Here is a 69833-nt window from a genome sequence, read left to right as displayed (position 1 = left end):
TCTAGAGACTCTACCTCCCTCTCGACTCCACAATCTGTTTGCAAATCTGATGCATTTGCTTTGCTAACAACTGAAGCCTCTCCTATTTTTAGTATATTTGATTTTTGTGGTATTTTAAGTATATTTGGATAACTACTCACCACAATTGTGCGAAGTGGGTGTGCTAGTGATAAAATAATCGAGAATGGTATAAACTATACTAGCTAAAAAAATTGTCAGCCACTCAAGAAGAAATGCTAAAAGTCATTAAAAAACACTCATACAAAAACTGTTGGAAAATAGCAACTCTCCTGTAAGTTCAGGTCCCTTGAATATAGAAGTTCATGTTAGGCCAGTCTCAGTGGAATATTATCAATACAGTTATCAAAATCATAAACTAGGTAATCGTGCCAGAGTTCTATGACACTCTCTATCCTCTCTCTTCTTAAAAAAATTACAACATCAACAAATTTAATGCTCATGATATTACTATGATACTCCCACTGATACTGATCTTATACTTTCTTTGGAGGAACAAAATTGCAAAACCAGCAGGAAGTCATGTCGGACTAGAGAATCGAATCGAATCTTTATTTTACTGCATCCTCAGCTAACTTCCCTCAAGACTACTGTTGGTGTGTTTAGTTGGTGAAAAAATTTGAGTTTTGGTACTGTAGCACACTTCGTTGTTACTTGACAAATAATATCCAATTATGGACTAATTAGACTTAAATGATTTAGCTCGTGCTAATCAGTTAGACTGTGTAATTGGTTATTTTTTTAACTACATTTAATACTTCATGTATGTGTCCGAAGATTTGATGTGATAGGTACTGTGTAAAATTTTTTGGGAACTAAAGAGGGCATATTTCTCACCAAGGATCTTTTCCCATCATTTGAATAAATTCAAGCCTTTATGGGCTTTCCTGCCTTCAATAAAAAAGAAAAGGAAATTCAAGCGCTTCACAATGGTCGATTTTGGATCCACTCTGGTGCCCATGCATAGCCTAGAAGTGGGACTGAGGAAAGAGAAACCGAAGCTCGAAGTTTCTAGACACCATCTCTTCACTATACTAGTTCAGTGATTCAGGGAAGCCGCCCGTGTATGGAAAAGTCTAGCAGTTTCTAGACAATTGTTAGCCGTAGCTGAACATGCCGCTTGCCGCCAAAATTAGCCGTAGCTGCCAGTCTGCCACTGACAAAGTGAACTATAAATAGCAGCTTGAACTTCCCCCTTCTCAACTGCTTCATGCAGACACGAACGCGACCGCGGAGAACGCTAGTGTCCTCCTATGCGGCCGCCGCAGTCTTCACCCGCGCCGGCGTCGCTGGCGGAGGCTGCCGAGGAAGCGGTCATCGTGGCCGCCCTGACGCACGTCATTGCCCACGGCCGTGGCGCGACGCTGGCGCCGCACGCGCCGTCGCTCGCCGTGCCACCGTATCCCTTGACGGCGACGGCGACGGGATGCCACCGTGGGCACGCCGGGCAGGCGGCGTGGCGCGTGGAGCCGTCGGTGCACATTGTATCGGGTACCTCTGTTCGCTCCCCGTCGGTCAGATCGCCTAACGGACACTCACGCCGTCGTTCTGGTTGTGCTGTGTTTCGGGTTTACAGCGCGTGATCGCTCTGCGTGCGAGCAGGGCCTGATGGCGTCGGCGGCGCAGGAGCTAGCTCCAATGGCGTCGGCGTGCCCGCAGGAAGCACAGCGGGGCGCAGCGGCTGCTGCGGCCTCGGCGCTGCGGCGTAGCTACCGCGGGGTGAGGCGGCGGCCGTGGGGCAAGTGGGCAGCGGAGATCCGGGTCCCAAAGAAGGCGGCGCGAATCTGGCTCGGCACGTTCGCGACCCCCGAGGACGCGGCGCGCGCCTACGACGCCGCAGCGCTCCGCCTCCGCGGCAGCGGCGCCAAGCTCAATTTCCCGGAGGACGCGTCGTCGCTCCGGCACCCGCCGGCCCCTGTGGGCTCTCGGCAGCCCGGCTACGGCTGGGATCGCACCTTGGAGCGCTCGCCGTGGCCGGAGATGGTGACACGGAGGGACAATGGCCGGTTCTTGGGCCCTTGGAGCATTGGAACGTCGTCGCTGTCGCCCATGCCTACGTGTTCGACTGCTCCCGTCGTCGCTGCTCTGCTTTCTCAGAGCCATGGAACAGGGAGCAGCAGAATATTCGAATAGAAGACGGGCATAGAATCACTGGTTTTAATTTGTCACTATGTTTGTTTAGTTTGTCAGCCAATCAGCTGGCAGTTGAAATCGGCTGTTGGAATTAGTGCCCAACCAAACTAGTACTGATCTCGCTGTTGGGATCGGCTTAGCATGTCGTAGCTACCTTTCCTCTCGACCTCCTCTTTTGTTTCAGTGTGAGTGTGGCTAGAAGCACGTGAGTACGTGACATTATTTCCTTATGGAAAACAAAATATTATTTCCAGTTCGCCTCTCAAGTTAATTTCTTCTATAAAGAAAGACCCGTCCGAAGCTCACTGAAAGATTGGCTGCCGATCTACATGTTGAATAGGCCACTGCTAATTAGCTCTTTTACACTTTCGTTTCTATTTCGCGCAAAAAGTTACAACTGAAGTTACTAACTTTCCAGACTCAGCCTTTGAAGGCCTTGTTTGGTTCCTTCTAAGAATCCTAGAACACGCAAGCCGAGAAAAAAAATCTTCCATGCATGAAGTCCGGAATGAAGTTTATTTGCAAAACCTCTTCAGGAATGGGTATAATTTTTCGCGACGAATGTAATGACGGTAATTAATCGATGATTGGCTATAGTGATGCTACAATAACTATCATCTAATCATTCGGTTAAAGGTCTCATTAGATTTATCAGGGTTCCTAGCGTAGAGGTTCTGGAGTTAGTTTTATAAACTGTCTTTATTTAATACAGTAATTAGCGATTAAATTGTTGATTTCCTAGAATTCTAGGAAACCAAACGGGGCCTAAGCTAGTTTGGTTCATGTACCCCAGTATGGGACTATCCCTGGGTATAAGAATGGCAACGGGTCGGGTTCGATTTGGGTGGAGTGTCTGGGCACCCAAAACCGAAACCCGAACTTAAAACCCGAACCCGACTCGAATTCGATTCGGGTGCAAATTCATACCCAAAACCAAAACCCGCGGATACCCGAAACCCAACGAATAATCCGAAACCCTCTGCCGTGCGCCGAGCCGCCGAGCCGTGCGGAGCAAGCGGACAGGCGGGCTGCGGGCAGCGCCTACGCGAGGGCCGAGCGCCGAGCGGGACTCCGGCAGTCCGGCCAGCCCTCTCCCGTGCGCCGAGCTCGTGTGGGGCGGGGCAACTAGGCGTGCGGGCGGGCGGGCGGCGCCTTTGCGCCTGCGCGAGCGCCGAGCGGGACTCCGGCAATCCGGCCGGCCCTCTCCCGTGCGCCAAGCTCGTGCGGGGCGGGGCGACAGGGCGAGTGGGCGGACTGGCGGTGCCTCCGCGCCGGCGCTCGCGCCGAACAGGCCGCCGATCTCCGGTATGCAGGTGTGCAGCGGCGTGAGCTGAGCCGGGGAGCGGGGAGGCCGGAGGCGGCCTGGCGCCTGGCGGCCAAGCGGGACTGCGGCTACGGGGTCACGGGCGAGTGAGGGTGAGTGTTCCAGGATTATAAACTTAGGGTTACTACGTAGGCCTTTGTTGGGCTGATTGCTTCGGAGGCCCGATGGTGATCTGCGGGTAAATTTTAAAATCCGCTCCAAATCCAAACTATTTCGGGTACCCGAACCCGCAAATCCGTAGGTGAAAACTGAAACTGAAACCCAAACCCGAAACCCGTAAACCCAAAATCTGCGGATACCCGCGCCCGCTGCTGTCCTTACCTAGGAATAATGTGCCGAAGCTAAGTATGTCTAAACCGCAGCATATGTGCTACAATAGTCTTGCTACAGTAACCTAAGATTGGGCCCGACCCATCTTGGCCCATTGGGCTGGGACGTTACAGTAATAAATAGATATCTCCCTCAGACTCTCAAAACCAGTTCACGTTGTATCTATGTCCTAAGATGGTTTCCAACTCCAAGAAGTGCAATTAGAAAAACAATTTCAGATAGATTAAAAAATAAATTGCAAGTAATTAGGTGGGCTCCACCTATGGTCTAATTTCCAAGATTGCACTTTACGTTGATGTTTTTTCAAATACTAGAATCGCAGTTTTCATGGGACACCCACATCTTAACCTTTTCTCCACATATTCTCTCTATCATCTCCAAATTAAGAACAGTGCTAGGTGCAGTTCAAGTTTGGCATCCATAGTATGGACATCATACAAAAAGAATATAGTAGAATATATGCTAGTAGAGTAAGGGGCGGAACCAGCACTCAACGGCGGAGCCAGCGGGGGGGGGGGGGGGGGGGGGGGGGCTGGGCTGGGGGGCTCCAGCCCCCCTACTGGCCGGCTACCCATGGAGCCTCCATGCTTCATCATTTTGTCTAGCATTCAAATAACAGTGTTTAGTTCCCCTAAACACAATCTCACGTTGGCTCAGCCCCCCCCCCCCCCCCCCCCAATTCTTCAGCCTGGCTCCGCCCCTGCTAGCACTGGACCTAAGCATTGGGTCTGGGGGCTCCAGCCCCTCCTAGATCCCAAGAAACAATGGAGCCCCCCTGAGTCCCCTCCATTTTTGAGAAGAAAGGAGGTGGAAGAAGGGGAGGAAGAAGAAATGATACTTGTTGATTCGACTGGTAATTTTGAAGAGGTTCTTCATTCTTCCATAAGAGCTATCGTTTTGCAAGTACTATGCCTTGCTCCTGATTATACAAGATAACGTTAGCCTACGCATGTGATTTAGCTGTGGAATTCATTGGTCTGCTTTAGTATTTATGCACATAGAAAAGGGACTTGCAGCTGTATGGGTAGGTTCTCACATAACATACGGATACTACTCAAGTACAGAGTTCTTGGCAAGTTATATGTGCACACGGTAGAGTTCCTGGCAAGTTACATGTGCACAAGTACAATTTATAAGGCCTCTGACTGCCTGAGTGAGCAGGCATATGTTGTGTACAGTTGTTGGCACAATTTTATTTTAAATTCTTTTGCGAGGAAAAGAGAGCTCAGAAATAGAGTTACTATCCTGGGCAACAATTTGCTTTACAAAAACCGGCATATTTAACTGCCAAATAGTTGAATATCTATTTATGTCTGCCAGTTGTGCAAACTCATATACCGCACAATTTTGCTCTCCCTTCGTGTGGATGAGACCTTCCACTCTTGTAGTCTGTCTCCAGCTTCCATGGTCACATCTGTGATGAAGCTTAGATATGATCTCTGCCTGTCTCTCCTGACCAAAACACCATGGCGTAAATACTTCAAAGCAGTTATCTGCACTTGGACCGCCTCAGTCCCTGATGACGATCCTGATGCAGTCGTTGTTCACACGATATGAACAAGGAGGGGAGAAACTCGGCTCCACATGCCATCTTTTCGTATTGAGCTGTTCTCCAAACTCCTGATGATTCCCAATCCGACAGAGACAACTGAATGAAGAGTTCCTGCCTCACTTTTTTGGGTTTTCACTTCAAGGGACAGAAAATACTCATCCCCCCGTCCTCTCTCATATATATAGCTGTAGCCTGTAGTTATCCTTGATCTGAAGGTACATACGCTTCACTGTCCTTTCAACTCCTTCGCTTTCAAGGCCGCAGTGATCGTTGCACACTGCACAGTGCACACACTCGTGCAGCAAATGCTCTTAACTACTCTTAGCCGGAGCACATTAATAGCTATGCTGAATACTATAAAATATGGTTAAGAAAAGCGATAAAAGAGCACGAGCAGATTGTTCGTATGTTTTTTTGTGTGCTATTGAATAAGCTGAAAGAAGAGAAGCCGAACAGAGTGATGTACAGACCTTTTCAGCTCGGTGGCATGCGGAGGCTGCTGGTGCTTCAGGCCTTTCGGCCAAACAGAGGCTCCGTTTGATGCCAGAAACAGTCTGCCATGCCACGTACGTAGTATCAAGACAAAGATGAGTACATGGCGAAGGAGGAAGTATTGCTACACACCACACTGATTGAAGACATGGTGATCAACAATGGAAACAGGGCTGTAAGCGAAGATCTAATATATCCTCAGAGGATCTAAAGTGATCGAATGCATTAGGAGAATTCCTGGTGCGTCTCAAGCGTATTCTCTCCCATGCTCCAGTCCAATGCGACCACCATCTACTGACTTTTCATGTGGCAAATAGTACCTTATGACACTGAAGAAACAATGCGACCATCAAATATTAATTTTCCCTCTAAACAGCAGCAAGCGCACGCGATGAATGACTGAATGAACGATGGAGCCAGCATAATGCAGACGCTGAAGAAAATTGTTCAGAGTAACCATGTGGACCAAATCTTTAAGCTGTGGTTCCTGGTTGTGATGTTATAGATTTATTTATCCACAATGTTGATCTGAAGCTCAGCACACACCTGAGCCAAATACCAGGTCAATTGGTCCATTGTCAGTTTGTCACTTGCTAGCTGCCCAAGATCGTTGCGCTGCACTACTTCAGTCGCGTCGCGCCTGCAGCTGAGGCCATCGACCACGCTGAGCCGACTGTCACACCTGACGCAGCTGCAGCTGAGGCCATCAACCACGCTGAGCCGACTGTCACAACTGATGTACGTGAATTCCTGATGCCTCTCGATCCTATTGTTTCCTATACTTCTCAAACATACACTCTATTCCTATTGTTTCCTATACTTCTCAAACATACACTCTATTGCTCCATAACATCAGACAGCAAGGCGAAATAATTGTGAAAACTACAGCCGAGTCAGTCACGGTGCTCTCGAGCTATATAAAAGGCGTTACCTCCCGTCTCGCCTCACGCTGAATACTGCTCCCTTGCCAACTGCAACTACAATGTTTCAGCACAGCTAACAGAGTAACTTTTCATTTAAGTACACATGTACGCCAATGCAACAACTTATGTGATTCGCAGATATTTTTCTTCCTCCACTTAATAGCTAGGCGTACCTTGTTTTATGCCCCAGTCCAAGTACAACCACCATACACCTGCCTAACAAGTGGGAAGCAGACGTACTTAAAAATGAAGGCAATATGACACTTGCAGCAAGACTTCTCAGAAATAGAGTGTTATCTAGTCCATGAAACTCACAACTTGTTTCTTCCACCATCCAAGCGTGTACATGTCAGTATACCGCCTTCGAACATTTTGTGCTTCACAAATAGGTTCAACAGTCGGGCATTCTCTTAGCGGCACACTGGCACAGTAACATGGTGTACAGGACTCCCAATAGGTTAGAACATGCATCCACCTTTTTTATCGTCGCCGCTAGATAATTGGATGATTTGGAGGAACAATATATGTGACACGTCAACAACTGGTCTTAGGTCCAAACACGTATAGAACCATCCACAGAAGATGTCAACATGCACGCCTTTGTTGGGTGGTAACTGATGCTGGTTACCTGCCAAAAGAAATAATGTCACGACAGCAAAGAGAATAAGCTGCACCAAAATTGAAAACAAATGATACCCAATATAAGATCAGCAGTTGCAGCAAAAAAACATAAGGTTTTCAATTCTGGAAAGAAAAATACCACAGAACTATGTGCCCTGAATCTTGCAACAACAGGTGCATCCACTAACTCCCAGAAGAAAACATAGCCATCCTCAGATCCACCAACAACAAATGCATCATCATTCGTCAGGCAGCAATCCATCTTGAAGGACTGGAAATATGATATATCAGAAATTGAACAATGCAGATGAACAGAATTACATTTGTGGATCATAATTGCCCCCTGCTCTCCTTTAATGCATTATGCAGAGTTTCTATAGCCTCTGCAAGTTAAATTGAAACAAATTTTGTTCTGTTGTGGGCAGATGAACAGGGAGCCAGGGATCACGGCTTCCACTGCTCAACAGAAGTCAGGTTAGGTTGAAATTAAGCATGATGATCAATGTCAGAATCCATAAATAATAATCACCAATATTACCTCAAGTTACATTTCTTATATTTGAAAGCAAAACTTGTCATGACCAATGTAAGAATCCGTAAGTAATAATCTCTAATGTCACCAATGAAAATCATTAAGAGATACCTTGCACGCATGCCCCTTGTACTCCTGCAACAGTTCTCCTGATGACCTAATGAACACAGCAGATGTTGAAAGGTTAAATATCTTGGGCGTGACGCCCCTCTATCTATGGTACATTGGACAAACAAGATCACCCAACTCAACAGAACGGAACAATCACACACTTATGCCAGTATCATTATGAAAACACAATGTGGCGACGTAGTATAGCACATGTGCTTGGCTTTCATAGTTAATGATGCACTCCTAGATTTTCTAGGGAAACAGGAAAGGAGAAAGCCACCAATATTATCCTAATATCATCTATTCCTTTTTCTCCTCAAACTTCAGCAAGCGTCAATGCTAAATGAGAAATGGATCCAGCATAATGCAGATTCTCAAATCACAAGAAAGTTGTGTCAATGCTAAATGAGATATGGATCCAGCATAATGCAGATTCTCAAATCACAAGAAAGTTGTTCTTAGTAGCTTTGTAGACCAAAATTTTAACTAATAGCTCCCAGTTGTGATGATATAGGGATTTGACCACGATGATCTTATGATGCACAGTGATGCACTAAGTCAAAACTAGCATGTGATTTGTTGCAAATACCAGGAAAAAGGGTCCATTTAGCTAGCATTCCAAGAAGGTACAAGTTTCAATACCAACTAAACTTAAAGCTTCCTAATACATGAAAAACCAACATGAAGCCAGCCAAAATCGTGCACTACAATTCCCAAACCTATTGCTTCAGAGATATAGAGAGGAGCCTGCAAGTGCAAGTGCAAGTGCAAGTGCAAGTGCAAGTGAATGGCACCAACAACAGCTTAGTGCAGCTGTAGAACCCAACAGTTGGATATATCTGGAGCACAAGAGTTCCGATGAGTGGTGGTATGATTAAGTCAATAGGCCAATGATGGATATGAGATGAAGAGTTAAAGAAAAATTCAGAAAAGTAGCTTCCATCAACCCTATTCAGGGTGGCAAATAAGATTGGAAACTATATCAATTGATGGAGGAACTTCCGCTCCAGCCCACGTTTGTATCATTGATGGTCATATCATCTTTCCAATCAAAGCTAAGTGGGAAGGGTATGACTGCATCCATCTATAAAGTAGAGCCTCATAAGAATCACTCCATAATGGAGTAATGGGGTATAATTGCTCCAAGCCTCCAATGTGCTAAATAAAAGAGGCTTCCCTGCAATTATTTGCCCAGGCCAAAAACAAAATACTGAGCAGCTTGTGAAGTGCACTTACTTGTCTAGAAGCCTCACAGTAGAATCTAAACAGTTAGCTAAAAGGCAATTGTTGTCATTTGATAATGATATACAGTTCACAGGATGCCCCAGATTATCAACAGTCTCCCTGTTATAGGCAAAAAGGAAATGAATCAACAAGCCATGTAGAATAAATGAGGAACAACCAAGGTGTATTGAGTAATCTAATGCGCACATGCAGAATTAATTCAAAGTTGAAAAGGCAACACTTACCTACCCATGCGAATGTCAAATGTACGAACAGTACCGTCAACACTGCCCGCAATTATTTCAGTCTTTGTTAGGTTAACTGACATTACACTATCTTGAAAAGTATCAATAGTCTGCAATGCGATGGAAAAGAAACCGAAGTGTAGGAGACTTGAGAAAAACGAAATATTACAAGAAGTGATGTATCTATAAGTTAGTTAACAATTTAAAACTACCTGAATTGGATCACTGCTTTGTGACCTGCAGTCAAATGCGCGCACTGTACGGTCATAACCAGCTGAGACTACAACAGCATTGTACTCATTAAACTTTACTGAATTGACCTAGAGAAAACAGGAAAAAAAATCACTGAGCAGAATAACAAATCATCAAGAAATTGCATCTTGTAGGCAGAGTTGTCTACATGTTTTGACTTTTGAGCATCACCAAGAGGCCTGGCTAAAATCACACTGTTGAAGTACAGTTTACAGTGCCAAGTGTTGAAGGTACTGGATCTATCGCATAAGACCACAAGAGTTCTATTACAGAAGTATGGTTTGGATCACTGCTTTAGGTGTCACAGTGATGGGTATTTGTTGCCCGGTCACTACTTGTCAATGTGTTCTCCAATCTTCACATAGCATGCAGTGATATTCATAGAAACAAACGAAAATTGTTTACAGATAGCAGTAGCATCCATAGAATGACAACACTGCAATTGCAGCTAAGAAATAACCACATGTCATCGTGGGCGTCACAACAAGGGATGAATAATCCGTTAATAATCACAAAAAAAAGAACATCGATTGATGACTGATCCGTTACCTCACTGTTGTGACCACGGAACTTGCGGATGACGCGGCCCGAGGCAACGTCCCAGTAGAAAATCTGCCTGTCGGCGCCACAGGACACCAGCTTCGCGTTATCCCTGCCCAGAAACCAACCGTGAAACGAAGGAACAGCAAGAAGCATTCGGCAAATTTCCCCCTCCTGCGCCTCCAGATCAGCTGGGACGCAATGAAGGGGGACAGGGAGAGGTGAGCAAGGGACATGTGCATGCGTACGTACGAGGAGGAGTGGACGTCGCGGACCTCGCGTGCGTGGGACTTGTAGGTCTTGACGTGGGCGCCGGTGTGCGGGTTCCAGAGACAGAGGGTGCGGTCCTTGCCGCAGCTCAGGCAGTAGTTGCCATCGCGGTTGAAGCGCACCGCGAGCACCGCCCCCTCGTGCCCCGACAGTGACCGCGCCTCCGTCCGCGGCAGATGCTGAGTGGCCGTCCCCGAGGACGACATCTAATAGCACTTGGGCAATAATATGGTATAATGATCAAATTTACAATAACAACATAAGTAAAAGATCCTATAATACATTTGATTCAATAATTTAGTTCACAATTAGAATAATTTACAATATCAAAGGTTGCAACATCAATAAGATCTTACTTCTACATAAATAGAAGATGACAATACTAGTCTAATCTAATGCTTTTGCTTTAGGCTTCCTCATGGGCATGAAAGTGTGAATTATGTCATCCTCACTTATATTACAGAAAATTTCACGCTCAATAAAAGTGACCAACAATCATTCAATATAACTTATCATCCATGCGATTTCGAATTTAATTCTTTACTAGACTCAACCTAGAGTAAAAGATTCAACCTAGAAAATACTCTTTCCACAGTTGTAGTTGCCACCGGTAGAATCAATGCCAATTTAAGGATCAGGAATACGCAACAGCAATACAAATGGATGCACCAATTACTCAATTAACCACTCAACGTCTGAATAAAGAAACAATACAAATGGAATCGGTACTGAATGGAATTATGGAATATAGTGAGAGAGAAATACGGACCAGCAGTACCAAACACGAGCGTGGACACGTTGGGGTGGCCCTCGGCCAGGCGGGAGGCGACTACAGGCTAGCGTGCAGCAGTGGAGGGGCGCGACCGCGTGACGCCGCGGGGCCCCGACGGGCGGCGGGACCGGAGTACCGGACGAGCGGTGCGCCCAAGCAGGGGCCGACGCCCGGTGGGACGTAGCAGTCGAGGATCGAGGGAGGGAGACAACGCGGCGTGGGGTGGAGGCACAGCCTCGCAGGCGGCGGTGGGCGGCGCCGACGGTCGGCGGCCAGCGGTGCGGCGGGTCGCCAGGTCGGGAGACGGAAGACCGAACTACGGCGGCGCGTGCGTGGGCTGAGGGATGAGCGAGAGACTTAGAGTTGGGCTAGGGTTGATTATTGGGCTGTTTATCAATTTGGGCTAAACTATCTAAGGTTTCATTTGATTTTTTAATTAATTTTTTAAGTAGCTATCAAATATTTGAATGTCAATTCGAATATTTGGATGTCAATTCAATATAAGAATAAATGGATAAGTTGCAATTAGAGTTTTAGATAAATATTAAGTATAATTAACACATGATTAGTGGATGGTTACTGTATCAATAGTAAAATTATGAACTAATTAGAGTTAATAGATTCGTCTCGTGATTAAATCACGACTTATAAAATCAGATTTGTAATAAATCTATGTTTATTGCTTCAAATTAGTGTTTAAACATGCGATGTGACGGAACATATGATTGAAACTTAAAAAATCAAACCTGACCTAAGTACTGAAAAAATTTGGAGTCAAATTTTAAAGTAGTTCTGAGCCTACCAGACTACCCTTTGGGCTCGCCACGTGATCCGATGTGAGGTTGAACGCGGGTTGACAAACTACCTCGGTCTTCTTGGACGACAGAATCAACCTGACGATGAGTTGCTGCTGATTGCTCGTCATCCGTGCTGCAGATAGTTTTGTGACCCGCAAACCAAGCGCGATAGATTGCTGATTCCTCCCAAGCCTATAGAACAACGGAGGTGGCCAGAAGATATTTTTTTCACCTACACCACCGCGTATCTTGTCACGTTAGTGCCTCTCATACTCTGCCTCAAGTTATATACGACCTAATTTCTTATCCAAAACTATGGCTGCCCTCTGTTCTCCACTTGGATTTTAAGAGCATAGTTATTAGGACCGGACCGGACATCGAACCGGTGAGGCTATCGGTTCGCTGGCTCATTGGTCCAACCGTTAAAAACCGGTTGAACTGCTGGTTCGATAGTATTGGACCGATGAATTGAACCGCCCAGAAATACTTCAAACTGGTATAATAAAATAATATATAACATACAATTAGCAATTAGCAATATGTAGATGATCACATATATAAATAAGATGATAAAAAAACACAATTATATAACCAGCTTCTCACTAATATTGGTGCTCTAGATTTTATTTACAAGATATGCAAAAAAAATGTGTATGAAAAAATATTATATATTATATGAGCACTTACAAATTGGTGCAAAAAAGACTAGAATTGTAATATAAATATTTGCCGTTGCAGAACAATCTCAAATATTAAAATAGAGTGCACCATTGCAAAGAGCTCATTAAAATAATTAAAATAGATATATTACTTATACAATTTAGAGCTTATATTTAAAAAAGTTAAGAAATTGTGAAATTTGAAAAGTCAATCGATCCAGCATCACACATGCATCGTTCCAATCCAAAGCAGCAGACCAGCAGCCCAACGGGCCCACCGGTGGCAGCCATGCACTTCATCTCCGCACGGCACACTGCAGCAGCCTATCTGCACGCTACGAGCACGGACCGGGGGGTTCATAACACCGGCCGGTTCACCGGTTTCACAAAAAACCGGTGTTGCATAGACGGTCTTTTAAGTGAACCGAACCGGTGTGTCTCTGGTTCACGGTTTTTTCGGTCCAACCGGCGATCCGGTCCAGTCCTAATAACTATGTTTAAGTGGACGCTGGTGTTATTCCATCATCAATGAAAGTGGTCTCGTCCATACTAAATACGTTACGGTCCATATTTTTTTTAAAAAAATTCTTCCTAAAATGCATATTACCTATATACTAGATTGTAAATAAAATAAATATGTCAATTTTTAACAATTGGTTCTTGTCGTATTGCTGATCGATCGGCACTTTGGAACTTCCCACTGATTCACACCAAACTAAAAAGCCTTCGTTGGTTTCAAGCTCGACAAAGCAAAATAAATAAAAATTGACCTCTGACCTGTAGAATGGCCATACAGCTGCTCAAGCACAGTGGCGGAGGGCAAATCAAAGCTAAGGCATGGCTCAGCTAGGTTGATCAAACTCCAAACATGGTATGGCTACTGCGGCGGAGGTTTTATGTGTGGTTGGTGGGCGGCCGAGGACTGGGCTCCCAGCGTGCGACGCCGTCCTGGAGGCCACCGTCGAGCGAGAGCAGAGGCAAAACGCAGGAAGACAAGAAAACTGCCACACACGACGCCCTGAGATCCAAATGATCTCAAAGCTTAACCTCCATCTCCTTCAGCCACGATGCCGACGCTCATATGCTTTCCCGACCATGACAAAACCTAAACTGATGGTGGTAGTGAAGTAAAAATACACAAATAGGAAGCAGCATGTGGTACATGACAAGGTACTACCAGTAAAACAAGGTATGACGGCGGCCATACCGAGAGCTCCGCCACTGCTCAAGCACTTGAAAAACAGTGGCTCATGACGAAATTACCAAAAACCTATGCCTTATCCTAAGTCTTGATCGAGTGGATGCAAACAAACGATGTGCTTTATTTAGCGGTCAAACTTGAAACAGAGAGGGAACAAAGCGGTGCATGATTCCACGGCTCGCACAAGACCTTAACAATGGTAGGGCGTAGTTCATAATAAGCCCAGTGGAATCAATGACTACAGTATCGTTGATCTGTTTATGGAGTTGTTGGCAACCACTGTTCATATTCTCTCGAGTCATGATGTGGCAATCATACGATCCGTAGCTTAGCTTCATCTGCATCCTTTATTGGTGGATACATGGACGGGACAACCTAGTCGTGATGCACTGCTGAAGCGACACACGGAGACTATGCACGAAGTTGTTTTCGAGGAACTAGTGCTGCCATGCACAGATTCATGATTCCTCCCAGGCCTATTGAAACAGAGATGAACAGTTTTTTCTCTACACCACAGATGATGCATCGACACGAAGTTGTGCTCCATGAACTAGTGCGGCGATGCACAAGTGCTGCGGTGCACAGATTCATGATTCCTCCCAGGCCTATTGAAACAGAGATGAACAGTTTTTCCCTACACCACAGATGATGCATCGACACGAAGTTGTGCTCCATGAACTAGTGCTGCGATGCACAAGTGCTGCGGTGCACAGATTCATGATTCCTCCCAGGCCTATTGAAACAGAGATGAACAGTTTTTCCCTACACCACAGATGATGCATCGACACGAAGTTGTGCTCCATGAACTAGTGCTGCGGTGCACAGATTCATGATTCCTCCCAGGCCTATTGAAACAGAGATGAACAGTTTTCCCTACACCACAAATGATGTATCAACAGCTTGTCATGCTATAGATATATGTACATTAGCAAATACACCTTATTACATGGTGTGTGTGTGTGTAACCCTCATTCAGTCTTTGGACTGACGACCAGTGGGCTTTACTGCTCTAGACTACTACCAATAGACTGTACCACGAGATGATATAATTTATAAACAGCCTGAGCAATCATGAGCACCCACCACGGCGGGCATGGTGGGCTAAACATATATTTCCACATGATTCAACTGAGTTTAATTCACTTTACATTAAGCTGTCCTTGTAGATTTTTAGGACTGTCTTTAAAGCGTAGTGCAGTGCTGTTGATGCGGACAACATGCATGTGTACAGGCCATCATTTTCTCCCATGTCCACATTCCACAAGAAAGCATGCATCTCCTCTTGCCACCACTCAGCTAACGTGCATGTGAGCACAACATTCATCAGATTCACAACAAAGCATCTTTTCCAGCTAACTTGCACACAATATCTTCCACATTACACTAAGGTTGCTTCAGTAGAGTGCATATTTATCAACAAGACACGATCGACCCTGGTCACTACTCAGGCACGGTCTCCAAAGAAAAAATAGTTCCTGTACTTGTCAGATATTGTTCCAAGCAAATAATTCGTGTTGATTGCAAAGTCTAAACAAGAGTTCCATATGTCAATTTTCAGTAAGAGTCAGGATAAAATAGGCAAAATTTGTCTGTGGCTCCGGCGCCCACTCTTGGTTGTCTTCGCGCAGTCTTGTAGTTGTTAATCTTTCTTCGGCGCTTGGTGGTGTACTGATGCTCAATTAATCGATTATAATCACCCTTAAAATGAAAATAATGTTGCCTCGATAAACTATATCTCTGCTGAGATTGTCGCTTCTTTGAAAGAAAGTTGTTTTGGTGTCATGCTCTGATCAGTTGTTCGATTGGTGGTACAGAGTGACGATCCTCTATTCATCCCAGTGAACAAGGTGTTGTTCACTGAGATGAATAGTGATACCACAAGAAAGCTTTTGTGGTCCTTTCTAAAAGAAACAAATCACTCCCACTTCCATGGCTTCAATTCATGTGTTTCACTTACATTGATGTCAGTTCATCAGTAGAACTATGGAAAAATGTTATGGCGTGAAACTAGACAAGCCAAATAATATATGGAACCATATGCCGTGCCGATTTCTGCTGACATGGAACCATTTGTGATTGAGAGAGTTCAATTTACCAGTAAACAAAATTAGCATAGAACAAATATTTACCAAAAGGGGGAAAATTCTTAAGCTATTATTGAGCATGCTGCAAAATCCCTGATTGTTTTTGCTTGTAGCTAGTCGTTGTCACCAGACCAAGACCAGAGAGACAGCAGTGATGTCTGGCAGCATACTTCCATGGCTACGACCTGTACGACGACGGTAGTGCGTAGTAGACTAGTAGTTGATAAGCCCAATATAATCTGCAGGTATACATTTGTAGTAGGTCATAGATCTGCAGGATCATCTAAGCATAACACAACAATCTTTGTGTGGCTATCAGCAGCCATGGTTCATGATGTCAATGTTGTGCGAACGAGCGCTAGCTCGGCTGGTGGGAGTGCGGCAGCGAAAACCACTAGGTCGGGGTTCGATCCCCGGCTCGCACAGAAAAAAAACTCCCTCGCTTGTCCTATGTCCAAAGCACTATGGAGCTCGGCCTAACTCACAAGGCGACGGGCCCCTGTGTACGGGTGGGGCAGGGGTTCGGGGGTTTTCTTGGCCTGCTGTGAGAAGGTCATTCTACCTCTCAAACAATACCGTGGGGGCGGTCTTACCCCCCGCAGGTCAAGTTTTTTTTATGATGTCAATGTTGTGACGAGCAGCTTCAGAGAGAGGTGGATGCACCCAGAATGAGGGCGATTCCCTCACCCAACTAGAGCGCGACAAACTAGTTGCAATGCACAGAGACAAATCCCAACAAGGTGAATCCGGAACCGTGCGAGGTGATGCACAGATTCATGATTTCTCCCAGGCGGCCAGGCCTATAGAAACAGAGATGAATGGTTTCCCTCCTACACCAACAGCTTGTCATGCTCCAGATGTTATAGCACCTTCAGCTTACATAGTATTGCTGGTATATATCCACCCATTCGGGCCACGTGTATCTGACCACTTCTCTGGCCTGTTCAAGGCTATGGCTACCCTTTGTCCTCCACTTTGTTTTAAGTGGACGGTGTTTTTTTTTTATTTCTCGGTACAATGCCATCTCATAGTGGTGTCCATTTTAATAGTCTAGTTGTTTTTTTTCAAAAGAAAGAGTAAGTTCAACAGATTTTTCTTGAATTGAAGGGTATCCATTTCCGTAGCGAGGGCGGTACATTACGGAAACATTCGTTTATGGTTATGCAAAAAGGTAATTATAGAGTGTTGTTAGGAAACCAGTAAGCGTGATTTTAACATGTGACAGTCACAGGATTGGCCAGTCAGTTCTCACGTGGGATAAAAATACGGTGGCATCAATAGTTTGGATTGATTTTCCGATTTTATTATCTTTTTCTTGTCATGATAAGTTGTTATATAGTATACTGCTGGTGCTGTTATGCTCTCCGAAAGATCCCATCCCGGCGTAGTGATCCATGGTCATTTCTTGTACGGGTTACCAGCTACCAAGGATAAAAAAAGGGATGTGGGTGTTGAGCAAAATCAAGTAAAAGTAAAAGAATTGACGTGAACTATACGGGCGAAAAAATTATGGCCATCAACATTTAGTACCTGCCGTCCATAGGTTCATGTATCGTGAAAAGTATGATACCTATAAAGATAGTGCATTTCAGTCACATTTAGATCCGTTTTTCAAGTTCATGATATAACTAAATTGGATGGATCTTCCATCCTTTCAGCTAAGAAAGAGCTACCAAATCACAATGACTCGTCCATGCCAAACACATGCTCGATCTGTAATTATAACTAGCTAGGAGCATGCGCCCTTGATAGCTGTCAAGCAATCTTCGCCGTCAAGTTGTTGCCTTTGGTGGATGCAGCTAGATACAGATTGCTGTTGGGTGGTGAATCCACACCGCCACATAGTTGCATTGCGTCACTCATCGCAAAGGCTATATATCACTAGCAAACTGAGCATAGGTTCCATGTGGTGGAACCTATCCACCTAGGCTTGAGTCTCCAACTTGCTCGTATTTTTTGAATTTATTTCATGATTTAACCGGTACTATCTTTCAATGGTAGATGACGTGCCACAGATCTATGCTATTTTATCTCGCAATCGATAAAACGAGCACCACAGCTAGCACACACCAATCAGAATTTTGACGTGGTTCGACTGAGTTTCAATTTGATTAAGCTATCCTCGAGATGATTTTCTTTTAGGACTGTCCTTGACGTGTGATCAGCACAGGCCATCGACCTCTCTCGTATTCCACAATAAAGGATCTCGTGCCATCGCTCGGCAATGTTACACTGCAGCATGTCCCCTATTGTAGAACAAAGCACCTTTTTCTAGCTGGCCTGCACTGAAGAAATCTTCCACACATTACACTACAGGATCGCCGATTCACTGCAGCAGAGTGCAGACTTAATAAGAAGGCACGGCTCTGGTTTGTGTAATTTTGGATCAGATAGTGTTTCAACTTCCAAGCAAAAAATTCATGTTCATTCGAGTCACAGCAAGAGCTCCATGTCGATTTTCTGCAGTCAGGCAAAGGTAAGCAGATGATCTAACTACCACCGATCAGCACCAAAGCAGATAATCGAGACGAGAGATCGTGTTTGTTGAATTCACACGAGCGTCATTTGTCTGCCATTCGTGTCTTCATCTTGTTCCAACTGTTCCAGACAGGAAAACAAAATGAGTTAGCAAACCGGGAATTATGAAAAATATAAACCAACTTAAGTTTCCTATAGCAGCTTGCCTCTACACAAGTTTCAATGATGGAATCATTCAAGTAACTTTTGTGTGTGCGCGCTGGGGGTAACATGGAGGCCTAACGAAATAGTTGTGTGCTGTTGTTTTCTGTAGAATCGAGTGGTTTGGGGAAATTTCTGGAGCCACACACCACGATCCCTCTTTGTTCCTTCCCATATATTTGTGTACCTTTTACAATTTAGTCCTTCCAAGATTACACAATTACACACACTCTCTTATACACATACATCAACACTCCCCCTCAAGATGGGTGATAAATATCTATCATCCCCATCTTGCTACAGGCTAATACACAATCTTTAACTCCTAATCCCTTTGTTAAACAGTCTGCTACCTGTTCGCTTGAAGTCACAAAATCCAACTTAAGAGTCCCATCATCCAATCGTTCCTTGATAAAGAAGCGATCGATGTCCACATGCTTGGTTCTATCATGCTGAACAGGATTGGTTGCAATGCTAAGCGCTGACTTATTGTCGCACCAAAGTTTCAGAGTGCATTTCATTAGTTTTAGTTCAGATAACAAGTTTTTCACCCATAACATCTCACTAAGGCATACTGACATAGCTCTGAACTCTGCTTCTGCAGTTGATCGAGATACTACTGGTTGTTTTTTGCTTCTCCATGCCACTAGATTCCCCCCAACAAAGGTGCAGTAACCAGATGTCGACCTTCTATCATCAAGACAACTAGCCCAGTCTACATCACAATAACCTTCCACTTCTAAATGACCATTTCTCTTGAACCATAACCCCTTTCCTGGACTACTTTTCAAGTATCACAAGATCCTGTAGACCGCATCCAAATGGCCGCTTCTTGGGTCATGCATATAGCGACTCACAATACTTACAGCATACGTTATATCGGGTCTTGTATGACATAAATAGATCAACCGTCCCACAAGTCTCTGATATCTTTCTTTATCTACAGGGTCTCCATATTCTGCACATATCTTGTGATTTTGTTCAATAGGGGTAGAAGCTGGGCGACATCCAAGCATACCTGTTTCATCTAGCAGATCAAGTACATATTTGCGCTGTGAAAGAACAATTCCCCTAGGAGATCTTGCTATTTCAATGCCCAGAAAATATCGAAGTTGTCCCAAATCCTTCACTTCAAATTCCTTGCTTAGATTCCTCTTTAGTCGAGTTATCTCCAAAGTGTCATCACCAGTGATAATCATATCATCCACATACACTGCAAGAATAGTGACATGACCTCTAGAATGATGATAAAACACAGTGTGATCACTATTGCACTGTTTGTATCCCATGTTATACATTGCTTGCCTTAATCGATCAAACCAAGCCCTTGGTGACTGCTTTAAACCATACAATGACTTCTTCAACTTCAACACTTTGTCCTTAGTCTGATCAGTAGCAAATCCTGGTGGAATTTCCATATAGACTTCCTCTCGGAGATCTCCATGCAAGAAAGCATTTTTAATATCTAACTGATATAATGGCCAATCATAAACAACTGCACAAGAGATTAATGTCCTCACTGTGCTCATTTTTGCAACTGGTGCGAACGTCTCATCGTAATCAATTCCATAAGTCTGACAATACCCTTTTGCAACTAGTCTAGCTTTGTACCTCTCTACTTTCCCATCAGGATTTTGTTTTACTGTAAATACCCATTTGCAACCGACAATCTTCTTACCTATAGGGAGAGGTATAAGATCCCAAGTTTTGTTCTTTTCTAGAGCAGCTAATTCTTCAAGCATGGCCTCTTTCCATTTTGGATTATGTTTTGCTTCCTTCCAATCTTTAGGAATTTGCACTAATTGCAATGAGGCTAGAAATGATTTATATGAAGGGGATAAAGAAGCATATGAAACATAGTTACTAATATCATCCTCAAATCCATACCTTGGCCGAGGCACTCCTGCATTAATCCGTGTAGATTTTCGCAATGCAATGGGCAAGTCATCTGATAAAGGATGATCAAGCTCAACTTCCGGTGATGAAGGCACATTAATTATCTCCTGGGTACTGTCATGTATTGGAGGTGGTGGTGCCACCTCTATTGTCTCTGCCGGAGATCTATACTCCCTTCTTGTATATACCTTTGAAAAATATCTATCATGTTGCCTCCCATCTTCAAAGTTCCTATCTTGAGAAGAGATTGATTCATTATTAACCCCTTCCACTCTCCTTTCCTGAGAAGCTGAAGTACTTATCACTCCTTCTATTTTCGATTGTTTCTCAACTGAGTCACTCTGAACATTCTTACTCTCCCCCCTCACGAGTAACTTCATCCACACTAGGAGATTCAAGTATAGCAAATAGATCACTCAGATCTGATCTTTCTCCATAAAAAGGAATTGATTCTCTAAAAGTGACATCCATACTCACAAACATACGATGTTCAGATGGGCTCCAACATTTATATCCTTTTTGTCCACATGAGTACCCAACAAATATACATTTGATAGCTTGGGGATCCAATTTCCCTACAGAAGGTCTGTGATCCCTCACAAAGCAAGTGCATCCAAAAACTTTTGGTGCAACAATAAATTCATTTTTCCCGAAGAGCATTTCACATGGAGTTTTCATACCAAGCACTCTTGATGGCATGCGGTTAATAAGATGAGTCGCGGTCATAACCGCTTCACTCCATAAGAACTTAGGTACATTCATTGTGTACATGAGTGACCTGGTTACCTCTAGTAGATGGCGATTCTTTCTTTCTGCTACTCCATTTTGTGGGGGTGTATCAGGACAAGATGTCTGGTGTAATATCCCTTCTTTAGAAAGAAAGGTTCTAAATTCATTATTCAAATATTCTGTCCCATTATCAGTTCTAATAATTTGAACATGAGTATTGAACCGATTCCTTACACATGCATAGAAGTCCTTAAAACAATTTAATACCTCACTTTTGTGCTTCATAAGATATAACCATGTGAAACGGGAATAACAATCAATGAAGGTAACAAAATATTTCATTCCACTCACTGAAACAACAGGAGAAGTCCACACATCTGAGTGGATCAACATGAAAGGATTCACACTCCGTAGTCCTCTACTCACGTAGGAGGCTCTCGTGTGTTTCCCAAATTCACAAGCATCACATACTAATTTTCATTTGTCTACCTTGCACATTTCATCATGAAACATTCTACTCATAACATCAAAAGATATATGCCCCAACCGACAGTGCAAAAGCATTACCTTCGCCTCCTCTTCACTAGCTACTGTTGTGAGAGCCAGACATATTGCTTCATCGGTCTTCCTTCTATCAAGAAACCAGAGTCCATTATGTCGCACTCCAGTCCCAAGTCTCTTTCCAGTCTTTCTTTCCTGAATTAGACAATTTTCACGATCAAGGGAAACCCGACAGTCCATCTGATCAACTAATGAACTTATTGAGACCAAATTAACTGGAAAGGAAGGAACATATAACACTGATGATAATGTTATGGATGGAGTGCATTTCACCGTGCCAACCCCTCTGATGGGTTGGGATGTTCCATCGGCGGTTTGAATTGTCTCTTTATAAGAATGTGGATACGGTATATATGATGCAAATTCATTTGGCGTGCCCGTGACATGTTTGGATGCACCCGAATCTAATATCCAACTCGAATTAAGTTTTTTGTGGTTACCAAAGCATTGTTCCTCATACCTGAATCAGAATGAACAAGATTGGCAACATTACCAAATGAGGTTGACACTACTCCTTGATCATCATATTTTGAGTTACTCTTGTTCTCTCTTAGCTTCTTCAACTCTTCTAACTCTGCAACTGGAATTGTGACCAAATCTGATGCAGTTTCCTCAGGCATAGCAAAGTTAGCTCTATAGCCTCTCCTTCCCCCACGGTATCCACCTCCCCTCGATGTACCTCTATCACTACCTCTCCCCCTTCCACGATGAGACCTTTGTGGCTGAGGGCAAATACGACTCAGATGACCTCTCTCACCACAATTATAGCATATTCTGGTTTCATGTGATTCTGCCACCACAAACGTTGGCTGAGGCGGAGATGGAGCATTCTCTTTCATTACTTTCAGCCTACTCTCTTCTTGTGCCATAGCAGCTATGGCTTCCTCCAGGCTAGGAAGACTAGATTGATGAAACATAGCAGCACGCCTTCCCTCAAATTCTGAGCTTAATCCTCTCAAAAATTGAAGAACTCTCCTTTTTTCCACATACTTCTTCACCCATGCCACACATTCTGGGTGTGGTAACTCAATAGGCTCGTAGTGATCTAGATCAGCCCATAATCGCTTCAACTCAGCAACATAAGCCATTAGAGGCAACTCTCCCTATTTCAGATGATAGATTCTATCTTCTGTTTCTGCCATTAACATAACATTCCCACTGCCCGAGTACATTTTTGATACAGCTTCCCATATTCCAGAAGCACTAGGAAGTGTATCTACTGATCCCGCAATTGTTGGGGACATAGAAGTTAACAGCCATGCTGACACTAAAGAATTTATAGCATCCCAAGATTTCCATTCATTACTTGATTTATCCTCTGGCTCAGCTACTTTCCCATTAACGTAGTCTTCAAGCTTTTTTGCTTTCAACAACAACAATGCTCTCCTGGACCAAGCTAAATAATTCTTTATACCTTCCAACCTGATATCAATTGGCATAAGCTCTAACTTTTGGAATGCATCCATTTGTGGTAAGGCTTCTTTGCTTGTAGACGGGGTTTCAGCTTTCTTTTCTGTAAGCAGTTCCACCAGCTTCCCAAGAACCTGCTCAATGCCCTGATTGTCCCCCATTGCTCAGCTGCAACCTGCTAGCACCAAAGCAACTAGAAATGCAGAAACGACACAGGCCCCTTCTACTTCCTTCCCACGCAGGGACCTAGAGCTAGCTCTTCCACCAGCAGATTTAAGAACCAGCTAGACACGAGTTGCTCCTGCCTCTACACAACACCCTTGAGTAGCCGCACCACCAACCTGAACCGCTGCCTGCTGCTTTGCTCCGGCACCGCGCCTCTGCTTGATGCCGCGCCCAGGCCGGTGCCGTGCCTCCCCAGTCCCCAGGCCGCGTCGCCGGGTTCCGCTTGGCTCCACCCACTGGCTAGAATCGCCGCCGCAGCGCCTCGACCGGCTCTGACACCATGTAGAATTGAGTGGTTTGGGGAAATTTCTGGAGCCACACACCACGATCCCTCTCTGTTCCTTCCCATATATTTGTGTACCTTTTACAATTTAGTCCTTCCAAGATTACACAATTACACACACTCTCTTATACACATACATCAACATTTTCATTTTGGTCTTCGAGAAATGCAAACTATTGTGAAAACTGAGAGTGCTCGGGCATAGAATCAGGATTTTCAGATTGAAGTTATTTTTTTTACCTCACTTCTAACCTTCGTAGACCTTTTCCCTATCTTTGATCTCTTTTGTTTCTTTGCTACTTGCTCATCTAAAAGATCATCATCTGCATCTGTGTAACCTGTAATTATTTTCAAAAGCATTTAAATCATATTAAAGTGGCATATTTGCCTTCCTGTTCCAAGTAAAGCCCACATCTAGCAACATATTTAAGAAGGCCTACGCAATTTTTAGAATCAAGCATTCTAGTGCCATGCAGTTTCTTCATGGAAACTACAAGAAAAGGAACATAGGAGAAGAATCTTTGCAAGGGACAGCTCCCAGCCTCCAGGTTAAATTTTAAATCAGTAGAAAGATGGAGCTTCTTATTACCACATTCACCGTTAGGAATGCCTTCGAAGTCTTCAATGTCATCCATTTCATTTTCATTCTCATTCTCATCAGGTTCAACATATTGGATCCGATCTTCCTGCATTGACAAGTGAACTCACGTGTATCAGAAGGCATCTGAACAGTGAGAAAACAAAAAAGTGAGCTTGTGACTATAAATATGCTTACTTCTTCTATCTCAAGTTCAACAATGTCGTCACTGAAATCAGGGTAATTGCATATTTTGTTATAACATCCTTCCTTCAGACGGTCGAGTAATTCACTTTGAATACACTGCATGCTAGCAGGTGCATGCGTTAGAATGTATTGATGCATAATCAACACCTTATAATAAAGAATATAAGGAAAATGACATTATCTATTCTTGCAGCCACTTCAGCTTTGCTCGCTTTCTTGACATCGATCTGAGTCTTCTTCCTGGGTACCGTCATTAACTTCTCCCTAAAAGAGTAGATGAATACGGTTAGCAGTATTTCTATGTGCCAGAGAATGAAACAATCAATAAGTTTTTCTACAACAATGTTCCGCTGTAACATTCATAGCCCCTTGCCTATTACAGTATCACATTCAGAAACAAAAGAAAATAGACACTGATATAGTATGGAAATCTTTAGCAAAAGTGCCCACCTCACTTTCAGTTGAAGTTTCCTCATTCTTATTCGATACTGAGTCATTTTAGTCAGGCGTTGCTTGATTTTATGCACAAGTAACCGTGGCCAAATTTCCTTAAGGAATAAATGCATGCTGTCAGGGCTTTGAGAATTTACACTTGAAATTTTACAAAGTACCAACAGAAAGGGATACACACAAGATGCTTGTTGATAACTTCTATTGCTTTCTCGTAGTTCCTTGGCAATTTAACCCTCTCCCACAATGTATTTGGCAGATGAGATCTTTCAGCACTTTTCATGTACAAGTAAAAAATTCCTGCATGGCCAGTAAAAGGAGAACAGAATAACAATATCACCAAATATTTGGATAATTACTAGCTTACAATTGGGAAAAAAAATCAAGAACTTAACCAGAACTGATAGACAAGATTTCCGCTGGACACCCTTGGATAAAAATACAAACAAAAGGATGCTTCAACTCCAAAGTTTCTATTGTCAATTCATCCTCGCTGCTAATTTGACCCCATAAAGAAACACAACTTACAGCTTACAGGGATGGTAAAGACAAATCAGTAGAACTGCATGCTTGGTAACTTCTAATCTTTTGTAAACAGTGGTTGTTCATTTATATTGTAGGTTATAAGTTTTTTCATAAACTCGATTTATAGTCAGGAAAAGCTATCCGACTAAGCTGAGTTTTATGATTTGAAAACATTGGTGTTACTAATACACTAAAGCATGAATCTGTTGGAGTAACTTGGTCCATTAGTTGTCGACCATTTAGTGGGTGTCACTATACCACAGCCCCGATACACCGACTGAGGGTCAGTCGGTAAAAGCCGTTGTACCGACAGACCATCAGTCGGTATAGATGTATGCCGACAGCACCTAACTGTCGCTGTAAGTGGCGTCGGTATAACTTTTGCCGACTGATATAGATATACCGATTTACGGTCTGTTGCCCTACAAAGATATACCGACTAACACTTATTCCTGACAGATGATCTGTTACAATACTTTTGCCGACTGACAGTGAGTAGCTAAATTTCTTTGCCAACCAACAATCCAACGCTAAGCATCCAGAAAAATAATATAATTAATCTCTCATTGACCATACAACACCAATCTTTTGAACAATACATATCAAGCACACTTGAATAAAGATATATAGATCATGTTTTTCGTTTGAAGCCAACAGATATCAAACATGGAATTGACTAAAATAATATAGCTCAGAGTTTTCATATGAACCCAATACATATATAATTGGTTGAACAGCAAAGCTTCATCATAGACATCATTTGTTGTCACAGTGCTAAGTCAAGCTAGCTAGATCATATGTTGGGTTTGTCACCGGCCACAGTATAAGTAGCAACCACATTTACAAAATAAGGGGAGCCAGCCTAGATATTCCAAATAAGCACTGCCCAAAAATAAAAGTGTCCATGAGCACAACCCAAAATAGAAGTCTCCGCCCAAAATAGAAGTCTCCATGAGCACTGATCCACTTGTTGATCAACCATCATGCCACCTCTAAGACCTCCCACCTGAACAAAGTTAAAAGTATGCTAAAAGTTAACTACAGGAACAAAAGCAAGAGTGAAAATTAATCTACAAAACTGCTGGCTTTTGCTGCAGCTAGCTGACACAGCCTATAAGCCACAATCCAAAGAACTATATACCAGGAGCACAGATGAACACTTGACTCCTTTTAATGTATCTCCATGGATATCACAGTTTATCTCTAGGAAATCCAGAATAAAACATAGTTTTGAACAGCTTCTTGTTTACACCATCAAGCATGCTGCATAGCATCTCCTAGAACTACCTGAAATTCAATACAAACAAGCTGATTTTTAGTTAAGATCAAATTACGTATACAACACACATTATATGAACCAAGTCATGAAAAAAATAAAAGAAGTAAATTATGTGTGTAGCATGCTGTCATCTACATGAAATTCCTGCAAAAACAGTTGGCAAGAATAAAATGAAAGAAGCCCAAGGTAGGACAGATATGATCACGAATTGCAAGATGAACCAAACATTGCAAGACTAAAAAAGGGCGTACCCAGTGCCGTAGGCTTCCCGCACTGTGCGGGGTCTGGGGAAGGGTTGTTTTTAAGCCCCAAGCCTTACCCACACAAATGTGCAGAGGCTGAGGCTCGAACCCGGGACCTTCCGGTTACAGACGGTAGGCTCTACCGCTGCACCAGGCCCGCAAACATTGCAAGACTCAAATGCAGAAAAGACTAATGCCATGGTGCTTTTGAGCTGAGAGCTACATTTTTGCGAGGCTACTAAACTAATAAGCTGAAAGCAACCTATAGATCATATATACCTGCATTCAAGATCTGTCTAATCACTTATCTTTTTAGATAGTATGACATTCAAGATCTATTTATTATCCTATTGTGTCCAGAAGCATGAAGGTGGGTACTGGGTAGCTGGATCATTTGTTCTCCATTAGGAGAGGGTATGCAAATATAACAACACTACAACAGACAATATTCCTCACGTCTGGTCAGGTGATTGATGGCCTGATGAGTAATAAACACTGACAGTTAAAGTTGCAGATATAGAGTCCTAATATGAAATGGTAAAGGTAAGAGCAAAGATAGATTTAGAGTAACCATAATAAATGATAAAGGATATTCCACAGTAGTTAAGTTACATACCTCTAAGGTAAGTTGCAGATATATGTTTTGGTATTATACTAACCATATTAGTTCAATTTCAAAACAAAGAAAATTGCATAGCACAATTTTGTTGACACTCATACAAGCTCTAGCCAATTTCTCTCATCTTGCTATACAGTAGTTAAGAAGTGGATGTTATCTCATTGCATTTATAATTTACATCTTAAAGTGATTCCTAAAGTAGTATACAAGCACATATTGCCTAGTAAAAGAGTCAATTATTGGTAACATTTTAAATTTCAGTACAGGGCAATCAGAATATATGTCCATGGGGGCACAAACACAAGAAGGGCAATCCCAGAAGTCGGTGCAAATGAATGAAATCAGCTGTAAATGTCAGATTTTTCAGAAAGGAAATGACAAAAATGAAGTTACAGCAGCAATTCCATCTTACTCCTCCAGCACATGCTCAGTGCCATCAAGTTCAATGTCATCTTCATTGGTGGCAGCTGCAACAAGAGGGATGGATGTCTTTGAGAATGGAACAAATTAACTAGAAGTACCAGCTATCCATCACAAATGAATTAGCAGAAAGCAATAGCAGCTACGGCAAATTCTGTGCTTTGTGCACTTGAGAAAGAAAGAAGAGTTGCAAAGGGGCGAATAATATCATCACACCTGTGCTCATCCTAAACTGAATTCCGAAAGATACACTGATTTTCCCGCAACATGACGATAGTGATACAACTGATGAATAGCCTTAAGATTGTAACACAAAGAAAAGGTGTCTACCAGTTCATCAAGGAGGAGGCAACTTCACCAACACACAATTTGTCAGATCCACATAGCAAGGAAGGGGATGGCTCAAGGGAGGGCACATGGCGTACATCTACCTTGAGCGGCTGGCAGCTTGTTTGCTCTCCGCCGGCCGGCAGCATGGGTTGCGATGTGACACGGGTCCTATTCGGCGGTGGTAGGCGGCGTAGGCCCTCTACGGTGGGGGCGCCGCAGGGCCCCGACATCGAGGGGCCTCTTCGGTTGCAGCGGCCAGCGGCGCATGGCTCCTTGGGCCGGCGGCAACGCGGGGCTCCATCGGCCGGCAGTGTCGCAGGGCCACGGCGGCGGCCGGCAGCGCATGGCTCCTTCGGCCAGAGCCGGTGCGAGGCTCCTTCGGCCGTCCGCGCAGCAGGGCAACGGTGGCAAGGGGCCTCAACGGCGACCGGCGGCGAGGGGCTTCTTCGGCCGGTGGTAGCGCGGGGCCATGGCCCTTGGCGAGCATCGACGGTGGCTGTAGAGTGAGGGGCTCAGGACAAGCTAGGGTTCGAGATGCAAACATATCCTAGGCGGTTGGCTTCGGTCATGGGCCTGTTGCCCAAGGCCCAATATGACAATGCCGACGGATAGTTGGATCTAATTTTCAGTTTTTGCCGACTGATCATTCAACGCTATAAGTAAATATTTGTACTGACTCATACTCGGTCGGGAAATATTGAAATACCGACAGATTGTTGGTTAGAACTTTTTACCGACCGATGGTTCATCGGTATTTATCTACTTTTAGCGACTGATGTCTGATGGGATATTGGGGCTGTGGTATAGTGTGTTAGGATTGGCTGCAACTGAAACATCTGAATTAACTTTTGTTATATATAGAATTCTAACTTGGTTCATTAACAATCCGTAGGTTGTAGCTGATTAAATTATGCCCAATTTGGGGAGTTGCTCTCAATTCAGTGGCTTTGGCCTTTGGGGACTACATGCCGAAGCTAGATAGTAGAGACTCTGATGTGTGGTACAGCCCTGAGTCAATTGTTGAATAAGGTACCCAGCCTGGGCACCATATAAGTAACCTTGGTTAAATTAGCATGACATTCTAAGAACAAAATTTCACTCGTGACACTGTCAGGCATGACAATGAAAAGGTAACATACTACCATCAATTGATGAATCACCAGACTCACAAAGAATTGACGTAACTTCTTCGGGAACATATCTGGTGGAAACCGCAACATTCGTGAAAATCCGTGCAAACTATGACAAAAAAAACGTTTAAATTCACCAAAAAAATCACACATGTAGATGATATGATGATACACAATTTTACAAAATATCTTGGCCAAACTCGACTTCGTTTGTGAGATATAAAAATAACAAATTTCTAACAAATCATGTGGACAACTTTCCGCCTTGAAAATTATTATTTTTATATCTCACAAATTAAGTTGAGTTTGGACAAGATATTTTACAACGTTGTTTATCAACATATCATCTACATGTGTGATTGTTTTGGTGAATTTAGACGAATTTTTTGCCATAATTTGCACGAGTTTTTACGAAAATTGTGGTTCACATTCCCAACTTCTTCGTACCGGTAGGAGCGGAGACAACAAAATTCAGACTCACCATTGTGATCGCGGATGGTGGCGTAGCGGCTGTTGGCGAGGGGGCAGGAGCTCCGGTTGCAGATGCCCATCACGTTTGTAGGGGTTCCTGCAGAAGATGCCCGTTTCGATCCTGCGAGAACCGCCGCAGTCGCTTCATCAACAGAGAAGGGGAACAAAAAACAAATTTCTAGGAGAACGCAAGATGCGGCGATCGCCGTCATACTTGGCCATGAAGCTGCAGTGGCCATGGCGGATGCAGTGCCACACCACGTCGTCGCTCATCTTCGACGATGGCGGCGCCGACGCGGGGGATGGTATTCTCTGCTAGCTGGTGATGCTTGATTGCCGAGGGTTTCGGGACGGCGGCGAGGTATGGCCAGGAAAGATGGGGGCACCGCCATATGTACGTACATGAAAGGGGCCAGGCTGAGGGTGTGGGCCGGGCTGGAGTTTTGGCCTTTGGGCTCGCAAGCGTATACATGTGTGATGTTTCCTTAAAAAAAGAAAAGAAAACATGTGTGATGTGTTTCACAAAAAAAATGATATTTTTTAGACTGAAAAAACAAAAAAATGATACTTTTATCTTTTGATGAAATTACTCTCATAGCAAAATTAGTCATACAACCAATCTTTATTGTAAAGATATAAAAGGTCAAATTTCAATATACAACCAATCTATTAAGGAATTGAAAAGAAAAACCCGATGCTCTTATCCGCAATGAAAGACAGGGCCTCTCTGTCATGGGCTCATGGCTGGAGGCTGCGATCCAGGATCACTCACGGGAAGACTATACATTGCCCGTGCTACAAATTCGGAATCGATCGTTTAAAAGAAATTATCTATGGTGGCTTGACTCTAATTAGACCTAAGATTCTGATCCGATCCAAAGCCCTTTCAATTCCCCACGTGCACAGAATAGCTCATGTTATATTTTATTGCATTCAATTCATGCACCCATTCACCTAGCAGCTCACCTTGAAACTTAGGCCCCGTTTGGCACAGCTCAAGACAGCTTCAGCTTCGTCGCTGTAGCGACCCTGTAGCTTACTGTAGCAAAGCTAGATGAAGCCTCCAAAACCTGGCTTCACCGGCTTCTCACCTCATGTTGACTGTAGATGAAGCCGCCCTGCGCAGCTTCGATGAACAGTGCCACAGCACAGGGCGGCACAGTGCAGCACAGTACCGACGAAGCTGAAGCTCCTCCCGACGAAGCTGTGCCAAACACACCCTTAATGGTCGTTCTTTCTTCTCTTTTCTTTTCTTTGTTCACTTTTATCTCATTCCTTTGTCTTTTTATTTACATATTATTTTAATAGTTCTATAAGCCTATATATAAACGTTTTCTTTCATATTACTATCTTCATTTTCTTTTTTTCCTTTTAACAAGTTTCACTTTTTTCGTAGTTTCTATTATTTGTATTTGTTTTCACGTGAACTATTTATTCATAATGAAGAATGGCTCGTACTTAGTGTATACCAAATTTTAATAACTCATACTTGGTGTATACTATTTTTTTTTGCCATCGTTGATTCATGGTAATTATATTGTGACATGTAGACTCATGATTCAAACTATTTTTTTGCACTGTTGACTAATAATTCAAACTTATTTTTTTCTTTTATGGGTTAATTGGATTCATGTCATTACAATTTCTCGAGTTCACTGATCTGCCATTACAATTCACCTATTTGGAGATATGACATTACAATTCGTTCTTTGCTTGAGATGTGCCATTTTGTACGTATTTGATGCTCCTGAGTCCACTTGCAGACCTCAGTATTTCTGTATGGTCCAAACTGCCCCGGCTGCCTCTCTTCTCTCCACTAGCTGACATGTGGGTCCCACATCATCTTCTTCCTCCTTTCTTTCTTCTCCAACTGGCCTCTCTTCTCCTTCTCCACCGAGTCCACTGGCCCCCTCTCTTCTCAGCGATCTCCTCCTTAGCGCGATGGAGAACCCGCGGTCCCATCGCCGGTGAAGAAAGGAAGGAGAAAGAAGATGACGTGGGACCCACATGTCAGCCAATGGAGAGAAGAGAAGCAGCAAGGGTAGTTTGGACCATACGGAAATATAGAGGTCTGCGAGTGGACCCAGAAGCATCAAATATGTACAAAATGGCACATCTCAAGCAAAGAACGAATTGTAATGGCATATCTTCAAATAGGTGAATGTAATGACAGATCAGTGAACTCGAGAAATTGTAATGGCACAGATCCAATTAACCCTTCTTTTATTTTATTGTTTATTTCTTCCTATTTTCTTTCTTCTTATTTTAATGCTCCAGTAAATATTTCTTCATTAATATATAATCTATCTTCCTTTACTTCTCATCTACTCTTATTATTATTCTCTATTTTATTTACTTTTTTAAATGTAGTAATAATTTATATTGTCTAATATAATTTCTCATTATTTCTTATCAATTGTTTTCCTTTTATGCTTTAATTTTTTATTACACTTTTTACCTATTCTTTCTGTACCTATATCTTTTTTATCTTTTTAAATTCTTTTGTTACTCCTTGTTGTTCAACCTATCCATTAATTTTTTATAGATAGTAATATTTTATTATGTGTTGATAATAATTGTTCTAGGTGTAAAATTTATTTTCTCGCTTGGTAGATTAAATTGATCGGCCGTGTTGACTCATTTGTTCGTGATATTTGTTCATAATATTTAATTTTTGTTTGTTATGCATTATTATTTGTTTGTTATGTCTAATTTTTTGTTCGTAAAAATAATTATTTATTCGTGTTGTTAATATTTGTTCCCAGTAGCCAAAACTAATTATTCAATATTAAAGAAATAATTTCAAAATATAGTGCAAACATAGGTAAATGTGGTTTAATTTTGAAAATCTTGTCCTTAAAAAGGATAATGGTGCAATCCAAATTTTATCTGGATGGTCAGTTTAATTGTTATAGTTTTTGTTAGTTTTAGATTTGCATGTATTTATGTGACGTCATCAATCTTGTCTAATTAGTAGGCCTAATTTATAGCCCAAAACTACATCTGTTCCCGTAGGGAATTAAAGCAAGCTGCTTCAGGCGATGGCTGGTGAAACCATCACCCGAAGTGATGGCTCATCGCTACCGCTATGCCATGATGTGCTGGTAGCTTGGTATAGTGTATTTTGCATTTAAAATGTGATGCCAAGGACTGTGCTACAGACATACATGTTGGGTAAATTCCTTGAATGAACTTCTTTCAGTCCCTCCTTTAGTTCTGAGAAGTTCAAACCTCCTTTACCTCCGATTTTATTTTCTATATCTTCTTTCGTCCTATCTTCAAGTTTGTTAGTTAACTCATGCGAACACTAACTTGTGGTTGTTCACCTAATCAGGCTATTTTCTAAGGATGTGTTTGGTTAGACTTTTGATTGTGGCTTTTGCCTTTAAAAACCACGAGTCGAACCAAAGTGGTTAGCTGTCATCCAAAGCCACCGTCAAAAATAACTTTTATCTAGTGCAAACTAAAAAAACCACTTGGACTCTCAGTTTTCACCGGCTTTTGAGTCAAAAAAAACCCCACCTGATACCGGTTCCCTTCTATTTTTCGGTCGCTCTCTCTCCTCCCTATCGCTCTCCCCACCGGCCGCCGCGCCGTACTGTTCCCCTTCCCGTCCGAGAGCCACACCACCCGGATGCTCCAGCTCGCGGGGCTCCTCCACGCGCGGGGCCTTCATCTCCATCCGCGAGTCCCTCCCCGACGAGGTCGCCGCCAGCCCCGAGGCCTTCCTCTCTCCACTCCTCCCCTGCCGCCGCCAGCCCTCATCTACTTCCTGCTCTCCACCGCTGGCCACTCCCTCTCCTTCTCCAAGAACCCAACAGCAGCAACGCACGGCGCCTCCTTTTCCCTCCCTAATTTCTCCCACGAAGAAGCTAGCAGCTGCAAGCTGCAACCCTTGCTGCTCTTTCTGATTTTCCCTCTCGGTGAAGTAATCACCTTGCTCTTTCTTCAATCAGAGCTGAGCAAGCAAACCAGAGCTGCACCATGCCGATGTCGAGCGGAGCAAGGAGGAGGAGGACACGGAGCAGCTGCCAGGAGCAACGACGCCGACAGTCCGACACCACCACGCCGTCGTTCACCCTCGAGCTGCGGTCGTCCTCACTGCCGGGAACCTCCACACCGAGCAGCACAAGCATGGGAGTCGACGCCGCTCGTGACGGGAAGCCGGCGCCCCACCTCCCTTCCGGCGTGCCGCGGCGAGCGCGACCTCCGGCGCGGGCCAGCGGCCGGCGCGAGCTCCGCCACGAGGGTGGGCGCGGGCGCGGCTCAGGCGAGCCCCTCCTGCACGGTCTTGGGGATCTCATCCCGGCACTGACTAGAGGAAGAGAAGATACATCTATGGATGATACGTGGGATCCACTTGTAAGTGAGGGGACTTCTTCAAAAGCCACAACAGCTTAACCCTTCTTCAAAAGCCACACAACAGCTTAACCAAACGGGCTTCAACCATCCCACACCAGCTTTGCGGAGCCGTTCTCTCTCAAGGTCTAGAAATTTTCACGTTAATCGGAGAAAAATAGAAAAATAAAAATTACCCACCACTGCCATTATGATAAAAAATAGCCTAAAATACTCCTTTGCCTAATTAAAAATCACCCACCAATGACATTATGAAAAATTAAATATAAAATATTATTTAGCTATGTATCAATTACAAACATATACTATTAATAAAAACTAAAGCTAACAAAAACAATCAAAATAAAATAAAAATAAGAATAAGAATAATTATATGCATAATATTATAAAAGATCAACAAATCAAATTGTTATTATAGGTAGATCATATTTGAATTATTTTAACCAACATTAAGACATAATTTACGATAATGAACAGGGTGATGTATGGTAAATAATAGTATAATCTTTAAGTAAGGATACAACAACATGCGAATTTTTGAATTTTCAATACTAGCCGCGCAAATGCGCGGGCTATACGCCTAGTTAAAAATTATATAGTCTTAAAAGGTACTCCATCTGTCCCTTTTTAACTGTCGTCGTCGGTGTGCGTGCCATAAGTTTGACTCGATTTGTAGAAAAAATGTGCAATATTTGTATCTCCAAATAAATTTGTTAAAAAACTAGATTAAAAGATCTATCTAATGATATTAATTATGTAACATAAATGTTAATATATTTTTATATAAAATTAATTAAAGTTTTTTCTCGGGAAGCGAAAGCGATAGTTATTTAGGGACGGAGGGAGTAGCCTAATCTGGTGAATTTTAATTTTAAGATCGTAAATTCTACATATATATTTTTTTGCAAAATGGATTTCTCTCCATCAGTTGTATCATTGTAAAATGTTTCTATAAATTTTGGAGATGGTTTGAAGGTCATTTTAGTCAAGTAAAGAGAGGTGAGAAGAAGAGATAGAAAATAAAATCATGATCAAAGACCGAAGTTTGAACTTTTCAGAACTAAAGAAGGGACTGCCAGTTGTTTCAGGGCCATACAAGAAATTTACCCATACATGTTCCGGACCAGAAAACCCTTCTTCTGCATGCCTTCCCCTTCCCGTCTTTGCAGCGGAATGATGGGTTGATAGGGATGAAAGTAGGAACGGAAAATTCCCGTACCGACCGATGCCGAATGCCGTTTTAACCGACCGGATATCGTATTTTTGGGGAAAAAACGGATTCGGGAAAAAATACGGGAAAAACGGCAATAACAGGATCGAAATCGGGTGACGGATTTTCCTGACCGAATTGTCGGATCCCGTTTTTAATTCGGGAAATTCCCGTAGGTATTCCCGTATAAAACCTATCACAATTTCCTGTTCGGCCCACTTCTAATTTCAACCCAGTCCACCGCTTCCCAGCCCAGCACCCCCCACCCCCGGCTGACGCCCCCACACCAGCCTCCTGTGACTCCCCCCGCGCCAGACACCCCAGACCTGAACCCTAGCCACCAGCCCCCAATCCCATCGTGCTCCGGCGGCCGGCAGCTGACGGCCCTACCCCTACCCCGCCCCCTCCCTCAACCCAATCCTGCTCCTGCCACTAGCACCCCTGCTTCTAAGGCCGGCGCCCCTGCTCCTGCGGCCGGCAAATGTGCTTGGTGGCGGGGCCCCTGCTCCTGCGGCCGGCGGACCTGCTCTGCAGTCGGTCGTCGGCGCCCCCTTCCCCTCCCTTGGTTAGTTCCTCTCTGACTCTCCCTCTCAGATCCACTCCCTCTGTACCTCACGGATTCACGATCTCCCTCTGTACCGTGTCCGTGTGCTATGTGCTTGTTGCAGGAGGACGATGTTGTGGACACTGGACAGCGATGAAGAGATGGAGGGGCCCATGTAAATGTTTTTCTCTACAACGTGTACGATGTTGATTCTTCAATACAGAAGTGATACTGTATTTTGTGTAATGAATTAATGTTGTAACCTGTGATGCCCCTGTGATGTGAACTATATCGTGGTATTAGTGCATTTACTTATCTTTGGATTATGATACTATTTGCCAGTGTATTATGTACAGTTGTATCGAGTTGAACATTTGAAGTAGTTGCATGATTTGTTATACCCGCTTTTGAGTATCGGTTCCTGACCGTTATTGATATGCTTCTGATCGAATTGTACCGATTTTGATATCCCGCATAACTGATTTTGCCGACCGAGCTTTCCCGTACATGTTTTTGTTTTCGAATTAAAATATGAAAACGAAATTGGTTAGAGTATTTTCCCGACCGATCCGATCCCGACCGCTTTCATCCCTATGGTTGACGTCAATGGCAGCGATCCCCCTTTCTTCCAAGCACTGGGGGGCAGTGCTGGATTGCTTTGGGCAGTGTATTTCTGCGAAGATATACCATTGCTAAATCGTTCATGCAAGCATATTGGTTTGGCTTATCTGTTAATGAACACTATCACTATGTGTTGTCTCGCAAAAAGAAAAGGAAAATAAACACTATGTGCTAAATTCCCTGAACTGTGACATGTTGAATGAGAAGGAAACAAGTTGATCTCTGTTTCCTATGTCATAATGCTGCATCCTTTGTTGTTATTCCCCTGTATATTTTGAACTATACTTTTGTAGCTTGCAGCAGTACAAATAGTCTAGACTGTGATACTGATAGTTTGCGAATTAATATGAAATGCAAGCTTTCTGAAATGTGACATTGATTTTTTGGCTTGCCATTTGCTCAGAATGATCTTATACTCCTGTGTCAACATTGCTAAGCTTGCAGCTCTCAGTAAGGCAGTGGCACAAAGCGATATGTCTTGGAGTATTCGGTCTTTTAATTCTTAAAGATGTGGTTAATTTCTTCCTTATCCGGATTAGGAAATGTCATAGTCCCACTTGTCGTGTTCACTTGCTGTGGATTGGGAAGGTAGGAACCTGAATGTTGTTTTCAACATTTGCTGACACCTGGACAAAGAACTTCAGTGAGCTAAGAACTTCAGGTAAAACTTTTCATGACTAATGACTAAGATCTAGGAACTATGGCATATGCTAAGAAGATGTAAAAAATGTAATTTCTTAAGAATGTTGGATCTCTGAAAGTCTGAATGCCTTCTTATAGTGGGAAAGGAAACGCTCTTGAGATCGCAGTACTAGTCATTGCTATATTTAGGCAATGGCTATCTACCGCAAACGATTCTAAATTTTCCGATGAGCAAGGCCAGCCCTCTCAGGAGAAGCTGCCCCCCAAAACTCCCGGCCATGCCGAAGCCAAAGGGGAAGGCGAAGAGGCCCGTGCCGCCGCTGCCGCGGGGGTGGGCAGGTGCTCGCTGGCGACCCGTCGCGGTGGGCGGCGGGCTTGGGCTGGCCGCCGCGGCGTACGTGGGCGTGGACTACCTGCGGCACCTGTCCCCCGCATGGCATGGGCGGCTGCGGCCGGCGCTCTGGGCGGCGCTGGCGCTCGCCACCGCCGCGCGCGCGCCTTTCTACCGCCGATGGGACGCGGAGCTCCGTGCCGCCCCGCGGTTCCTCGCCGCCTTGGTGTTCATGCTCGCGGCATTACTCTGCGAGGCCATCTCCGTGCGCTTCATCAACACCGTGCTCGGCCTCCAATGGCACCGGTTAGTTCATTCTTGTGATTGAGGCATTGCGAAACCAACCAATTTTGAACATTTTAGGATTTTTCCTGCACAAATGTGTGATTATTACATCCACGGTGCTGTTTAGATTATCGTTTAACTGCAGTCTGTAGCAGTCACTTGTATATTGAATTATGGTAAACTGAATTTAGAAGAAGCATGCCTTAGGAAATAGCTAGCAATGTGGAAATTCGGCATTTTTTTATGTTGATTGTTATGACATTGAAATTCACTGCCTTATACATGGATAAGTTGTGATTGTTCACACAAACGTCGGATTTGGTCATGTGGCGAGCTCCTCTCTTCTACTCTGGCATTTCGGAATCGGGGAAGTCACTGCTGTCTGCTGCTACCAATGCTCATTGGATTACTTCCTTCTCGTGCTTTAGGCGTTGCGAAACCGACTAAATATTTGAACAGTTTAGGATTTTTCTTACGCAAATGTGTGATTATTAGTTTATTATACATCCATGGTGGCATCACTGCATAAGCCTTTTTGGGTATACGAATGCATCTGTCCATGGTCAGGACTCTTGTTGTACATCAACCAATTTTAGACAAGAACTAAAGAAATTGTGTTTCCATTATCTAATGATTCTGCATAGATTGTTCATTCCAGTTAAAAATTGAATGTTTTCTTTAGTTAGCATGAATGGTATCTTAAATCTGCAACCTGTTCTCAGACACATGTTCTTTTTTAAAAACTTAGGCTAATAGTGGCTTTATTTATTCTTCCTCCCCAACCCGGGAATTAGACATTCTCTAATATTGTAGACCTTTACAGACCAGTTTTTGTCTTTTTATCAGCTTCCTTAGTGTTTATCTTTAGATATTTCAGTGCGAACAGTATTCTGCACTTCTGAAACATAATAACTCTTCACTACCAAAAGAGCTACACTAAGACAGGCCCACTGTTTATCAACAGATCTACTGCTCCTCTTCCTGACACTGGCCAGTGGATCCTTCTAGCTTTGAATGAGAAGCTTCCTCAAACTGTGGTTGATCTACTGAGAGCTCGCATCATCGCTCTTCATCATTACTTGATGTTGTTTATCATGTTGGGTTTTTCGGCATTGTTTGACTGCATCAAAGGTCCAGGACTCGGTATAGGCTCAAGGTATATGTTCACCATGGCAGTTGGGCGTTTGCTCCGGACCATGACATTTCTTGCTACGATTCTTCCGTCTGCGCGACCTTGGTGTGCTGAAGCTCGATATCAAATACCTGACTATCCCCATCCTTGGGCACAGAAATATTACGTTCCTTATGCTTCTGATAGGATGATGATCTGGAGGGTCATGAAACAGGACATGCCATACGGTCAGTACATTCAGCTTATTATTACCCTTTCTGTTAACTGTTATAGGTATACTGCTGCTTTGATAGACTAGTATGAGCTCATTTTCTTTTCGTCCTTCCTGATTATAGCTACTCTTCAAGATTACCCTGATGAGTATAATCCTGATTGGGGATTGATGAGCTTCTTAGTAGACATTTTGAGACCAAGCACTGGAGAGGGGCCTTCATGGTATCATTTGCTGAAGAAATCAAGTGGTGGTTGCAGTGATCTTCTGTATAGTGGACATATGCTTGTTGCTGTCCTAACTGCTATGGCATGGACGGTATGTAATTTTCATCTTCCCAGTTGATCAGATTGTTAATGTCATGTGTTCAATTAACCCTCCGGTTCCTCCATTCCTGCTGCAGCTGAAATCAATTTTTAACTTGTCAGAATCATCCTATTTAGGGATATGTGCAACAACAACAACAACAACAACAACAACAACAACAACGTAGCCTTTTTTTCGCAAGCAAGTTGGGGTAGGCTAGAGATGAAACCCGAAAGAAATAAGTTCAAGGTTCAGGCACATTGATAGCTAGTCTCCAAGCGCTCCTATCCAAATCTATCTCTTTAGAAATATTTAGGGATATGTGCACAGGAAAAAAAGTGATAGACTTGTCCATCCTATATATAAATATCATTTTAACACCTTAACTCCTTATCCGCCTATGTTGCCTCACAGGAAGCATATGGGGGATGGAGCTCTATTGTGATATGGTTCCTCGTCGTCCATAGTGCTCAGAGGGAGATACGGGAGCGCCATCATTACAGCGTTGACTGCATTGTAGCAATCTACGTTGGAATACTCTTGTGGAGGATGACTGGATTCCTCTGGTCTGCAAGGGAGACCAATCGATCCAGAAGGATTGCCAAGCTTGATGAGGTTCAGAACAGACTATTCCGCGCTGCAAAGGATTCAGACATCCTTGAAGTAAGGAGCCTGCTAGGTGAAGTTGAGTTGGCTGGTCAAGAAAAGAAGTGCTTTTCACAGTGCATCATCTTCTCCTTCGCCACAGCTATGATTGTTTTTACCCTATTGTTTGTTCTCCTGGCATTCACATTAACCAATGATGGATGATTTCTCGATGTCCCACCAGTTTTGGTATTCCCCGATCCTTTTAGGAGGAGCTTAATTTAGTCAGCTTAGTGAGTTGAAAGTTATGGATTTTTCAGTTGAAAAAAGGCGATAGGCTGTTTAGGGCAGTGTGGGAGGAGGGTACATAGTGGTGCCAAGGGGCCGAGGGGGGCGGCAATAAATGTGAAGGATTTTTCTACCTACAAATAATCTGAGTATCACTTCTTTTGACAGGGGCAGCCAGCTACTTGCATAAAACGTATTGTCAGCTGAATTGTATAGCTGAACTCCTGGTTCCATTAGAAATACTAGTGTTTAAGCCGAGCTGTATATGCATATGCAACTCGTCTTTTGAAAAAGCATTGTATCAGTTGACTATATAGGATAACTGCCTCATATTCTAACTTGTGCACCCATCGGTGATTTTCCCTTTGTTTCTACTAGTGTTGCTACTTGGAAATAGTCTGCAACTATGTTTGGTTTAGTGCCTTCCAATTGCAATAGAGGCCGGGTTATACAATGTCCTGTATGTATGTAGCATCAGTTCCACATTTTCACTGGCTAGTTTTTGTTCCTTAGAATTTCCTCGGGTTGGATCTGAGGAAATATTTTGTACAGACCAAGTCCTCGATGTGTCCTCGGTGTGTTCAAGGCTCCCCATTCAAACCACTGCAACTTTATGTATTATGAACTGAAAATGACGGCCGTCATGCTGCCAATTCTCTGGCGCAAATGTTAACAATACCCCCCAAAAAAAAGGCAATCTGGATCAGAGAATGGGATTTACATCCTTAGCTCTGAAGAAAACTGGTGAGGTGGACATTTCCCTTTGGCTCCATTGGGACCGATGCAACCGGTGCTGTGCGTTGAACTGACAATAACTAGGTCATCAGATCACCTCGTGGGTTCACAATCACAATGAGGGATTAAGACTTGAAATGATAACGCGTTCCCGTTTTCCAACCCCCCACGGAAAGTAGCAAGTAGCAGCCAATGGTCTGGACCTCTTCTCCTCTCATAGCCGATTACAGGTTTAAGTCACCGATTAGCTAGAAGCCTAGAATTCATATATACATTTAGAAAAAAAAAAGTCAAAATGACCTATAAATTGGAACGGAGGAAGTACTGAATTAAAAAAAAATCAAAATGAAGGTCATTTTAATTTTTTTTATAAATCAACCTTATGTAACTTTAACCAATTTTTTTTTTAAAAAAGTACACCATTATCCATAACATTAAATAATTTTTCCCGGTTAAATCAACATATATGAAGAAAAAGAAGTCGCAATCACGGACCATTTCAGCTAGCATCAAACTTTCGGACTTTCGGTGTTGCTGATATCGGTTTGGAGAAGTTTTAAAAGCTCTGGCAACCGCGCGCTGAAAACATCGCTGCGGTGCGCAGCACGATTAGGACGCCTAGTTTGTCCCTGGTCAGTGGGTCATTTAACAATCACAAGTGCAGAGATGGCGGTGCTTGACTGACCCCGGCGGTGGTGTTATTGGAAGAGCAGACGGAGGGTTCGTTGGTTCCTCGCCCCGTCGTCTCGTTTCGCCCTATAAATAATACCCGGTGGTTTCCCGGTTCGTATCCATCACCACACGAAGCTCGATCGACCGGCTTTCCAGTTTCAGTTCCCCCGTAGAGAGGTAAACAGGCAGCTGATCATCAACACCCGGAGACCGGCGGCGATGGCCGACGAGAAGAAGCACCACCACCTGTTCCACCGCCACAAGGACGGCGAGGAGGAGGCCGGCGAGGTGGACTACGAGAAGAAGGAGAAGCACCACAAGCACCTGGAGCAGCTCGGCGGGCTCGGCGCCATCGCCGCCGGCGCATACGCCATCGTACGTAGCTCGATCGATCGATCTCGCCGACCACTGCCGCTCGATCTCCTTGCTTATTGTATTTGTTTATTTGTGTGTGTTTGTTTTGGTGTGTATGCTGAAATAAACGCGCGACTCTGATCTCCGGGTGATGCGAAATGCAGCACGAGAAGCACAAGGCGAAGAAGGACCCCGAGAACGCGCACGGGCACAAAGTGAAGGAGGAGGTGGCGGCGGTGGCGGCGCTGGGCGCGGCGGGGTTCGCGTTCCACGAGCACCACCAGAAGAAGGACGCCAAGAAGCACGCTGCTGACGACAACTGATAGATGACGACGGGGTGGGCCTGGCATGCCTGCCTGCGGCCTGCTTCGCCACTTGTCTTGTCGTGCTTTGTGGTTGCGAGATTATTGTTGTTTCGTCGCAGTTCTTCTCTTCTTCCGCCTTGTGCTCGATGGATCCGTAGATGTACCATGCGTATCCGTAAAATAACTGTGCTTTTCATGTCAGATTGCTCCTCGCGGCAGCTCCGATCCCTGCGTGTGTAATATAATAGTATTTTTTTCGACGAATGCTCGTGTGATATAGAAGTATCTCTTCTCTATCTCTTTTTTACTATTAAAATAATTAAAAGTGATGTTTTTCTGATTTCCACGTGCGATCTTCAACGCCCGCCCGCAAATCTCGCCGCGCACATCGCCCGCCAGCTTCTCCCACCGCTCGCACGACCTCCGCTCGCTCGCACGCCCGCAGGCCGGCCACCGCCGCCGCCGCAGGCCGCGCCAGCTAGCGATTAAGGAGCAAAGGGTGGCAAAATTTTTCGTCTTTCGTCCGGCACCGTCGTACGTCGCCGCTCTTGACGACCCTTCCTCCGCGGCTCCGCGGCGGACGTCGCCCCCCACCCAACTCCCCGTTTCAAGGACCAGTAATCTCGCACCCTTTTCACCGCGCCGTCTGCGCCGCCGCCGGTGTCGCCGATCCGTGCCGCCGCTCCGCGCGCGGACCTTCCGTACCTCGCCGCCGCTCCATCCCGGCCGCCTGCCGTCCCTGCCGCTCCATCCGTGTAGCACTGGCTTCCGTTCGTTCCCCTCACCTCCGGTCATCCATTCCCCTCCCCTATCGACCATCGACCTGCCACCGCCTGCCAGGCACCATGGCCCCCGCACGGATGAGTACCTCCAGGAGTCCAGGTTATTCTCTGATTCATGACGCCCGTATATTTGTAACCAATCGCCCGACATGATTTTTCTTTTTATCCCCGTGATGAACCTGCAACAGTCCAATAGCAAATTAAGATTTCACCTGTGGATCCTCTCGGCCGCGTGACTTCACCTCAGTTCTACAGATTGACTTCAGATCGACGCGTGCTCATGGATGAATAGTTGGTAATTCCCCTACCGGCTCAAGGTACTCTTCAATTTTCTCATCTTCTTCTGTTCCTACGGTTAATTTCTGTCCATGGTCAATTAGGATTTTTGTTGTTAATTTCTGTCCAATAGCAAATTCCTACGGTTACTAATGAGCGCCCGAAACCTTGATATATATACAGTATGAAGATCATGCAAGTTAGGTTCGATCCCATTGCTTTGCAAAATGAACCAGCTTTTGCTTAGTTTTCTGAAATCTTATTGTTAGATTCTCTCTACTTAACCTACGTTTACTGAACTCCATGCTTAGGTCCTTTTTCTGCAGATTTGTACACCTGATTACAATGCTACATTAGCGACATGTTTTAATGGACTAATGTTCAACTGCACAATTAATCTTTAAGGGCTTCAAGTCTATTTGCTAAACATAAGACATCTGCTTTGAATTGCTGCATTTCAAATCATTGAACATCAAAAGAGACCCATCAGATGCATGCTGTGATGAGAGTATGTCCACAAATATATTACAGCATGCTGCAGATGTCTTTTTACATGCTTTCTAAAATATATTTGGTTTAATCATTGAAAATGTGTTTCCTGTCTAAATCCTTTTAATGGTTAACATCATTCCATCATTTAAATGCTGGCATTGCCCTGCTCCTGTATGTGCCCATTCAGCCATCTCCTATGGCCAAGCTTCTTCATTGTCAACGTTTTAATTTATTTCTAGAACTGAGAACCGCCATCATTTAGTGAATAAGGAAGACAATGACCAGTTCAACATACCGCATGAACAAATCTAAAGAACGCATATGTGCAAGTTCATGCTGATTTATTTTCAACCTCTTGCACAACTAGAATCAGAAATTCATTATGAAGAACAAAAATATTGCTAGCACTGGCATTCATGTGTATTTGACTGCATCTAAAACCATATGTCCTCGTGTCAATTGTACCATGCTTCTATAATTGGTTTATGTTTCTTTTGATCTTGGTTAGTTGCAGCTCAGTGGCTTGCTCTCGGTGGTTGTAGAAACAGACCCACCGCGCTCACTGACATCCAGCCAATGGCACCAATGGAACTTGGTTGATTCTCGCCTGCTCCCTCGGTGCTGACTTGCAGCATCCATCCTGGCCAAATTGTACTTAGTTGTGATGCTTTGTTGATCTGGTGAGCTGTTCGGAGGGGTGGCACGGCCATGAGCAATTCTCACGCTGATTCGCGGAACGTGATGGTGTGGGACCGAAGACGGCGACCAGAGGGGGGGTGAATGGGAGCCGATCAAAATTTCTTCTGAAATTCAAACCGTCGGCCTATATCCCAAAACCACCGCAAATCCTCGAACCTAGATCAGCGAGAATAGCTATGAACAAGCTATCTCGAAGCAAAAGACCCGAGTCGCAAAGCGGAAGCAAAACAAGAAAACTTCTCAAACTGTGGCTCTACCTGAGTCAGACCGGTCTGACCGCTTGCCCGGACCGGTCAGACCGGTTGGGCTGGGATTTGAAAATACCGATCGGTCAGACCGGTTTCACAGACCGGTTAGACCGGTTGCTCCCAGACAGCCCGCGAACAAAAGCTCCAAATCGCAAATCTTGAGCAAACGAAGTCCAAATCTCATCAAACTTGGAGGAAAGCGTCGTAACTACCCCATGAACATATCCCCAAAAGATCTCTCCCGAAGGATCAACAGATCGTGAGAAATCGAGGGAGAATCGAGGAGGATTGGGGTTTTCTCAAGAACACGAAATCGACAATCCGTGAGAACTCATGATTCCAGGGAGTGTAGCACTAGGCTAGATGCATGAGAATCATTGCAAAGAGTTCATTAAACCACGGAAACAAGGATAGTTTTCCTCCAACCAAGAATCGCACCAAAAGAGAAGAATTGAAACCAAAACGCAAAGGAGGAAGGGAGGACGAGATGATCAGCACATACAAGTGAACTCAGCAGATTCAAAAGCCCTGAGGGCACGAGGAGGATAGGGCCTCCTTTCCCAATCAAATCCCTTACAAGGTTTCAACAATCCATGGACAAAAACAACTCAAACGAGAGGAACAGGGGAAGAGAAACACAGGGGCGACGGCCTGGAGAAACAGAGAGTCCACGAACGAGTTACAAAAGTCGCAATTAACCTAACACAAGTGAAGGGGTATTTATACCCGCGGGACCGGTCAGACCGGTTGGTTAGACCAGTCAGACCAGTGCTAGGGACCGGTCAGACCAGTTGGCCTGCAGCACCCCCTGTACAACGATCTCATCCGACGGCCGAGGTTCTTTCTTCGAAATGAAGTCTTCTCCGCGATGCCGCCGTCTTGATGAAGATCCAGTCCGCGGTTTTGGAGGGTCCGCGAAATCCGGGTAGATGGCCGGTTTTGAGAAAACCGCCAAAACCTCACGCGCGGGAAGATTCCCGCCTCCACGCCGTGGCCCTAGACGCCGTTCCCGCCTCGGCCTTCTGACAGCCCTAGACGCCGCCCGACACCCGTCACCTCCTCGCCCGCAGCGAGGCCCTAGACGCCGTCGACGCCCGTCGCCTCCGTCAGTCCCGAGACCGACGCCCGTGCCTCCACGACTTGGCGTCTTCAACCGCCGTCCGCCTCCTTGGTTTTGTGGCGCAAACCAAGAAACCCGCCTTCCGTCGCCGCTTGCGCCCTCGATCCAGGAGTGGACGCCACAGCTGCCGCCCAGTCCGAGCTCCGGTCCCGGCTGCCCTTCACCGCCGTCCACCGCACGGTCCATCGGCCACAGCACCTCCACGGCAGCTCCCCGTCGACACTCGACGCCAGTGTACCTGCAATCCAAAGACCAAGCACACGATCACACCGCACGGTTGACAATTCACTCATCACAAGCAGGATAGAGTACTCAACATTCCTCAATCTCCCCCTTGATGAGTGCATTGTCAACACACCACCTGAAACCAGAGAAGTGATAAAAATAGAAGCAAGAAAGCGAAGAACTCAAGCAAGTGACAAAAAGCTCAGAAAGGCAAGAACAGTCACTTACTCAAGCACAGATCGATCCCCTAAGACAAGGGTAACGGCTCGACGCAATCGATCAAAAGCCAAAACATGACTCCTCAAAGACAGAGATAACGCTCGACGCAGTCATGCAAGAAGCAGAGGGAAAATAAGGAAACCAAGAGCCAAAACCAAAGCAGAAACTCCCCAAGCAAAATTTTTCCCTCTCACAAGTGCAACTCTCCCAAAATGATGCACTCACAAAGTCCTGTGCACAACAAGTTTTTTAAAAATCAAACAAGTCTCCCCCTTTGTTCGATCACTTCTCTCAAAATTCTCCCCCTTGTTGGCACATGCACACATCAAGTCTAAAAAGACCTTAAAACTCCCCCTGAAGCTGAAACTCCCCCTGAATAGATGCTATGCAATGAATGCAATGCAGGAGGTGTAAGTGAAAGCATTCAGGGATACAAAGATACGAGCAACATCTAGTCTCAAGCACGTGTGCATCCATAAACAGGACCTGAATCTAGCTCAAAAGGGTATATCAAATCAGTCTAGAGCTAGGCAAGTTCAGTTTAGGAGAAATAAAAGCATCACCCATAATCCAGCACTAACAAGTAGGGAATGGAAAGCAGTGCTACTCAAACTCATACAGGTGAGCCAAACTCAGCCAAAACAAGTTGCAAACATTCATTTTTCAATCAAATTTATCTCAATCAATTCTTAATGCCAGGGGTTGAAAGCTTGTCATGCTTTACTTAGCAACGAGGCCAAGCCTATGCCAAAAGACAATCAGAAGCTTAAAGCACTCGTTTCAGTCATGCACAGCCTTGCCCGGGTTCTCACAAGTGCAAAGTGAGCCATCCCGAAAGTTCGATCAGTGCGACAAGCAATCCCACCTGGATCTTTTCCATCCATTACCAGAACCGTTCAAGCAATTTTATTAGATTTAGATCATTTCAAGTATGAATTGCTGAACTAAAAGCCACACTAGCATGAATAAAATAGCAAAGCATATCAACACGCCCTAACATGCTAGTAGCCAAGACAGGGTGATCATGTTTTCAGATTTTCAAATCAAAATAGCTTAACTCAGATGATGTCATATACACAATGGAGCAAGCTATACATGATCAAGTTTATCAACTCAAACTAGCAGGCACTAGAAGATCATAGCAATGTATTCAAGAATGCTAGTGCAAGTGAGACAATGCAAGATGCAAACATGTACAATGCATATGCACAATGCAACTACCAAACCTAGAAAACAAAGAGAAGCAAAACAAAGACCTACCAAGCTAACCAAAACAAAAGTCAGCGATCAAAATGGGTAACAAACCCCAAGCTCCCCTCGCAAGCGAGCAAAGGTGTCCTGCTCTAGCGGTTTGGTGAGGATATCTGCAGTTTGCCTCTCAGAAGGGACATGGATCAAGTCTATGTGTCCTCTCTCATGGTTGTCTCGCAGGAAATGGAATCGGATGTCTATGTGCTTGGTTCTGGAGTGTAGGACAGGGTTCTTTGCAATGCTAATGGCTGACATGTTGTCTACAAAGATGGGAACCCTACCGAAACTCAAGCCATAATCCTGCAAGGTTTGTTTCATCCAAAGTATCTGGGAGCAGCAGCTAGCAGCGGCAACATACTCAGCTTCTGTGGAAGAAAGCGTTACGCTAGCCTGCTTGCGAGAGGACCAAGACACCAAAGATGTACCGAGAAATTGACAAGTGCCGGATGTCGACTTGCGATCCAACCGACACCCACCGAAATCGGCATCAGAAAAGCCCACCAAAACCAGAGATGAATCCGCAGAATACCAAAGACCAAACTCAGGGGTGAATTTCAGATACCTGAAGATGCGTTTCACCACCTGCATGTGGGAGGTGCGCGGAGAAGCCTGGTAGCGCGCACAAAGGTAGACGCCGAACTGGATGTCCGGTCGCGTCGCCGTCAGGTACAGGAGCGAGCCGATCATGCTCCTGTACTCCTTCTGGTCCACCGCCTCGCCGTCCAAGTCCTCATCAAGCGCCGTAGATGTACTGATCGGAGTCGGCTGAGGAGACAAGTCGCTCATGTCGAACTTCCGCAGCAAGTCTCTAGTGTACTTGGCTTGATGGACAAAAGTGCCCTGAGGAGTCTGCTTGATCTGCAGCCCGAGAAAGAACTGCAGCTCACCCATCATGCTCATCTCGAACTCCCTGGACATCTGCTCAGAAAACTTGTACACAAGAGCGTGAGAAGAGCCACCAAAGATAATATCATCCACGTATATCTGAACTAAAAGAAAATCAGTGCCAGATCGCATGAGGAACAAAGTTTTATCAACACATCCCATTTTAAAGCCCTGAGCCAGCAAAAAGGTTTTCAATCTATCATACCAAGCTCTAGGTGCCTGTTTCAAACCGTAAAGAGCTTTCTGAAGTTTATAAACACGGTTTGGAAACTTGGGATTTTCGAAGCCAGGGGGTTGCTTTACATAAACCTCTTCTTCGATAAAACCATTCAAGAAGGCAGATTTAACATCCATTTGGAAAACCTTAAAACCCTTGGAAGCAGCAAATGCAAGAAAGATTCGAATAGCCTCCAAACGAGCAACAGGAGCAAAGGTTTCCTCAAAATCAATACCCTCTTTTTGGCAAAATCCCTGGGCAACAAGACGAGCCTTGTTTCGAACAACCAAACCATCCTCACCCTGCTTGTTTTTGAAAACCCACTTCGTTCCGATGGGATTACAAGCAGGTGGAGGCTCGACCAAAACCCAAACTTGGTTTCTTTCAAAATTTTCGAGTTCCTCATGCATGGCATTGACCCAATTAGAATCAGAAAGAGCGTGTCCAATATCTTTGGGCTCAAAAGATGCAACAAACGCTGAATGAGCAAAGCCAGCGATACTTGTTACCTTGGACCTGGTGACTCGCTCGTTGAGATCACCTAGCATATGTTGAGGTGGATGGCGACGCTGAATGTGTCGCGGTGCTTCCCGTGTCGAAGTCGCCTACTCCTCAACCAAAGCTGGTGCCTCCTCAGAATCAGCTGTTGTAGCCTGAGTCACCTCCTCGAACAACCCCCGTGAAGTAGACGTAGTCGGATCGGGGCCGTCTTCATCGTCCGAGCTCGTAGCAGAGATAGCTGGGTCCACAGCACGCGTGGTAGCCTCAGCCTCGCCATCTGCAGCTTCTTCCTCCTCATCTTCAAAGATGGAGGTGCCGAGCTCATCATCTCCTGCAACTTCAAAGACAGAAGAATTGCACGGTGCAGTCTCGTCGAAAGTGACTTCACAAGTCTCTCTGACGATGTTAGTATCAATAATCAGCACACGGTACGCTCTAGAGTGAGAAGCATAACCGAGAAAAACACCGTCAGACGAGCGAGACTCAAACTTATCAAGATTTCCATCTTTCAGCACAAAGCACCGGCAACCGAAAACTCTGAGATGGTCAACACGGGGCTGGCGTCCAAACCACAACTCATAAGAAGTCCTGTGCATGAAAGCACGCAAGAAAATGCGGTTGGGCACATAACAAGCGGTGTTAACCGCCTCAGCCCAGTATTTGCGAGGAGTCCTATGCTCATCGAGCATCATCCTTACCATCTCCACCAGCGTCCGATTCTTCCGCTCTACAACTCCATTCTGCTGTGGAGTGTAGGGAGAAGAATACTGATGTTCAAGCCCTTGATCACTGCAAAAGGCGTCAAAACGAGCGTTTTTGAATTCTGTGCCATTGTCAGAGCGGATCGCTCGCATGGCCTGGGGTAGCTCGTTTTTCAACCTCAAGATCAAGTCTCGAACAAACTCGAAAGCCTCATCCTTGGTTCTCATGAAAAAGACCCAAGAATAGCGAGAAAAGTCGTCCACAATCACAAGCACATACCACTTCCCACCAACAGACATCACCCTGGAAGGACCGACAATGTCCATGTGTAGCAACTCTCCAGGGTGAGAGGTCATCACCTGATTAACAGGCGGATGTGAAGCGGCAATCATCTTACCGTGACGACAAGGATGGCAAACAAGGTTCTTCTCAAACTTCAATTTGGGCAATCCTCGGATCAGGCCAAGTGAGCTCAGTCTCGACAACAAATCGAAGCTCAAATGTCCTAGTCTCCTATGCCACTTCCATAAATCAGAAGAAGGACCAGCCATCAAGCAATGAGAAGGGCCAAAAGGAGTTCCAGAGAAGTCAACCAAGAAAACTCGATCGCGAGGTGTAATCCGGCAAACCAAATCTCCCCTGGAATTCAAAACACGCGAACAACCCTCCTTAAAGCGAACCTCAAACCCCTCATCAAGAAGTTGCGAGACAGAGAGCAAATTAAAACCAAGATTCGAAACCAAAGCAACCTCTCTCAGGGTAAAGCGATCAGAAACCCGAACAGCGCCAAGTCCACGTACCTTTCCTCTTCCATTATCCCCGAACACAATGTACTCCTTTGAGCACATCGGGGTGAGGCTATAGAACCATTTGTCATTTCCGGTCATGTGGCGCGAACAACCGGAGTCCATGATCCACCTGTTCTCCAAGCCTCCGACCTGCACATCAGTAGTGAGACAAAGGGTGAGCAAATGTCTCAACACTGGGGTTAGCAAAGTGAGAAGCAAACCAGTGTCGAGCCATTTGCTCTACAGAAGGGTTAGCAAAATCAGACAAAGCGTATCCCCCATCCCGTCTACCGCGTGACTGACGAACACCACCGCGAGGAAAGCGTGGAGCCTCAAAACCTCCTCCAAAGCCTCGGTCTCGTGATCCATAGCCGTACTGAAAACGACCAGGAGCACTGCCGGCAAAGCGACCACCTGCTGGAGCACGGTAACCACCACTGTCTCCCTGACCTTCACCTACACGGCGCGTCCTAGCATCTCGCCTATCACCACGCCGAGAAAGACCATGCACCCGAGCAGAGTACATGTCCGCGTTCTGTCTCTCCTGCTCTCTCCTCACAGCCCGCTTCCTCCTGAAGCAAAACTCCTCCAAGTGACCTTCCCTATCACAGAACTCGCAGTGGTACCTCACCTCACGCTTGGGAGGTGGAGGTCTAGCCTGCGGACGGGGAGGAGCAGCCCTCTTCTTCTGGGCAACCTGGGCTGTGGCAGCAGGGAGCGTGTCGAGGGAGTTCCTCAGCTCATTGGGCTTTGGAACCCAAACCTGCTTCTGCGGAGGTGCTTTTGGTGGTTCTTTAAGCACACCATCCGCGGGGTCAACAAGCGAAGGCTGCGTGCTCGTGCTAGCAGTGTTTCCAGTAGCCTTGCCAATCTTACCGTACAACCTGTCAAAGTCTGACTTCGTGTACGTGTAACCGACCCCAAAGCCATCACCACGCTTGAACTACTTAATCATCATGCCCAACTGCGGCTCACTGCTAGAGACCCAACTCAGAATCGCCCTAAGATAGGTATTCTCATTCTCTAAGTTGGCTTTCTCTACCGCAAGACTATCTAAATCAGCAATCAAACCAGGGCAAACAGAGCAGTCAATAGGTGGGCTAGACTCTAAGACCTTAGTCTTTCCAAAAGACTTGATCAAAGCGTTCTTCTCCTTTAGCTCCGACCTAAGCGTGGGACAAAGCTTACAAGCGCCAAGCAAAACAGGCCTAGATCTAAGCTCCTCTAGTTCACAAACAACAGTAGCAAACTTGGACTGCAAAGAAGCTAGATCAGACTTGAAAATAGGACACTCATCGCATTCAAGCACATCACTAACAATGGGAGCGTCCTTGACAAGTTCAAGCTCATGCTTGGCCTTGTCTAGCTCGTGAGACACGTCAGAAAGCGAAATCTTAGCAACATCTAGGTTCGCGACGTTCTCATCATGCTTGGCACGGAGAGCAACAAGATCATTCATGTGAGATATGCAGCCAGTGCACTCATCCTCACTAGACTTCTCCCTAGCACAAGCCAGCTCAGCCCTAAGCTTTCTACGCTCTCTAGCTGCTTCCTTAAGCAGCCTCTTCTGGTTGTCGAGAGCGGCGTACAACTCCCTAACCTCTGTATCAAGCAGGTCGATCGTGGAGTTTACCTCTGAATCGCTCTCGGATCCAGGAGAAGAGCCGGAGTGCGTCGGTGTAGCGTGTCCACCTGAAGACGCACGAGCACCATCAGCTTCGCCCGCCATGGTGCAGAAGCTCTTGCGCCGACCGGCCGCCAAGCAAATGCCGATGAAGCCGGTGGCTTCCTTGTCCCACTTCTTCTTCTTCTTGTCGTCGTCGTCGGAGGTCGGTGAAGAAGAGCGGTCGGTGTCGGAGCTCTTGTCGAGGTCGCTGAGCTGCGCCAGGAAGGCCTTCTCCCGCTTCTTGGCCTTGTACTGGAAGCGCTTCTTGAGCGACTCCTTGTCGAAGCGTCCTCCCCGGTCACGACTGCGGTGCTTGTGGCGCCGACGCTCCTTGTTGGAGCCTCCCTCGTCGCGATCGCGGTGGCGGTAGTAGTCGAAGGAGTTGTTCTGGCCACCGCCGGACTTCTTGGGGCAATCGGCGATGAAGTGGTTCAGATCGCCGCAGTTGTAGCACCCGGGGTTCTTCTTCCTCTGCCTGTTGTGGTAGACGCGCTGGAACTTGCTGATGAGAAGGCACAAGTCGTCGTCGCCCAGCGTCTCCAGCTGCTCATCTGAAACAGAAGGCAAAGAAGCAAGAGAAAAGCCAAGAGCAGAGTTAGCGTTAGAGCTCGATCCACCTGGGCCAGTCACAAGAGCGACGCTCTTGGAAGGAGGGGCACCATTGAGCTTGGCTCGTGTCTGGTTATCCACCTCCGTGGCCTTGAGCTTGCTGAAAAGCTCGTTCACGGTCAGAGTTTCATAGCCTGCAGACTCAATGATCGTGTTCACCTTGAGATCCCACACAGAGCGATCAAGTGCGTAAAACAACTTGAGGGTCTTCTCGTGCTCTGTGTACTCAAGGGCACCAGCAGATCTGTTCGCATTGACCTTGTTCACAATCGACTGAAAACGACTGAACATCAGGTCAATGCTCTCACCCGGCTCCTCTGTGAAGTTCTCGTACTCACGCCGGTGAGTCTCGAATAGTCTGGCCTTCACCTGAGGTGTACCCTCGTGGTAGTTCTCAAGGCACGTCCAAATCTTGTGGGCTTCCAGAAAACCCTGGACGCATGAGAACTCCGCACGAGAAACGCCAGCGAACAAGGCATTGACGGCCTTGGCGTTAGCCTCGTGCTGGGTCACCAGAAGAGGCGTGGTCTGAACAGCCTCCACCTCGTAAAGCTGGTTCTTGGTAATCTCCCAGACCTCGGCTCCCATGCTCTGCAGGAAGGCTCTCATGCGAACCTTCCAGTAGGCATAGTCCTCGCCGGAAAACACCGGGATCTTACCAAGACTCGCCATGGTCGCCGAGTGGTTTTCGAACCGGTTAAGGTATTGAAAACCTCAACCAAGCTCTGATACCAATTGTGGGACCGAAGACGGCGACCAGAGGGGGGGGGTGAATGGGAGCCGATCAAAATTTCTTCTGAAATTCAAACCGTCGGCCTATATCCCAAAACCACCGCAAACCCTCGAACCTAGATCAGCGAGAATAGCTATGAACAAGCTATCTCGAAGCAAAAGACCCGAGTCGCAAAGCGGAAGCAAAACAAGAAAACTTCTCAAACTGTGGCTCTACTGAGTCAGACCGGTCTGACCGCTTGCCCGGACCGGTCAGACCGGTTGGGCTGGGATTTGAAAATACCGACCGGTCAGACCGGTTTCACAGACCGGTCAGACCGGTTGCTCCCAGACAGCCCGCGAACAAAAGCTCCAAATCGCAAATCTTGAGCAAACGAAGTCCAAATCTCATCAAACTTGGAGGAAAGCGTCATAACTACCCCATGAACATATCCCCAAAAGATCTCTCCCGAAGGATCAACAGATCGTGAGAAATCGAGGGAGAATCGAGGAGGATTGGGGTTTTCTCAAGAACATGAAATCGACAATCCGTGAGAACTCATGATTCCAGGGAGTGTAGCACTAGGCTAGATGCATGAGAATCATTGCAAAGAGTTCATTAAACCACGGAAACAAGGATAGTTTTCCTCCAACCAAGAATCGCACCAAAAGAGAAGAATTGAAACCAAAACGCAAAGGAGGAAGGGAGGACGAGATGATCAGCACATACAAGTGAACTCAGCAGATTCAAAAGCCCTGAGGGCACGAGGAGGATAGGGCCTCCTTTCCCAATCAAATCCCTTACAAGGTTTCAACAATCCATGGACAAAAACAACTCAAACGAGAGGAACAGGGGAAGAGAAACACAGGGGCGGCGGCCTGGAGAAACAGAGAGTCCACGAACGAGTTACAAAAGCCGCAATTAACCTAACACAAGTGAAGGGGTATTTATACCCGCGGGACCGGTCAGACCGGTACGCTGGACCGGTCAGACCGGTTGGTTAGACCGGTCAGACCGGTGCCAGGGACCGGTCAGACCGGTTGGCCTGCAGCACCCCCTGTATAATGATCTCATCTGACGGCCGATGTTCTTTCTTCGAAACGAAGTCTACTCCGCGATGCCGCCGTCTTGATGAAGATCCAGTCCGCGGTTTTGGAGGGTCCGCGATACCCGGGTAGATGACCGGTTTTGAGAAAACCGCCAAAACCTCACGCGCGGGAAGATTCCTGCCTCCGCGCCGTGGCCCTAGACGCCGTTCCCGCCTCGGCCTTCTGACAGCCCTAGACGCCGCCCGACGCCCGTCACCTCCTCGCCCGCAGCGAGGCCCTAGACGCCGTCGACGCCCGTCGCCTTCGTCAGTCCCGAGACCGACGCCCGTGCCTCCACGACTTGGCGTCTTCAACCGCCGTCCGCCTCCTTGGTTTTGTGGCGCAAACCAAGAAACCCGCCTTCCGTCGCCGCTTGCGCCCTCGATCCAGGAGTGGACGCCACAGCTGTCGCCCAGTCCGAGCTCCGGTCCCGGCTGCCCTTCACCGCCGTCCACCGCACGGTCCATCGGCCACAGCACCTCCACGGCAGCTCCCCGTCGACACTTGACGCCAGTGTACCTGCAATCCAAAGACCAATCACACGATCACACCGCACGGTTGATAATTCACTCATCACAAGCAGGATAGAGTACTCAACATTCCTCAGATGGCCTTTCAGATTATCATTTATTTGTTGAACTAAAGTCACACTTTGCTTAGTTCTTATGATTCAAAAGAGATGTTTGAAAAACAACTTTCGAAGATAGTATAGGTTTGGATGTTTATCCGGATTCTGGCATATAGGTATTCCTGATTGTGTTCGGCACCATAGGCTTGGCCAAGTTAGAATGGCATTTTTTTTTTGCATATAGACCTCCGGTGAACCTCTATTTTGTAAATGACAACATATAGTTCATGATCATGAACACTGTTGTCCTCCTTGAGTAGTCCCTGTTCCGCAAGAGATTTTTTGCTCTGATATTGGCTTCACTTTTTGCTTATATCTTCTGATATTACATCATGGTAGTCTAGGCTGTAGGCTGTTGGTGTGGTGAGGCCGTATTTTTTAAGTTAGGAGTGTACAGGCTGTATTCACATTGGACTCTAGCAGTAATGCAATATCCACTACACATATCTGTTGGTGAGGCGTATTGTACTAGATGCTTATTTATTAAGTTTGCTCATCAGGTTTTGTTAAGTTTTCTTATTTCGTATGAATGAATCCGACACGTTTTGTTCCCGGCCACAGTTTGCGACAAAGGTATCTTAGGAGTATCTGTTGTCTATATATTTCGATCAACTGTTGATTGACCGATGAGTAGTGAGTACACGTTCGGTCATTCAAAAAGCTAGCAGCTTTCATCCTTTTCCTCGCTTGACTCTATGTTCGTTTTTCAGTGCTTAGATTTGGCCATCATAAGCACGAGATTAGACTACAGGATCCACTAGCGAATCCTCAACCACGAGTGAACTATTTGTGCACTAACAATGGTGCAGGTGTGTGATCAAGCTGGGAGATCTGGACTAACGGATCGCTCCAAGCTACTGAAGAGGTCAAGAAGCTCATCGAGGCTGAAGGGGTGAAGCATGGAAGGAGTATAAAAATTTTAAGTATGAGAGATAAAATACTGGTAGTATTTGAACTTCTTATTAAAATGCTTTCTCTATGAATGACAAAGAGTGCCCCAGACCCCAGTTAATGTATTTGCTACATGCTATTTATTTCTCTTTTTATATGTTTACTGTATATGTTGTTGAGTATTAATTCGTTATCATTTTAATGGATCATGATCTAAACTCGTAGCAACGCACGAGTATGAATCTAGTATATATAGATAGATATATAGAGGCACACACTAGTAGTACATGCATCGTTCTTACTGCTTGATTGGTGCCTCGTTGATTTTTAATTTGTTTCTCCACGAGTACATTTGATCATCATTCGACGGCGAGCTGGGCAGGAGGGGGACGGCGACGGCGGCAGCTCAGGCGGGAGGGAGATGGACGGCAGCGGCGCGAGCTCGGGCAGGAGGGGGACGGCAGCCGCGCGAGCTCAGGCGGGAGGAAGACGGCGGCGGCATGAGCTCCGGCAGACGGCGAACGGCGGCGGCGGGCCACGGCACGAATGGGCTGTTGGGCCAAACGGGCCGGCACGGCACGCTCAAGGCACTTTTTGTGCCGTGCCTGGGCCAGCATCTCGGCCCATGGGCAAGCACGGCATGGCCTGTTTTCTTAATCGTGCCTAAATGGGCCAAGCTGCCTCAGCGGGCCTGTGCCGGGCCATGCCGGGCCGCCCATTTGGCCATCTAAACCCACCGCCCCGGCAATGGCTGTTGCAGTAGTGACCTCGCCCTGGCTGGATCCCTTCACATTCCACTGCCCTGCAGCCCCGTCGGCGGTGGCTAAGGCCGACAGCAATGAGTTTGAGTTCCACGTCGTGCTCGCGGCGGCGGCGACGCTCTCGACCATCGACGAGCTCTTCTCCGGCGGGAAGCTCGTGCCTTTGCACCGGCCCGTGCCCACATCTGCCCCGTGCTCCCCTCCGCCGTGCCTGGAGGTCGGGCCCGCGCGACCTCCTCTACCTCTTGTCGTCCACATCGGCGTCCTCGTCGACTCCGGCAACCACACGCATCGCCCGCCGCCTCCATCGTGTTCCCCGCTTCGGACCCGCGTCTCGTTCTCATCCTTGACGTCCTCCTCGGACTCTAGAAGGAACCCGCGCGTGGCGGCGCCCCCGCCTGTGAGCCCGGTCGGGTGCATAGTGTTCCATGGCCTAGAGTGCTGCTCCATCACATCAGCGTCCGCAGGTATATCGGCGTTCGCAGAGGCGGGGGCGGGGGCTGGGGCTGGGCCTAGAGGGCGCGGCGGCGGCGACAGGCTGCGGAGGAGGAGGACGTGCGTTGCCACAGGGCGAGGGTGCCGGCGTGGGGCAGGGGACCAGGTGGTGGAGGCCATGGCGGACGTGCGTCGGCGCGGGGCAGGGGACCAGGTGGTGGCCATAGCGGACCACCGGTGCGGTGCAGGGACCAGGTGAAGGCCATGGCGGACGTGCGCTCCCGCAGGGCGCTCGTGGAGGAGGTGACCATGGCGGAGAGCGCCGACGCGGTGCGGCGAACGGAAGAAAGAATCCCAAGAAAGAAGAAAGGGGGCGAAGGGGCATCAGTGGTCATTTCACACAGCGGATCCATCGTGGAGGGAGGAGGTGGTGTGCCACACCAGCAATTGTGGTAAAGATGTATCAATTTTCTCTCTTTGCTGTTTAAAATATAGCGTTATTTCTAAAGATGCTATCTAAAGAGGCGCCATCTGTTATAATTGTAAAAAGTTATATACCTTTAGTGGATTTTTGGAGCATGTGCAGACAAGGATCTGTGGAGGGTCCGGAATTCGGGAGTTGAAAGTGCAGAGCACCTACTTGCTGCTGAAACTAAATCCTTGTTTAGTTGCAAAATTCAAATTTTCAAAACTATCACATCGAACGGAAATCTTACATGCATGAAATATTAAATCTAGACGAAATAAAAAAATAATTATATAATTTGCTTGTAAATTACGAGACAAATCTAACGAGCCTAATTAGACCATGACTATACACTAAAATGCTACAGTAATCATGAGCTAATGACAAATTAATTAGACTCATTAGATTCGTATCATATTCTACACACGAGTTTTGTAATTAGTTTTATAATTAATCTATATTTAATATTTCAAATATGAAAAAATTCTTTTAAAAAATTTACACGGACAAACTAAACGAGACTAATTCACCGCTTTCACGGTTGTACTCCTACCAAGTAGTCGTGGGCGGCGTGCGTGTATCGCGAGTGGCCACCATCACCATGGAGGCCAGCTGCAAGGCCGCCACTGGTAGCGCTCAGAACTTTTTTTTTTGAACCTGTAGCGCTCAGAACTTGGGAGACTGCTGCACGACATCCAGCTGGTTCGATGTGTGGGACGGCGATGACAGTTTGGCGGGCCGCTGGCAGGCCGCTTCCCAGCCCTCTTGAGCCACCGCAGGCCCCATGACCATGACGCACCTGCTTCCCCGGCTGACTGCAACAGCCCGGTATGAACATGCCGTTGTCAATACGCTGGCCACGGCGGCGGTGGCTGCAGCATCACAGGGAGTAAGTCGGATAATCATTTCGATCACTTTCCCTACTTTGGATTTGAATGTCATCAAATTTTAACCAGAGCAAAGCAAAGAACCATTGTAATTGGACCAACAGTTTTGGTGCTCTTGTGGCCATGGTTTAATTTCTTAAGAAACCGGAGGAAATAGCTTCTTGATAGAAATATTTGCCAAGCCCTTGGAGAAGTCGCATACTAGTCCTAGGAAAACATGCATGTAGAACAAACAGAAACTAGACGGTGCATCCTCTTCAAATCAAATCAGTCTGCATTTCACTAAACTCCACATCAGAAGTCATTACAAGCAATGTCACATAAATACTACATGGTATCAAAATAGTAGGCAAAACTAGGAACAGCTGAGCAAAATGTTAGCAGCCAAATCTCCATACAAAAGTTTACAAGCAGTGATAAGGCAGTATTTGATATAGGAGCTCTACCAGGAAACTACTTGACCTTATTAACATAGGCAGCAACAATCTGAGCACACTTTTCTCGCATCTTCCCCACCTTATCGGGGTTTGCAAGCTTCTTTCTTACCAAACTCTCCCAATCACTGTTGCTAAGCACATCAACAGTTCGGCTGAACCACCTATTGCATATAACCTCTACAGCGCCAATCACATACAATCCGCAATCATTTGAATTTCTTTGCTTTGGAGTCTTCGGGTTTTCGACAGGCATGTCAGCAATTGCTGGAAGATGCTTCCCTGACACCTCGGCAACTTGTCTTGCAACTCTAATGTTGAATAATCTCATACTGTCAAGGTGCACGACACGAGGGGTGCCTCAGCAGGTGTTATCAAGGACAAGCAAGCTCCAATGTCCACTCCCTCCACTCGGGTTGAATTGTTCACTATTCACAGGGATAACAGCAATTGAGCAAGCATCAAGGCCAAGGATGTGTACCTGCTTGGCGGAGGAATCAGGGTTGCTGAGACTCACTTGGAGGTACGACCACCAGCTTATCATGAGGATAATTAGAAGAGATGGTGGCCAGAATAAATCCAATCGCGTTATCGGTGAGCCAGTTTGTGCCGTGGAAACTGTTGATGTCCTCTTGAATAAGATTTACACCACCGAAGCTGACAACACCATGGTGTAGCTGCAGAGAGTGGCCAGTCGTTGCAACTGCCATAGCTATACTGGTTGTGCTTGTCTTTGCTTTGCAGAAAGGCTCATCCTTAATCAATTCCTTCTCTGTAGCATTGCTGGCTTTGAAGAAAACATCTCTCTCCACCGACTTAATCTCTGCAGCTTCATCTTTGCAGAAAGCATCATCAATCAGCATTAACTCCTCTATTTCTTCATGTGCTATGCACATCTGCAGATAAAAGTGAATCATAAGCTATAAGGCATGAGGCATGAAATAGCGGGCGCAATAAATTTGAAGTGAGAAAAAATATTTCTTTGGGATTAGAAGCTTTAATGCCTTAAATGTAAAATGAAAAGACTTAAAATCATATAAAATGATTATAGATTTACTCATCGTTAGCCGATTGAAATTTTGTTATTCGTCAATCGATGACGCGGCTCGTACGATATGAAGCGGACGTTGATCCTGGATCCTGTGTTATTTTGTTTCCGGGCCCGCACCCAAGGCTACCTCGTGTCTGTTACTTTGTTAGCGGGTTCAAATTTGTGCTAGGTGAGACCCGTGAAGGATGCCGTATTAATTATCCGGGCTGCAACGTTCTCATCATTTCCCCCACCCACCCTACCCTTTCGACTTCTCAGTCAGACACTCAGACCCCCCACCCACTCTTGCATCTGATAGAAGGAAGCTAAGGGGCGGCCATGGTTCCTGGGCAGGCGCCTGCGTGATTCTGTGCCCAGATCGCCGGAGCCCCCATCGGCGACAGCAACTAGTGCGAGGAGGAGGCAGTGGCATCCTCGACTGTAAGTTTCTCATCCGCGAGCGTGCCCTCTGCGATTTTGTTAGGGTTTCCACCTAGATCCCCCATGATTTGTGCGTGTGTTTGATTTATACTCCATTTCATGGATGGAGGGGGAGGGATTTGGAGGGGCACAAGGAACGCACTGTGCATGAGAGGGCTGGGGTGAGGGGATCAGCACATGCTTGTCTAGATTTCTTAACACGACCACCTCTTTGAGATGGATTTTCATGTTTCTGTTTCGGGATTGGGGGAAGGGATTGTGGCTGCACGCACTGAGGGCAAGCGCCGACCCGGAGCTTGGTGTGTCGGGCGGTGAGAGCTCAGGCGAGCACGCTGCCACGGGTCCGCCGCGGATGGGGGTGTCTGGAGCTGGCGTTAGCCAGGCAAGATGCAGGAACTGTTAGCCACGGATTGAGACACCAGCATGCTTGGTAGGGGATGTTGTTTTGTGAACGTGTGTAAGGGAGGGGGTTGGGATTGTTTACTTTTTGGTGGTGAGACCAGGTGTGGTCAATCCCTTTGTTTTGGCACACAATTACAGTTTTTAAGTTGGCTGTTGTGTGCGGATCTACTATATAGGTGTTAGGGTTTTTGGTTCATTTTTACTTGCTCCATTTTTTGCAGAAGTCAGATACATTTCTAGCACCGAAAAACTACCTTTTCCCATCTTTTGGTTGTTCATATGGAGTACAGGCTACAGATCGTGAACTCAGAGTATTTGAAGTCATAGATAAATGGTAATCTAGGTACTTATAGGTACTAAAAGAATAAAATATTATGGCTCATTTTATTGTTGATGTCAGGTTCTATCTGTGTTGGCTCACCATTTTCCTCCAACCCACTCACTTTGATACGGTTTGCTTGGTGGTTCTGACTTTCGTAATCACACATGATTTTTATTGTCTATTATATGTTTCTGTCTGTGTACACATTTTTATTGGTACTAATAAACGCGATTGTTTTTAGGTAGGTTGTGATTGATATCCAGTAGGGGGTTACTAAAGTTGGGTTATTTTGATTTCAGCCCATTGGTTTGGTGGGTTACCATCGTCTAGTGTTTTAGTAGACCTTGTTTTTTGCCTTATCATATTAAACCATTTGTCAATTTTTTTAGTGGGTTACCATTCTTGTCTGTTCTTTTTTTACTGTTATACATGCTAACTGTATGACTCTTTTTGTTTTGATCAGGGGGAAAGTTCTTCTTTTGCTTCTTTTTCAGCTTTGAAAGCTCCATATCTGAGACAGTAATATTTTGATTTGCTTTACAACGGTAATGTAATACTTTTTGTAGAACTGTTTATATTCCTTTTCTTGTACAGGTAAGCCATGATTGAATAAGTTTTTTATTTTGTGCACTATGACCTAGTGTTGCTGGTGTATGAGCATATCATGAACTAGCGTGATCATCCTAGAGTTAATATGTTTGTTCTAAGGGGTGTTGAACTGTTGATTCTTGAAAATAATATCTTTATATTATATTTGATTTGCCAAGACGCTTTTGTATATGATTAAAAAATTAAAACTTGTAGAAGTTTTTGACTGGTTAGGGAGTAGTGCTATTTTTTTTTGCTAGATTACTGAACTCTCCCTCCCTCCCTAGTTTTGTGTATGTGTCTTTGTGGATCACCTAGAGCTTAATCATAATTTCACACAGTTAGGTGCATAGAATTAGTCAGTTAGAAGAACTAAATTTATACTATTCCAGGATGTGTCATATTTATGTTTTGACATTCAAGAAAATTATTTTTCAACATCATGTCTGTTGTAGCAAATTATTTTTTTATGACTATGCATGCATTCTGCATCATAATGGTTTGAATCACAGTATGTTGATGTTTGTGTCCCCAAACTAATATAGATTGGTGTATGTTTGTACTACCTTTTCTTGCTGCTTCTTTTGCTAGATGAGTCAACCTGCACGTGGTAATTTCTATGATGATGTCCAAGATGATCATGAGTATTTAGACTCATCTGAGAGAGATACTGATGATGAAAATTATGAGGGAGCTCCAAATGACAATGCACACAGTCATAGTTCTGGTTTTGTCCATTTGAGTTCACTTGATGATGATGCACTTTTTAATATGCTAAAGAAATCAGTAAGTTATCTTTTTTTAGATTCAAAAATGCCCTCTCTTTCATGATATCAGTTTTGGTTCCTTGTTCTATATTGTAATTTCTCTCTCTCTCTCTCTCTCTCTCTCTCTCTCTCTCTCTCTCTCTCTCTCTCTCTCTCTCTCTCTTTCTGTCCTGCATTAGGTGTGCACTTCATTCAGGCACTTTATTTCTGAAGCATCTGGTTGTGTTGGTAGTAGCTCCAAAGTTTCTCATGCTGCTCGAAATACAAGCAATGGTAATAGTCGTGGTGTTGCTTTGAAGGCTGTCACAAAGCAAAATATATCCTATTTTTCAGAGGTTCTTGGCTCTCTGAACAAACAAAGGCGCGATGTCATTGAGTCTTATGGTTTTGGATCTTTGCTGCTATTTGATAAGTGTGCAGTACCCCTCGCATTTGCTCGTTGGGTGGCTGATCATGTCCGTGAAAGCAGCTGGGACATTGTATTGAAGAATAAGTCCATCCCCATAACCCCACAAACTGTCCATGATGTGCTTGGCATCCCGCTTGGGGGAAGACAATCTCAAAAGCACGTGCAGAACATGGAAAGCTTGCTTTCTTAATGTCAATGAACATGTCCAGTCTGCCATCCTTGAAGGTTTGCGGTCAAAATATTCTGAAAGATGGTATTTCCGATGACGACCTTGTCCGCAATTTTCTCGTAGTTGCACTAGTTGCCTTCCTATGCCCGAACTCAAATGTTCGCCCTAGCACCGAGTACCTCAAACCACTGGTTGATGTTAAGAAAGCCGAAGAGTGGGACTAGAGCAAGTTTGTTCATTATTGGTTGTTCAAGCAAATCGAGAAGTATCATGGGCTCAAGAAAGATGAACAAGCTACCACTACTATGGGAGGATGTTTGTTTATCCTTTGTGTAAGTTCAATGTGTCATGCCATCTTCATTGTTCTTGTATAAATTCTTTATCACTGTGTAAATTTTTCTGTTTTTATATGTGCAGGTTGTGTATCTTGATTTTCTCAATACTGGCTAGCAACAAGTACCACCAACGCTCCCTCGTATTTCTGTTTGGAAGGGGGACATGATCAAAGATATGTCCAAGTTTGATTGCGTACAAGGACACACATATGGAAAATGCAATGTATGATCAAAGCTATGTTATTTTTTGTTTTAATTACGGTGTTATTTTCTCTTCAGTTTATATACTAGCACAGATTTGGTGTTATTTTCTCTTCAGTTTATAGATTCGTACAGAGTTGGTGTTATTTTCTGTTCAGTTATAGATTTTTCTGTTCAGTTAATAGATTCATACGGAGATGGTGTTTTAGTTTAGTATTATTTATGTGCTAGTATTACCTTTCAAAGTCAACTTGTTATTACAAACAAAATTTTATGTTCAGTTTATAGATTAGTACAGAGATGGTGTTTTAGTTTAATATTATTTATGTGCAGGTATTACCTTTCAAGTCAACTTGTTATTACAAACAAACTGGGGGTAGAACGCCATCTCCAACTTGTGTTATTGATGGTGCGACTTTCAAGAAGACACTCGTTGAAACTATTCATGGGAATATGTCTCCTGAGGTATTTTTTACATTTTTTTTAGTTTTTCAACAGTTCTTATATTTTTTTAGCTCACACACGAAGCCTTTTTTTTTCTTGCAGACGCTGAATGATGTCACTGAACTATACACGAAGTATGTAGCAGGGAACATTGATTCAGCTCCACAAACTGCTCAAAATATCATTATTGATGTCATCAATTATTTTCACCAGCGAGCTCAACGTGATAAGATAGCGAGCACGAGCAACGATGACATTCCAAACGATCAGAAGGATACTAGATGCAATATGGATGGCAATCTACCTGCAGGAGAAGACCTACCCGCTGATGGTGGCGCTCATGTTGATGTTGAAGGTAATGGGGAGGCTTCAGCCGCACATGATGATTGTAGCAGCAATACTGTCATTATCACTCCAAGCAGTGGTGACTGTAGCTCTGCCCCAGAGAGCATCACAGAAACTGTGAAAGTTTCAGGGAGTTTCTATTGCACACCAGATCAGTTGGACTCGTCCCGAGGTACACGATGTTTCTATTGTTGTTTTTTTTTGTAATCCCTTAATTTGTTTAGGGTAACAGTAGCAACAGAAATAATATTCTACCATTATAGAATTATAGTTTATAATAACTTTTTAAGCTTTTTTTTTGCCTATCAAGATGAATTTTTTTGGTATAGAATCCTGAAACTTCTCAAAATTGTTATTATAACTTTTTCATATACTAGTGTTAATTAAAAATTACAGTTCAACTATATCGGGGTTTGTGATTATGTGGATAGGTGTTGGTTCTCAATCAAAGAGAAGGAGATTATCCATATCTCCTGCAAGTGCGAACAATGAATGTGGCAGTTCTAGTGTTGCTGAACGGACACGGTCTCGTCGTACATCATTTTCGCCACATGCAGCAACTCCAGATCAACCTACATTTGTCCATAATCCGGAGGTACTATTCTTTTTTTTTCTTTTTTTTGATCTGAAAAATGATCAGCCTTTAGTTTTGGTTTTCATCAGCTTTTTTTTGCTGCAGTCTATCTTGAGGAAAAAGCGTTTGGCTTCACGTTCGCGCACACAACCAGACAAAATTTTGGAGGGTAATTCTCTTGCTGATGCTGATGATGTTATTTTTCTGTGGGTACTTTCCTTCGCAACAACCATCTTCAAAGTTGTTGTCTTCATTACCGCCTGATGGGCCTTCTGATCATAACGAACAGAGACTTGATGCTTTAAAGGTATATTTATTCTCAACTTTTAAAGTTTTACACACATAATACACACACCTCACAAGTAATTCTGCGTTGATTTTTTTCCTAACCTTCTGTGTCTTTTTCTATTTTTTTGACCAGCGGATTGTAAACAAGGGTTTGAAGGATCGATTGGCCAAACATGGGAAGCAGCCCCTACCTGACACCAATATTGAAGCACAGCCTGTTCGTGATGATGAATTGCATCACAGGTTCAATTTTTTCAGCAACAGTCCAGATGAAGCCCTTCAAAAAGTTCTGCAACAACTTTCAGATGCAGTTCCAAATGTATGTATTAGAGGCATTAACACCAATGTATATTCCTTTTTTGCAACTAATTTGTTTTCTGTACTAATTTCTCTTTCTGGGGTCAGGCTCCTGTCGCTCCTGGGGAATTACATGATAAGGAAGCTCAAGGTGATCACACTGATGCACCAGCAACACTAGATTGTCCAGAGATGAGCACTAGCTTCAGTCATATGCTAGGTTCAGATATATCCAGTCACAAATCAAGGAACTTATATCCTCCTTCTGTAAGTAGTTGTGCTATTTTAAATTGTATTTTTCTAGCATCCTTTTTAAAACTTTTTCTGTTTTTGACACGCCTCCTTTTTTGCATACAGGTTAGCTCGGGTTCTAGATCTTCAAAAACTATCAGTATGATGGACGCTCCTGCTCCATCCTTCCGTCTGCTTGAAGAATTTGATGACAATGATAATTTCATTGACGATCCACGCAAACGTAGAGCTGCTGGCTTACCTTGCGATGGGAATACAATCTATGATGATCCCACATGTGTGCCATATCATGATGAGGTTTAGAATTTTTCCTTTTCCTTTTTTCACTCTTTTCTTTTTCAAGTTTACGTATTCTTTCTAATTTTTTATATTTTTTGTTATGCAGGAGCACACTGTGCCAAACTCTGAAATTCCAGCTCCCACCCACAGCACAAGCCATTGTAAGCTCGCACACACCCCAAGTATTGCCGATGAGCCACCAGGTGACGGCATCAATGCTGATCATCATCAGGATAGCCCTGTTTTCGATAGAACACCAGACGCAAATTATGACTCGTCACGCGAAGCAATTCCACTGGCAGCTGTTGAAATTCAAGGCCGTCTTATATTACTAGTATGTTTGTTCCTTTTTCTTTTAATGCTACTTAAAATATATCTTGTTATACTTCTAAATGGTTGTGGTCATATCAGATCTCATAACCCCCATATTTTTCATAGTTTCACTAGTTGATTTTTTGATATTAGCTCTGCCTAGAATATACATTTCGCCCTTAGTTGAAGTTGTGTACCTGAATTTGTGTAGTACAAGCTAGGATCTGCTAACTATTTTTGTAACAATGTTATCCATATTTCTCAATGCTTATGTGTGTCTTTCTCTATCACTCTATGCAACACATAGTAGTTGCAGGTTTTGTTGGTGGTAAAACTTATCTTAGTGGATTTTTGTTGGCAGTAAAACTTATCTTAGTGGATTTTTGGGTTTATTTTTTCTACACAAGTGATGTATAACCTTTTTTAACTAAAATTGATAGATTTTCAGCTCTTTTAAATATGTCAATTTTTTAGATGTTCATGTGTTGACATTTGATTTTTCATAAAAAAATAAATGTTTGTATGGAACCCCATCCCCCAAGTACCAGATGCTACCCAACATTGAAATTTATTGTTTCTATTTATTTTTTTCTTAAATTTTTTTGCTTGTGCAGAGCCCCCAAGAATCACCTGCAACCCCTGAAGTTCAAATTACTAGATTCAAGAATTTCAATGCTTCCTGCGGCACAATGGCCAAAGAAGTTGACGATATCTACAATGCTTCTTGCAGCAAAGTTACCAAAGAGGTTGATGATATAAACAATGATCCAGGGATCTCATGTTTCAAAAAATGTGAAATGATTGGATTCAATCTTGGTAGTTCTTCAGCAGGAAAGCAGCCAAGGCGCCCCCGACGTATAATACAACCCAATTCTTATTACAGAAACTTTCAAACCAATAAGTGCAATACAAGATTCATTGTTTCACCTCAAGACTTACTAGCCTATGAATGCATCCTTTTTTATGGGTCTCACCGAGAGTATGCAAGGTTACTATATTGTTACTCCATCACAAAATTCTTTATGTTGTTGATTTCTTTTTCTCTATCTTGTTTGAATAGTATTGTCTCTAATTTTCTTTCTATCTCTGTCTTGTTTGAATAGTGTTGTCTCTAATTTTCTTTCTATCTTTTGCAGCACTGAAGTAATCAATTATGACAATGTTCGTGTTAGTTATCAGCAGCTAGCAACATTGAGGCGTTCTTAAAAAGTATCTGTTGATAAGTTTGTCATCAATGCGTTTTGCCGGAAGATGTTCAAGGATAAGCACCCTAAAGATTCTCGCCGTTATTTCTTCTTCTCCACAGTTGGTGTAAGTGCATATCCTTGTAATTCCCAATATTTTCTATTTAATTCTACTATAATTCTTATTTTCCTTTTTTTCCTTTTGTTTTTTTTTGGGTTTTGTTTTATGCGGCATTTTGGCCAGGATTATCTTATGAACCATGAATGGAACCAGACTTTCTTACATGACACTTGTCGGAGATGCTTCACACTTGCAAATGGATGTTTCAAGTTCATAGCATCAGATTACGTAAGCAGCACATCTGTACATCTCTCTTGAATATGATATTTCCCTTTTGGAATTTTCTTAACAATCTCCTTTTTTCCTATCCTGCATGTAGCTTTTCTTCCCAATTCTACATGACGACCACTGGTTCTTGTTCATTGTCACTCTACATGATGGTTACTTTATCTTCCTCGACTCATTCTTCCGTGAAGATGAACTGTACCAACAGAATGTTAGAAGCACTATTGTGAGTCTTTTTAAAAAAAAAATTGCATGCAAGTTTCGTGCTCCCTTTTATTAATTCTCATCTGATTTTCTTCTCTTTATTGATTTTCATATCCATCTAGATACCAAATTTTGTGAGAGCCTGGGATGAATTCATTGGTGTAGATTGGAGTTTTCATGAGTTTGTCATCCACTACGCACCTGTCCCGAAGTATGATATGAAGTTTTTTTTCAAAGTATGATGATGGAGTTTTTGTGATGAAGTTTCTGGAGTTGTGGGACCCACGCATCGACATATTACAAAATTTTTCATCAAGTAATATCCCAGATATCAGGGTGCAATACATGAATAGTATGGTATTTAGCCACCACAACTGCAATAGCCATGCGAAGGATATGGTTAGCAATCATAAAGCAATGGTCAGCTCACTTTTTCAAATTTTTTGTTTGTTTTTCTATTTTGAAATTTATTTTATTGTAATAGTATTTTTTTATTCTTTTGAACATATACAGCTGGAGTTGAAGCGAAGACCTGGATTCCAACCATCTAGTTCTTTGCAGTTCTAAGAATGCGGATGATGTTTTGGGGTACAATGTGGGCGGGGGGGGGGGGGGGGGGGCTGGTGGATTAGTGTAGTGGTGCTTGGCCTGCTGGCTGTCAAGACTAGTGTACCCAACTGTTGAATTTGTTTTCTAAATGCAGAACTGTTTTGTTATGTTCGAATGTATAACCTTTTCCTTTCTCCTTTTGCTACTGATTTTTTTTTCATTTCACATGTCTTTGGTACTGAATATTGTGGTATGGATCTTAATCTCATTATCTATATACACTGTGTCCTTAATTCCCTTTTTTTATGTGCTAATGTTTTTTGTGGTTGTCGATACATGTTTTTCATGAACAATATATGTTTCAGTGGCATAAAAGATTTAAGACAACTCAATATATATTTCTCATACAGTAAAGTTCAT

At 44.6% G+C, this 69833-nt stretch overlaps 6 protein-coding genes, 1 long non-coding RNA gene and 1 pseudogene across 13 annotated transcripts; 4 read left to right on the top strand and 4 right to left on the bottom strand.

Annotated features, from left to right (window-relative positions):
* The first annotated feature begins 1271 nt into the window (after positions 1-1271).
* Positions 1272-2151, top strand: LOC120653556 (ethylene-responsive transcription factor ERF110-like). Its single transcript, XM_039931275.1, has 2 exons — positions 1272-1502; positions 1621-2151. The coding sequence occupies exons 1-2, from the start codon at positions 1272-1274 to the stop codon at positions 2149-2151; spliced, it is 762 nt and encodes a 253-aa protein (XP_039787209.1).
* A 3712-nt stretch (positions 2152-5863) lies between these two features.
* LOC120656017 (WD repeat domain-containing protein 83-like) lies at positions 5864-11715 on the bottom strand. Of its 5 annotated transcripts, XR_005667797.1 has the most exons (10): positions 10550-11690; positions 10307-10409; positions 9718-9825; positions 9506-9615; positions 9273-9380; positions 8037-8082; positions 7533-7664; positions 7088-7400; positions 6946-6988; positions 5864-6820 (listed from the first exon to the last, which is right to left on the bottom strand). XR_005667797.1 is itself a non-coding variant. In XM_039934004.1 (9 exons), exons 2-9 carry the CDS (start codon positions 10771-10773, stop codon positions 7320-7322), a joined length of 912 nt encoding a protein of 303 aa, XP_039789938.1. In that variant the 5' UTR covers positions 11337-11715; the 3' UTR covers positions 6835-7319. The 5 variants fall into 5 exon arrangements, 2 of the variants coding, with proteins under 2 accessions (XP_039789938.1, XP_039789939.1); XR_005667796.1 differs by having other exon boundaries at positions 6303-6988; XR_005667795.1 differs by having other exon boundaries at positions 6311-6820; positions 6946-7400.
* Positions 11716-18427: 6712 nt separating this feature from the next.
* LOC120656014 lies at positions 18428-30598 on the bottom strand (annotated as a pseudogene).
* Positions 21705-23044, bottom strand: LOC120656015. The gene is made up of 2 exons (XM_039934003.1): positions 22406-23044; positions 21705-22080 (listed from the first exon to the last, which is right to left on the bottom strand). The coding sequence occupies exons 1-2, from the start codon at positions 23031-23033 to the stop codon at positions 22037-22039; spliced, it is 672 nt and encodes a 223-aa protein (XP_039789937.1). The 5' UTR covers positions 23034-23044; the 3' UTR covers positions 21705-22036.
* On the bottom strand, positions 26295-28661 carry LOC120656016. 2 transcript variants are annotated; one of them, XR_005667794.1, is made up of 3 exons: positions 28175-28661; positions 26764-26909; positions 26295-26628 (listed from the first exon to the last, which is right to left on the bottom strand). It is a non-coding gene; the product is annotated as an uncharacterized LOC120656016 (long non-coding RNA). The 2 variants fall into 2 exon arrangements; XR_005667793.1 differs by lacking the exon at positions 28175-28661 and having other exon boundaries at positions 26764-27037.
* Positions 30599-36863: 6265 nt separating the features above from the next.
* On the top strand, positions 36864-40800 carry LOC120656013. Its single transcript, XM_039934001.1, has 4 exons — positions 36864-38126; positions 39070-39464; positions 39573-39766; positions 40169-40800. Exons 1-4 carry the CDS (start codon positions 37717-37719, stop codon positions 40562-40564), a joined length of 1395 nt encoding a protein of 464 aa, XP_039789935.1. The 5' UTR covers positions 36864-37716; the 3' UTR covers positions 40565-40800.
* Positions 40801-42015: 1215 nt separating this feature from the next.
* LOC120656012 (abscisic stress-ripening protein 3-like) lies at positions 42016-42957 on the top strand. The gene is made up of 2 exons (XM_039934000.1): positions 42016-42409; positions 42553-42957. The coding sequence occupies exons 1-2, from the start codon at positions 42254-42256 to the stop codon at positions 42709-42711; spliced, it is 315 nt and encodes a 104-aa protein (XP_039789934.1). The 5' UTR covers positions 42016-42253; the 3' UTR covers positions 42712-42957.
* An 18079-nt stretch (positions 42958-61036) lies between these two features.
* On the top strand, positions 61037-69469 carry LOC120656010. 2 transcript variants are annotated; one of them, XM_039933999.1, is made up of 19 exons: positions 61037-61146; positions 62334-62415; positions 63050-63244; positions 63405-64135; positions 64221-64361; positions 64673-64804; positions 64886-65300; positions 65560-65723; positions 65808-66009; positions 66124-66309; positions 66396-66554; positions 66645-66836; positions 66925-67152; positions 67745-68118; positions 68267-68441; positions 68559-68663; positions 68755-68886; positions 68987-69284; positions 69378-69469. In XM_039933999.1, exons 9-15 carry the CDS (start codon positions 65887-65889, stop codon positions 68334-68336), a joined length of 1332 nt encoding a protein of 443 aa, XP_039789933.1. In that variant the 5' UTR covers positions 61037-61146; positions 62334-62415; positions 63050-63244; positions 63405-64135; positions 64221-64361; positions 64673-64804; positions 64886-65300; positions 65560-65723; positions 65808-65886; the 3' UTR covers positions 68337-68441; positions 68559-68663; positions 68755-68886; positions 68987-69284; positions 69378-69469. The 2 variants fall into 2 exon arrangements, with proteins under 2 accessions (XP_039789933.1, XP_039789932.1); XM_039933998.1 differs by having other exon boundaries at positions 62334-63244.
* Positions 69470-69833: the final 364 nt, after the last annotated feature.

The sequence above is a fragment of the Panicum virgatum genome, chromosome 1N (assembly GCF_016808335.1).
Source record: "Panicum virgatum strain AP13 chromosome 1N, P.virgatum_v5, whole genome shotgun sequence".
In the NCBI taxonomy this organism is placed as follows: Eukaryota; Viridiplantae; Streptophyta; class Magnoliopsida; order Poales; family Poaceae; genus Panicum; species Panicum virgatum.
The sequence above is the reverse complement of the archived record's forward strand: the minus strand, read 5'-3'. Positions and strand labels throughout refer to the sequence as shown.

Coding starts and splice junctions, on each gene's coding strand:
- LOC120653556 (XM_039931275.1), top strand. CDS start 1,272: ATGCGGCCGCCGCAGTCTTCACCCGCGCCGGCGTCGCTGGCGGAGGCT. Junction 1,503..1,620: donor TGGAGCCGTCGGTGCACATT/GTATCGGGTACC, acceptor GCGTGCGAGCAG/GGCCTGATGGCGTCGGCGGC.
- LOC120656017 (XM_039934004.1), bottom strand. CDS start 10,773: ATGTCGTCCTCGGGGACGGCCACTCAGCATCTGCCGCGGACGGAGGCG. Junction 9,616..9,717: donor AAAGCAGTGATCCAATTCAG/GTAGTTTTAAAT, acceptor ATCGCATTGCAG/ACTATTGATACTTTTCAAGA. Junction 9,381..9,505: donor TTTGACATTCGCATGGGTAG/GTAAGTGTTGCC, acceptor TGCCTATAACAG/GGAGACTGTTGATAATCTGG.
- LOC120656015 (XM_039934003.1), bottom strand. CDS start 23,033: ATGGCTTATGTTGCTGAGTTGAAGCGATTATGGGCTGATCTAGATCAC. Junction 22,081..22,405: donor TCTTGTTCATTCTGATTCAG/GTATGAGGAACA, acceptor TGTCTAATTCAG/GAAAGAAAGACTGGAAAGAG.
- LOC120656013 (XM_039934001.1), top strand. CDS start 37,717: ATGAGCAAGGCCAGCCCTCTCAGGAGAAGCTGCCCCCCAAAACTCCCG. Junction 38,127..39,069: donor CTCGGCCTCCAATGGCACCG/GTTAGTTCATTC, acceptor GTTTATCAACAG/ATCTACTGCTCCTCTTCCTG. Junction 39,767..40,168: donor TAACTGCTATGGCATGGACG/GTATGTAATTTT, acceptor GTTGCCTCACAG/GAAGCATATGGGGGATGGAG.
- LOC120656012 (XM_039934000.1), top strand. CDS start 42,254: ATGGCCGACGAGAAGAAGCACCACCACCTGTTCCACCGCCACAAGGAC. Junction 42,410..42,552: donor CCGCCGGCGCATACGCCATC/GTACGTAGCTCG, acceptor TGCGAAATGCAG/CACGAGAAGCACAAGGCGAA.
- LOC120656010 (XM_039933999.1), top strand. CDS start 65,887: ATGCTGATGATGTTATTTTTCTGTGGGTACTTTCCTTCGCAACAACCA. Junction 67,153..67,744: donor AAGGCCGTCTTATATTACTA/GTATGTTTGTTC, acceptor TTGCTTGTGCAG/AGCCCCCAAGAATCACCTGC. Junction 68,119..68,266: donor TCTCACCGAGAGTATGCAAG/GTTACTATATTG, acceptor TATCTTTTGCAG/CACTGAAGTAATCAATTATG.